General features: G+C 36.4%; 1 protein-coding gene across 3 annotated transcripts; it reads right to left on the reverse strand.

Moving 5' to 3' along the window:
• Nucleotides 1-21,359: 21,359 nt before the first annotated feature.
• Nucleotides 21,360-46,841, reverse strand: LOC122312367 (ankyrin-3-like). Of its 3 annotated transcripts, XM_043126962.1 has the most exons (4): nucleotides 46,698-46,841; nucleotides 45,232-45,933; nucleotides 44,158-44,687; nucleotides 21,360-21,676 (listed from the first exon to the last, which is right to left on the reverse strand). In XM_043126962.1, exons 2-4 carry the CDS (start codon nucleotides 45,872-45,874, stop codon nucleotides 21,566-21,568), a joined length of 1,284 nt encoding a protein of 427 aa, XP_042982896.1. In that variant the 5' UTR covers nucleotides 45,875-45,933; nucleotides 46,698-46,841; the 3' UTR covers nucleotides 21,360-21,565. The 3 variants fall into 3 exon arrangements, with proteins under 3 accessions (XP_042982896.1, XP_042982890.1, XP_042982883.1); XM_043126956.1 differs by having other exon boundaries at nucleotides 21,360-21,652; nucleotides 45,232-46,820; XM_043126949.1 differs by having other exon boundaries at nucleotides 45,232-46,820.
• Nucleotides 46,842-54,429: the final 7,588 nt, after the last annotated feature.

Raw genomic sequence — 54,429 nt, forward strand, 5'->3', positions numbered from 1 at the left:
AATCAATATTCAAAGAGTAAATGAAAAAAATAATTGAATAATAAACTAGTAATAATGGAAGTGTAGGAGTATCTTTATTCTATTTTAAAATTTAAATCCAATAAATTAAAATAAAAATAAAAAACAATAATTCAGAAAATCAATTCTTTATTTAATAATTGTCAAATAATTATAAATTATAAATGCTAAAACCACACGTGGGAATCCCGACTATGTTGTAATTTTTTAACGTAGTGGTTAAGAAAATATTTTTTAATAATATTATAATTTAAAAAAAAAATCCATTTAAAAGCACTAACAAATATATATATATATATAAATATAAAAGTAAAAAAGAGCAAAAATAATTGCATTGTGGGATCCCCATTCGGGACCCTATGTTCGGTTGTAGAGCACTCATTATAAATTAATTGTCAGTTTATCATTTGTACGTCAGAATCCTCGAGTCAATACAACATATAATATAAATAGTGCATCGACCCATGAAAGTTTGTCGGGAAGAATCTAATCTCGTGTTAGGTAAATGCACTTTTTAATTGGTGGCTCCTGAAAGTTACTATTAAGATTTTTTTTATAATTTTTTATTTAATAATTAAATAAATATTTTTTAATAATAGTGTCAATTTCTTTTTTTAATATTTAAAAATATTTAAATATATATATAAATATTAAAAAAAATATACAAAACAACTGGCGAGACCTCGCTACAGCTCCCACAGGTGATGAAAGTAGCACCATCCCTTGTGTTATTACTTTTCTGCAAACTAAGGTTTTCGGTTTGAAAAAGTATAGTTGTAAGTATAATTGTGCATTAATTTATGCATTAATGTGATGTGATTGGTCAAAAAATAGATTTTATTGATAACAGTGTTAATTTAAATTTTAAGTATGAATAAATCAGTGTTGGTACACAAATTAGTGCGCAACTGCACTTGTATGTAGCAAAACTCTTTCGGTTTTCAAATCTTAGTGCGCAGAAAACCAGAGTCTTGGTCTACAACTTCTTCACGTCTTGGTCTAAGATTTCTCACCCAACATGAGTCTGTCAATTGAACCTTAAACTAGTGTTGAAACTATATATATAATAAGAGAAATACTATTTTTTTTTTAATTTTTTCTTTTGACTTAATGACTAAGAAAACATTTTATAATAATTTTCTAAATTTTTTTATTTTTTTAAAACTAGTTAAAATGATTTAAAAAATATATAAATAAAAAAGAAGAAAAAATAAAAATATTATTTACAATATTTGGTACCAAATCTTATGTAAGTGTAGCAGTGCTCATATATAAATAAAGATAAATAATTTATATAAACTTCAAATAAACTAATCTCATGTAAATTCTTGTAAAATAGTAGATTTTACTTTAAAAAATATTTTAAAAAATTATTCTTTATTAGTGGGACTTACTTTTTTTATTAAAGATTTGTATGGAAGTTATCTATTTAAAATTCATACCTAACATTTGAAGACAAGAGCTGTAAGTAGCAATGGTGATAGGGCTTGGGCTAGAAACAGTGGCTTGCATGTGGAGAACTAGTCTCCAAGTGGGAGATTATTGGATTGCATGCGGAGCCTAGTTTGTGAATAGAAAATGGGCAGACAAAGTGTTCGTTTGACTCTTACTCAACATTGACTCGAGCAAAATGCAGTCCCAGATTTTGCTTGAGGATCGCTTAATAGTAGGTTTGAGCGAAAGTTGGACAGATTATTTGCTCAAGGTTCGCATGTTGCTTGGCTTGAGTGGAGCACAAACCCTAGTGTTCGCTCGAGCATTGCTCGACATACCGCTTGAGCTATTGTTCGATTCGTTGTTCGCTCGACACGCTGCTTGAGCGAAGAACCCAATTTTTACCATTTAGGATTTCTAGCACTTTTCTATATATATATATATGTAATGTTTTAACCTCTAGAGACATGAAATTCAGCAGTTGCATAGAGAACAAAGAGATGCAAAATGTGTGTGTGTGTGTGTGTGAGAGAGAGAGAGAGAGAGAGAGAGAGAGAGAAGCCCCAAAGAGAGCGAGTTGAGATTGTGTGAGTATAGTGTACTCTTGTAACTCTCTGTGTAATTGTGAGTAAAGTCTTCTGCAGCTCTGTAGACATATGCACTTTACCAAACCACGTTAAATTCTGTGTGTTGTGTGTGATTGTTTGATTGCTGTGTTTCCACAATTATGTCACCATGTGTCTCGATATCGTTGCATGTGGGTGTGGTGAGACTCAGGTGTTTATAACACAACAAATGGGTCTTGAATTCTGGATAACACTGAAGTTTAATTTTCTTAAGGAGTAAATTGAAATAGATGCACTTGAAATTCTGAAGACAAAGTTTGAGTATAAAACAAAGTAGTAATCAAAATCATCCTACGTTTATGTTTCTAATCTGATCTATGCAACAAATACTTTTATATCTTCTCCAAATCAAAGATTTGAGATTGAAGACTGTTGATGACGTGCTTTGTACACCTAGTAATGTGCTCAAATACCTTCAACACATAGAAACTCAGGGCTCGGGGTTGTTCCGAGGAACCTCCGATGCAAAGTCATTATATATTTTTCAGAATAATTCCTTTAGAACAAGAGAATGTGTCCGCATTTCTACCTTATGTCCGTCTTTTATACTAAAGGGACATTCTGCACCCTGTATCAGGGGTCAACGTCTCGTGTATAGGTACCGTGTCGTGGTCTTTAATGAGGCTTGGCCCCCTGGGTAGTACCTTGATGGTAGGTGGGTAGAGTAAGCACCACCTGTGCACTTCGTTAGTGGCAAGAGTGTCATATGTGATCTCTGTCCACATCCCAATCTGATCCTTAAATGTGAGGCGGGTCTTTTCATGAGGAATTTTTGTATATTTTTCTAGGGGTATTAGGGCAAGTGGGTCTTGTATGTCCACATTGACTTGTTTCCTGCACGGGAATGACCCTTTATTCTTCTTGTACAACCCAAGGGCTCACTGTATTGACGGTTCTTTGGCCCACTGGATGGGTGTGACTCGGTTTGAGAAAGGGCCTTAGTATCCCAATCAGGCTCAACCCAACCCAAAGGGGAGCACAAATATCCCCTCCAGAAGTCATTAGTGATAACAATCACATATAATCGTCTTCAAACAGCCTTCCCGTGCATACTATATCTTGTAGCAAGCTTCTTACTTACTACTAGCCAATAACAAGACTTTCTCTCGGGAAGGAAAATGTTTTTCACTCTGTAGGAGCTGCCTCCGAATTATGGCTCCCCTCTGCTTTTGAGGGCAATGGGGAGCCTCATACTCAACAACTCTATGAGTGAGGCTAGCTCAACCATTCGTGCCCCATACCCATGGGTCACACACTGGTCCAGTTAGCTCAAAGTAAATACAATTCCCAAATTAACCATAAAACTCAGCACCAATTGCTAAACAACACTTTCATTCAAACTCTTCAAATCTTTTCCCATTCTTTGTCCAAGCTAGAATAATAGTTTGGAGGGAGAGTATCACAATATATGAACCCTGCCCTACTAGCATCATTTGTCTAGAGCTTTCTAATAATGTGCGCGTAAGATCTTTTTTAAGTTCTTATTCTGATTTGAGAGTCTAGGCTAGTTTGGTTAGTGAGGTGATCATAGATCACATTCATATCACCTCAAACTATCTCACTATATATTATTAACAAATTATTCACTATATTTTGATTATTATTTATTATTTTACAACTACTTTTTCATTACTATTTACAGATCATTTGAGATCATTTCAACATCCAAACATAGCCTTAAGTGGAAGAAATAGAGAGATAGATATATAGAAGTAGATCTTATATTTTTGGTCAAAATATTCTAGGATCGATGACTGATGTGGAGATAAAACAAACGGGCAATAATCTTACTTCTAGGGCTGTAATCGAGCCGAGCCGGTTTTTGGCTTGCCGAGCTCGGCTTGACTCAAAATACTCGAGCTCGAGCCTGAGATTTTTTTTAAATCTTTGTTCGAGCTTGACTCAATAAGTTGAAATCTCAACTCGAGCTCGTCCCACAAACGAGTTCGAGTCGAGCCGAGCTCGAGCTCGAGCTTGAATTTTTTTTTTTGAATAAGATTTAATAATTAAATAAATAAATAAAAAACTAATATTGAATTTATACAACTAACAAGTAGAACCTCTATTAAATTATAAAATTTTTAAAAAATTAAATAATTAATATCTAACTAGTTGATATTTATCCAAAATAATAATATATTATATGTCTACATATATTATTAATACATACACTTAATATGATAGCATATATTTATTTCATATATGGTTCCCACATACTAGTATATGAAATTATTAAATTTTATCGACTAATTATTATACAAATTATAAAATATACCTATGAAGTATATTCACTATATAAACATAAGTAATTAGAATACATATTATATATTTAATTATAAAAGTGGTATGCTTATATTATTAGCTAATACATATATACATGCATAGGTGTATGTATATATTTATCAATATATAAATGAGTTTTAATTGAGTTGAGCTAATGAGTCAACTCGAGCATAATCGATCGAGTCTAAACGAGCCGAGTCGAGTTTTGTCGGGTATGTGTCATTTACAAATCAAGCGGGTATCTGTTTTCACGAACGGGTTTTTTTTTTTTTTTTTTTACGAGTCGAGTTCAATTCGAGTTTTACCGAGCGAGCTATCGAACAGACTGATTCATTTACAGCCCTACTTACTTCCGATTTAGTAGGAAAAAGAAAAACAAGAATGGTAAAGGATAGTAGATCATAGAGAGGAGCTTCCAAACTTATATATTTGGGATCGAACTGGAGAGCGAGATTAGTTGTGATATTTATAGGGAAGGCTTACCAGTTACTACTCATTAGGCGTTAGACGTATTCATTACGTATCATGTTGTAGGGCGTACTTCAAAATTTTACTTTTTACAATAGAATAATTATATCCAAGATATTTTCACCATGTACTTGTTTTTATTATTTATGTTTTTTTAATAAATATGTGGTGTAGAATAAATAAATAAAAGAATTTAAGTAGTTTAGTAGGAAAAAAAATTAAACAAAAATAATGTGCATTGTAGGCAGTAGAATGACTCCTTAAAAATAATTATGTATCTTTATTATAAATAGAGGGTCTTAATTACAAAGAATTATAATTACACAACACTCCTTTCCGTTGAAATAAAAACAAAGAAATATAATTATGGATGTAAACTCTCCGACACACAATACATTCAGAATCAGAAAATATAATAGCCATAAATTAATGATCTTATAAAAATAAATTCATAAACTGACATGATTTCAATGATACATTAGATCGATAGACAATAAGGCTAGCTTGTTTGGTGAAATCATTTCATTTCATATTATCTAATTATTACAACTTTTTTTAAACTTCTAAATAAAATATAATTAACAATCTAACTTTTTCAAATGTAAAAATAAAAAAATATTAGAAATAATATTATGATAATATTTTATTAATTAAGTTTTAATTTTTATCTCATATCTTCTCAATTATTTTTTATCAATATTTTATTCTAATCATTTACACTTTCTATCATACTTATCTGTTTCCAATCATTTACATTTTCTATCATACTCATATTTGTTATAGTTTTAAATAATAATTCTAAAAATAATTTAAATAATTATGAAAATATAAAAAAAAAATTAATTTTAAAAATATTATCATACTCACAAAAAATAATTTAAATTTTTGTTTAAAATATTCACTAGAGTAATAGTTCAAAACATAAGAAAAAATATCGAGTAGTTAAATTTATAAATAGAAGTAAGAGAAAAAGGTAATAAAAAAATAATAGAAAAATATTATTTTAATATAATAGAGAGATGATAGAGAATGAGATGTATATGGTTTTTAAAAAATGAGTAAAATTTAGGAAAATATTTTAGGGAATGCCATTTTTAACTAAATTATAGGGAATATTATGGGAAACCCAATGTGACTGCTCTAACTTGTTTTCAAGTGTATTGCTAAACATAAATTTTACTATATGTCGTTAATTGATCGAGGTCCCTCCGCATTTCCCTTATTTTTCTAATTATTTTTATTAATATCATTATTATTATTATTATTATTATTATTATTATTATTATTATTATTATTATTATTATTATTATTATTATTATTATTATTATTTATTTCTATTAATTCTATGTACTTTAATTAGAGCTGGTTTAATTACACAAAATCAAACTATCTCATGTCATCTTATTATAATTTTTCTAAATTTTCACATAAAATATTATAAATAATTTAACTTTTTTCAAATCTCAAAACAAAACTAATATTAAAAAATTATATTATAATAATATTTTATTTAACATTCAACAAAGTATCTTACCTCATCTGAACTGTGTAATCAAACGAGGCCTTAAGTCTAATCTTTGAAAACTTTTACTCATCATTCTCAAACCACACATCATACATAAATTTTTCCTTTTATCAAATATGTGGTGTACGGATGATGAGTAGAAAAATTTAATTAGTTTAAGAAGAATAAAAATAAAAATAAAATTAAATATAGTATGTGACGTGTGAGATGATGAATAACAAAGTCAGAGTAATAATATGAGAGTAAGAGTGTATAGTAAATTAAGTTAAGAATTTGTTACCTCCTATAAGCTATTTATAGAGGTTATTTCTTTGGAGTAATAAGAGTCTAATTAACATTGTGAAGTCTTTTTCTTGTAGGAGTCTAAGTCATGTGAAACAGTTCCCTTCTAGGAGTAGGAGTCTATCTGTTTGATCTCTTTTTGATTTTATCTCTTAACTAAAGTTGTGGGGACTCAAATATCCCTTCCAGTCACAATAGCTGTTGCTTCTTCTTCTTCGTTAATTTATTCTACCTCCTTTCTTCCTTTCTTTTTTCAAGCTTATTTGCCTTCTGATTTTTGACTTGTAGATTTCCTTTGATTTACATATTATTCGATGATTTTGATTTTCAAGTTATTGCATGATGAGAAGCTACATTGTTATGTGTTTACAACATATGGTACGTAGCTCTTAATGAGTATTTAAGTCATATTTGCTTCAATTTATGACTATCCTAGGAGCTAATTAAAGTGAGGGTCTGAGGCATCCAGATGAGACTTGGCTCAAGGAGATGGGACTTGGCTCTAAACCATATACAAAGTTATAATGTATGATTTTCATAATACAAGATTTTGAGAAATTTTAATAAGAGCTTTTGCATACTCTCTTTTGATTTTATAAAGTACGGTTTATTTTTATGCGATGAGATAGATTATTTTACACTTAGTGCTTCATGAAGAAGAAAAAAGATTTTAATGGCGAGTAGCATTCCGATCTCTCATGTAACGACCAGCCCCAAAATTTATTAGAGATGAAAGATGGATAAATTATTAGGTTTAAAATAGGTTAAATGTGCCATATTACATAAGCCTGCAAGTTATTATTTACTAAAATTTAGTTAAGCCCAAAGGCCGAAATTTTATTTTTAAAATTGCTAAGTTGTAATTGATGATTTTGGAGAATATCAATGGGCCAATACTTATAGAAGCCCTAATTATATTAGTAGGGTAATTTGAAAAGAAAGGCCCATAAATTATTATAGTGAATAAGAGTTTTATTGGGCTTAATAAATGGACAAAAGCCCAATTAATATTTATGGATCAAGTGGACCACATTTAAATTGGTATTATGCCAAAGAGTTAGTTTTTTAAATCTCAAAATTATTTATCAGGCGAGTTGGACTTGAGGCCCATTGGAATCTATTGAATACTCGGCCCATAAAAATTGTAAGCAAGTCCTTGAATACAATTAGATCCATTAAATGAGCCCACACATTTACTAGAGCCCATGAGTTAAGCCCAAAAGTGCACTGCCTCATGCCCTCAGACCCATTAAATAATTGAACCCTTTGTTTGAAGCCCAAAGCATCACCCTAAAACGAATCCCAACCCATGTATATATAGAACACGTTAGACCCACGTGCACCTTGATCTGCGTCCCAGGGTTGCCGCACCTTCTCTGTAGGTTACCAGCGAGCTCTTCACGTTCAGGACCACCTTTATGTTTGTTTGAAAATAAATTAAGAATGTGCTTTATGAGGTAGAAATTATGATTATTTAAATTTTTAAAGATTATGACCATATTATTGAAAATTTGAAAGTCGTAATTATCTTAAAATTTTATAGGTATTTTCGTCTATTGATAGTTTTTTTAAAAATTTGAATTACGTTCCGTATTATTCAGAAAAACATATTGAGGAAAAGCACCAAAATAATATTTTTCCTCAAATCACACTTTTTATCTTATTTGAGATTAAAAGTACTTTAATATGTAACACTCAAATAATTTAATTTTTTATTAAAAAGATTTAAAGGCTGTTTAAACACTTTTTAAAATTACAACTGCAACCTCAAACAGGCCCTTAAAAGTGCTCAATGCGATCCAATTCCTTTATAATCTTTTGAATGTCGTCCTTTACAACAGTAGCTCTTGTGACTAGGTCATAAAAATTATGGTTGAGTCATCGCTCAAACTTTTTTGCTTTCTTTCCCTTATTAGGGATCAAATATTCAGCAAAACGGGTAGATCCGAGAGTTTTGTGGTGTACTCATCAACAGTCATATTGCCTTAAGTAAGGTCTACAAACTGTCTTGCTCTTGTCTCTATGAGGGTTCAAGGGAAGAAACGCTCCAAGAATGCCTTCTTAAAACACTCCCAAGGAATGGGAACCCCTTCTCCTTATTATTGCTAGAGTAGTCCCCTGGTCGCTCTACGACCATTGTTTAGCCATGTCCATCAGATTGTAGGTGCCATACTCCAACTTCTGTTCATTAGTGCATATGTTGCTCTAGACCTACCATCAAACATTGGTGGATGCTAACGAGTGAATTTTTTTAATGTGCATCCAACTTATGGGGCTTTATCTCCCACCGTCTGACCATTGGCCATTATCTTAAAGAAACGTGTTGCCGCAACACCGAGTACCTCAGGATTCTCATCTTGTACACTAGTTTGACACCCTGAACCTTGGAAAGTTATATTTTACTAATTATTTGAGATTATTATTTTATGTGGACAATTCTACTTATTATTATTTTAAGTGGATTTTTAAGGTCAAAACTTGGGAGAAACCATTACTAGGATCTTAATCAAGACCCATTATTTAAAGTTTACATTTTTAAACTGAAAGGTACTTTGGACCCATGAATTTTGTTTGAGGCCTAATTGAGATTTTTGAACAATATTGGCTAAGCCGTGGGCTGGAAAATTCATTTGCAAGCGACTATGGATTTTATGGAGTCCAATAAGTTGGTTAAATTCCATTTAACTCCCTCTCCTTCAGCAATCTTCCCAAAAAAACATAGAAGTTTATCATTATCTTCCCTACAAGTACTCCTCAGCAACGTAAGGCATTTTCTAGAAGAAAGAAGTCAATTTGTGGTGTTTATGTTGGCTCTAAGTTTCGGTCAGCAGCAATGTGTTAAGTGTTGTTAGTTTGAGCTTAAGCTTGACAAAAGTTAGATTTTCATGACTTTAATGGTGTATTTAGATCTTTGTATAATCTTGGAAATTGAGTTGTTGTTTGGATGAAAGGTTCTTGCATGAGATTCAAGGTATTTGGGTTTATAATGCCACCTAGAGTCAATACATGTCACAATTAGTATCTTGGTGATTGAATATTGTTGATTTAAGGTTGATCTCATAAATGTTTAATTTTTATGGATAATATGGGGCTTAAGGAATCAGACCTATGTGGAATTCAAGTATAGACATGTTATATGTTCAAAAGCATCAAGTGCATGTCTCGGGTTAGCCTTAGAGTCTATGGTTTTCTCTCTAAAGGTAATATGGCTTATTTGTACTTGATACCCTTATGAAGCGATCTTGATCAAACTGTCTAATTTTTCTAAACATAATCATCATCAAAGTATAAAAGAAGCAAGGCATATTAGATAAAGTCCCAATTTCAACGTTTGAGGTTCAAACATGTGTTGGATGATGTTCTCTCTTAAATTTGGTCATAAGTTGCGTGAATCAAAAGGACAAACACATTTTTGAAGTTTTGTACTAGATTTAGAGTTCAAGTACTTAATTTTGTGTAAGGTGATTTCAAGTGTGACATTAGGCCCAAGTACTTTTAGTGAATGATTGATATCAAAGGTTTTTGATGTGGTATTTTCTTTGGTTTAATGTGTGAGGAAACATATTTTGAGGTTGTGCATGGGTCTAGAATGGAGACTACACGAAGTTTGTTAAGCTTGGAGAAATCTAGGGTCAAATTGCAATATTGAGAGTTTAGGACTTATGGTGCAATTTCCGATAGTTAAGGGGTTAAAGGGTAACTTTCTCTAGATTTTAGAAGTTTAAAACTTTGTAATCCTTTTTTTTTTATTTTTTATTTTTATTTTTTATTGAGGACTTTTGTAAGATTAGTATACTCTTATTTTAGCCCATACAAATTATAATTTTGTAAGCAAGGAAAAGTTTGTAAGTTAGCCTCTTACTCACTCTTGGATAACATACTTATGTTTTTGTGTAAACTTAGCATCTATATTGTTGATATTGTTTGATGAATTGGTTACTCTAAAAATATCACATGATTTGATTGGTTTCCACTATGGTATAATTAATTCTTCATGATATGTGTGAATGACGCTTGCTAGAATTTTTGTTAAAATGACATGCTCGGAGATTGTAAGTATTGTTATATGCCATATTAAATCATCATATGTTATGTCCATGTATATGTATTCGGATGTTCTAATTATTTCATGCCATTCACATGTTGCATTAATTGCATACTGAGTACAAGTGCATGCCATGATTGCATGAAAAGTTTACTTGATTTCATAAAAAGGTTACATGTCACATGCTTTTGGGTTGTTCGTTACAATAAAAGGTTTTGTCACTATCCCAATATTAGGATGAGGGAATATCCTAGTGGAACACAATTGTCTACTTTGGAGTGATTAAATTATAATGGTAACCTTTAGGTTGATAAATGAAGTCAACAAACTTTGAATAGGTTTTTTTAAATGATTCTGAAGTAGCACCTAGCGTCAGTGAGTGCTACACATTGTAAATATGAAGGTGTTACAATTTGTCATATTATATTGTATGCTTTTGTTGAAGGCAACTCAACCTGCCAAAAGTTAAAATGAACTCATGGTGAAGGCGTTATGATTTGTCGTGCTTATTGTAAGCTTGTGGTGAAGGCATTTTGATCTACTTGAGCATCTATGTATATGACGTACTCACACCTGGTCAAAGGACAGGTAATGTGATGCAGTAGCTAGCAACGATGTGATGACCCGTCTTTGAGTGTATTTTCGCTGAAATAGTTGTTTTTATTTTAATTAATATATTAGTTATTTATTTTAATTTATTTGTGTTTTAAAATTTGTTTTTGATTTATTTGATGTTGTGTTTTATTTCTTTTAGTTGTTTTGTGGTTTTTAATCTTTTTCGGCGGTTTGTTTCGTTTTCCCGGAATGAGGATTAGACCTCCTCTTTTCCCTACATCTTTTTCCTTTTCTCTTTTCTTTTTTTTCTTTTTCTTTTTTTTTTTTCCTTCTCTTCTTTTTCTTTTCTTTCTCTTTTTTCTTCTTTTCTTTTTTTTTCCTTCGGCTCCCCCGTGTTCGAACCCCCCCCTCGAGCTCTCTCTCTCTCTTCCCTCTCCCTCACGCCGGACTGGTTTTGCCCCCAACCCACCGCCGTCCGGCCACCGTTCGGCCCCCCACCGGTCCCAAACTCTTCCCCTCCCTCCGGCGCACCACCCCTCCGAAGGCCACCCCCAATCGGCCGGCCGTTTGGCCGGAAAAGCTCCAAGAAGGGCGCACGGATTTTGCTCCGATCCGCCGCCGTCGCTCCACCTCCCGGCCACCATTTCTTCACCACTTCATCACCGGTCCCTTGCCGTCCTAACCCACCCATTTCCGGCCTCCAACGACCACCGGAACAGCTCCTACGAGCTTAGTTTCCGATTTGCTCTTTCCGGCCATTTCCGGCCATTCCGCCGCCACCCACGGCCGTCCGTCACTTCCAATAGTTTCACAACCATCCCTTGACCATCCCCTATCAATCTCGTGTCCTAGTTTGTCCCCGTTCAAAAGTGGGTTTTTCAAACCCACGGCCACAGTGAATTTTCACTGTGACGTTGCTGTTTTTCCGCCGTTTGCAACGCCTCGTGTTTTCTAAAATTACCGTATAGCGCTGTAAGTATTTTCCAAACCCTACTTTCAGATTTAAATATATATTGCTCATTCAGTTTTTAATTGTTGTTGGTTGTTGATTCCGGACTGAGTCCGAGGAGTTTCGGGGGTCGGATGGATTGTGGACGGAGCTGATTGGTTTGGTTGTTGTGGTTGCTTGATTTATTTGAGTTGTGGCGTGAGTTGCATAATTTTGTGTATACATGCATTTCTATTTTATTTGTGTTATGTTTTAGTGGCGTTTTTGGTTGTTGGGTGCGTGTGTCTCACGAGCCCAAGCCGGGATGGGTTATTATCTCGGTGGAGCTCCTCTGGTCACTCGGGAGTGGATAATACTGAGTGACATCCCCTGGGTTGTCGCGGAGCGATGACCGGATCGCACGATACGGTAACGCTGTCGTGTCGACTCCGTGGTCCTTCTAGTGGCGGGGACTAGAGGATGGCCCAGATGGTTCGCGCATGACGTGAGTCTGGGCATCACTCGTGTAGGTGCCACATGCGTAGACGTTACCTGCGGTGTGGTACAGAGCCATGTGTGTGGATGATCCCTAGGGGAGATCATGGTGCATGCTTAATTGGAATGTTTGGTGTGAGTTGGACATGGGCCCATGTTTTCTTTTGCGTGCGTGGAGTTATGGTTTTATGGGTCATGTGTATTGCTTCTTGTCGTGCATGCTGTGTGAGTTTTATGTGCTTTTATCTGGTGGTGTTTGGATTTTACTTACCTGCGGTACCATTTTTGGTACTGTAGATTTTGGTGCAGGTTACGAGTACGAGGAGGAGGCTGAGCCTGAGGATGAGGCTCCGCCGGGTTTCTGATGTGGAGTTGTGCCTTGTAGTGGCTTTGTAATCTACGTTATATCTTGTAATATTTCAGTTATGTTTTTCTTTTAACAGCTTGTATTATGTTAAGAAAAAAATTCTGGTACCTAGTTTATTGACTTTCGTTATCCGCTGCGTGATTCTCTCTGCACGTTTGTTGCTTTTACACACACTAGGCACTCGTCGATGGGATGGTGACCCGGGTTGTCACCATCCGGACGTCCCGATTTCCCCGTGTTCGGGCGGGGGAATTTGGGGGCGTCACAAACGAGCCCATGGTTCATAGGGGTATCCATGATGTGTCCATATATTGTTATACAGAATAAGTGTATAAGTGATTGAAAAAGAAAAGGCACATTATTACCTTGTTCCAAGTTCAGTGTTTTTGGAAAAGGAGTTTGGATGGAAGAAAAAAAATATGTTTTGACAAAATTACATATTCATCCTCATGCATTCATGTTCATATTTACCTTATATATTCTTATGTTATCTCTGTGTATGTTTGTGGCATAACTTACTGATATTTCATAGAATCTCACTACGGTGGTGCCAACTACAATTCCCTTCTCCCCCCTCTTCGTAATGGTGGAACTTTCAACGGGGCTGGAAGTAGCTAGTGAGGATGACGATCAAGGCTAAGGATGACCCTTACCTAGAGAAGAGAATGGAGCTAGTCATGATTTAATTGGAGATTGCAAATAATCAGTATCAAAACTTCGAAAGAAGCTTAAATGATTTTCGTTTTAGTTCAAGGCTTTCGAAGACAACAATTGTTATGTTGAGGTGTATCAAGGTGCTCAATACTCGGTTACTATGATGTACAATTCGGTTTCTGCCTTACTTGATAAATTTTGAATAAGTAAGTTGTGATTTAAAGTTATGATCTACTTGGAGATTACAAATATTCAGTATCAGAACTTCGAAAGAAGCTTAAATGATTTCCATTTTAGTTCAAGGCTTTTGAAGACAACAATTGTTATGTTGAGATGTATCAAAGTGTTCGATACTCCGTTACCATGATGTACAATTTGGTTTATGCCTTACTTGATAAATTTGGAATAAGTAAGGTGTGATTTAAAGTTATGAATGAAGTTGAGTTATTAATTTATTCTGGTACAACATTATATGAAATTATTTATTCTACTTCGATGATCCCATATTACTAGAATGCATGTTAGGTGCATTGTGTGTTAATCACCATGTACAAAGTATGTAACCCAGTGTTACATGTCCCGGTACTTCAATCACTGCTAAATCCCAAGTGGGGGGGGGGGGGGCCTGGGGGTGTCACAGGTGGGGTGGGCTATGGAGTGAAGCCCTAACAGATAGAAACAGATAGTGAGACAAAGAGGAGAGGAAGAGAGTACATGAGAGGGAGAAATCAGAGGGAGTGAGGGAGCACTTGAGGGATGAGAGAGAAAGCTTCCTAGTGATGTGAGGTGGCAAGGCATCGAGGAGGATGGCAGTGGTGGTTGCTAGAATAGCAATGAAACAGAGAGAAAAGGATAAAGGAGTGAGTGTGACGGGGTGACGCGGGGGGAGAGAGAGAGAGAGAGAGAGAGAGAGAGAGAGAGAGAGAGAGAGAGAGAGAGAGAGAGAGAGAGAGAGAGAGAGAGAGAGAGAGAGAGGTGAAGGAGTGAATGTACCAGAGAGAGGGGGAAATGGGGAGGGGGAAAGAAATTAGGGTTTGGATTTTCCTGACATCCAAAACGACATCATTTTGATAAGGATGGGCTACTTTTTTTCTTCCTAAATCTTTATGCCTTCCTGTGGGCTGGGGCTGTGTTTCACAACAACCTGAGAATTTGAAGGTATATATGAGATTGTTTATCAATAGTTATTGTTGTTCAAGCTTTCAGACCATAAGATTGCTCGTAATGTCATGGTCATGAGCACTAGAGAGGCACTAGTAGAAGTTGCAGCGAGTGAGCTACCAGAGATTTTCATAACAGCTCAAGAAGCTATAAGGATTTCACATTTTTTTTTAACTACTATTCTTTCATTATAAGGGAAGTTGCGAATTGGTTCATTTTTGCTGAGTAGTGGGAAAAGTGTGTAGTGATTTCACTTCCAATTTGTTGGTGCATTTTTCGGTGAATGCATGATAGTACCAACTTACTGGGAGTATACATATGCATACATGATAGTAAATGTGACATGACTTGGCAAATAGCATGACATGAATAGGAACATTGACATGAATTGAACATGAATTTGGTATTTTGTGCAACATATACATGGTTAATTCAACTGACATGAATTGAACACTGACAATAACTAAAAATGAACTTGGAATCTTGTTCAACATATACGTGGTTGATTCAACATGACATGTGGATGCAACACAAGTTCCCTTGAGCCTTGTGCTCCTACCAGTAACACATCACATCACAGGCATCTGTGCAAGCTGTAAGTACATCATGATAACTGAACTAATTAAAAATTGATAAACACGAGGTTTTCACCACCGTCATTGGGTGCTTGCCTTCACTCCGTCAACCAATTACTTAGGTCCCATTTGGAGTTTATTGACGCTACTTTGTCAATTTAGGGAATTCCACACTAATTTAAACATGCTAGTATGGACAATGGAGTTCCACTAGGATAATATTTCAAGATAAAAATAAGACTCCACTTGGTAATATTTTTCATGACATGCTCTATGCATGAGACATGTCATGATGTGTAACAATGGACGTGTAACAGATTACATGGCATAATATAAGCATGTACTTGAAATAACTGACATTGTATGGCATAATAAAACATTAATAATAATCATAAGTGACAAGAATGACATTTATGGGCTTACCACCGTACATAAAAAAATACATTAGGAATAAGTTAGAGGCTAACATATAATCATTATTGCGTAACATATGTAAACAGACGTGAACTAAAATGTGATATTTTTCCAAAGATAGAATATCTCACTAAAGCTCATAAAAAAAAAAAAAAAAGAGACTCACTAACTTGTGGCTAAATTGTAAAGTTATGGCTAAATTGTAAAGTTACCCCACTACATATGGGAAATTATAATTTTGTCCATGAAATAAGGATTTTGCATTCAAACTCCAAGTCCTACCAAAATTTATATTTCTCGTGTAAATTTGGTCCTAAATCCAAATATGCAATCAAAATAATTTAAATGAAAAAATAACTATACAAACCATGCCTTGCCGAACCATATATAAGCCAAAAACAAGGTTTTTGTTGTGTCCAGACTAACCTCCATTTAACATGCTTAGACCAATTTTTGTAACATACAAATCACATCCTAGTTTTTAAAAGTATGCTAAGATATCAACATATACAAACTATAACAATCCTACTCATTATAGAAACACAACGCCAAAAACATCAAGTTCCAAGTCAAATAGAACTATCTCTTGAGGTTTTAGGTCTAACATCTTCCAAACAATTCAAGGACCCCAAAAGTCCATAAATAACTCTCCTAACAAGTTTTACATTAAAACCTTAATCATAAAACATTACATAGCAGAACCGGTTTACACTAAAACATCAAAATCGAGTATCACAAGCTTTTGATTTTGGGATAAAATATTAGATCCATGATTTTCATGTAGTAAAACTACAAGAAATATGATCATATACTTAACATTGAAGTTATAACTTGTTTATAGCTTCAAACCTAGCATCACATGGCAAGAATCTTATTAGCACACAACCGTCTACCCAAAAGCTTCAAGCTTGAGTTCCAATCAAAAGTTTGCATGTAAAACATGCTTCAAACAAAGATTTCAACCAAGCTTCTTCAAAAACAAACTCTTAACACATATGAAAGCCTTTAGAACAGCATATATGAATTTCATAGACATTGGACTAGGTTTCTAGAACCAACAAATATCACAACCACAAATCAAAAACTGTTTTGTGTGTTCCAGTTTCAACTTCAAAGAAACGTATATAACTATTTAATAAAAATGCTAACATGCTTTGTATGAATGCATAACATGTATAAAAATGTGTTACATTTTATCCTATCAATATGTACCCCTAACTTTAATAAAAACTTGATCTAAACACTAGGGGTGAAAAAACAATCGATAAACTGGACTAGACTGGTGGATTTAGTACGGTATCTGGTTTGGTTCAGTCCGGTACTAGATTCATTTTTCCTAAAACCGGTCAAAATCGATCCGGTTCAATTTTCCTTTTTCTAACACCGGACCAAACCGGTTCATATATATATTTTAAATTTTTATATTGTATAAATATTTTTATATGATTTTTTATATTATATATAATTTTTATATATAATATATAATTTTATATAAAATAATTTTGTATTATATGATAAATTACTAATTGATATAATATTAAATTTTAAGATCCTATATTACTATAGTCTATTGTATTAATAGTTATACTAATACTATATCACTATATATTATAATGTACTATAATATATCACTATATTATATATTATAACATATCACTATAGTCTATAAAATAATTATAATATATATTATAATATGCTACAATATATTATCACTATATTATTATATACTATAATATACTATATTATATATACTATATAATATACCAGAAAAACCAGACTAAAACTAGTAAGACTGGAGGTACTGGTTTAGGGGTGTAAAAAGTGCGGTATTGGTTATTTTAATCTCAAAATCAATATATACCAGTTTGGTTCTAAAACATATCCAAAATCGGATAGAACTAGACCAGTTACATTCCTACTAAACACCAAGATTTCACACCATCATCCAAATTGTTGCCCAACATGACCTTTGAATGTTCAAACTCAATTTTCACAAATCAACACTCCACAAATAATTACTCAAAATATAGCAATGAAGACTAGATTCAAATAGGAAAATCATATGAAGGAAGTTTCATGAGAATATTCTAAAAAGAGCTAGAAAATGCAATGAAAAAATTGCCAAGAAAATTGTCACCTTAGTTCTCTCCAAAAAAGTTAATGAAAAATGAGCAAAGGGTGAAGGAAATGCATGGGACATCCTTTATAGAGAGAAAGGGCTAACATGAGGGGTTGAATAACATCTTGATGGGGGGTTTTACAGCCTAAAACAGTGAGCAAAACCAGGGCTACTCAACCCATGGTATCGAGCTATTGTAGTTAAGAGGGGTGGGTAGATTTGGGTGGCTTTTTGGCCTTCATCACACGCACTATTAGGGCTGACATGTTAGCAATAGGACTGCCGAATGGACCTTAACTTAGGGCATATATGGAGTTTGGTTTATGGTTTTGGTTGGATCAAGCCCAAATCTAATTTTTCTAGGCACAATGAAATTACCAAGGTATAAAGGAATTAAATTAATCACTTAAATAAAACCTGGTCATTTAGGATTTGGGACACCATTTAGAATTTCGGTTTCCTCCATGGATTTTGGGGTATCACTAGGATTGAAACCCTCTTTTGGTTAGCCACAAAGTGTTTGGTTGGATGGAATAGTGTTTGGCTTAGGTGGCATGATCACATGGCTTGATTTGCCTTCTATTCCCTCAAATTTACATCTCATGGTTTCTCCTTGTACCAAGTGCCCTACACTAATCACCAAGTGTGGCTAGGATCTTACCAACTATCCAACAAATACTTGTCAAGGCTGTTTTGGACAATCCATATAGCGATTTGATAATCGTCTGAATCGAGTGCCTCATGGCGCTATCCCAAGTGTTACTAAATGCACCACTAATCATACAAGATTAGTGGTGCATTTAGTTTCACAAAATTTGAGTCCTAAGTGTCTCGATTAAATCGAAAGACGTTCCTGAGTATTATTCACTCGAGAAACATGAAATGTAACGTTGCACCCTAAAATCCTAAATAATCATTTGAGACTAATGGTGCAATTCATTTCTCAAACTCATACTCTGAAGTGCCTCAAATAAATAAGAAGGCACATTTGTTACCATAACGAGTAGGAAATCAACTATACTGACAGACTAAATCTTAAGCAGTTGCTTGATTCATGAAATCTTTCCGAGATTTCACAAAATTCCTAAGGTCTAAAGAAATTTGTGATGTCCACAGCCCCTGTTTGGGATTGGATGGTAGCTGAAGCACCGGGACATGTAACACAAGGCTACATACCCCTCGTACATGACAGATAAGATGCAATGCACCTATTGATCTAGCAGTATGCAGTACATCTCAGCAAAAAAATTCTTTTACTCCATAGGTTGGGTGGTAAAGAGGAATATCATGGTACCAAAGCACAATTATCCCAAATGATTAGATTTCATAGAATCTTTCAAAAACATAGTTGTTTTCAAAACAAACTCCTACAAACATGGGACCATCATTAATGAGGCAAAAGATTAGTGGTTGGAACATGCGGCTTCTATCTACTAGAGGAAAATTGGTTCTATTACGGCATGTTATATCCAGCATGGCCCTTCACCTTTTTGTTGTTTTACAGGTTCCTTAAGCTACTATCAATAAGATCCACAAGATGATGAGCTCTTTCTTTTGGGGTAAGTCCAATGGGAGAGATAGAAATAAATGGGTGGCTTGGAAGCATATTTGCAATCCTATGGATAAAGGGGACTCAGGTTGCAGAATCTCTAGGACACTCAGAAAGCCTTACATATGAGATTTGTTTGGAACCTACAAGGTAATTATCCACGGGAAAACTTTTTCAAAGCTAAATATCTGCGATCAAAACCTTGGTTCCTAATAGATGTTGCTAGAGGGTCAAGATTTTGAAGAATGATTGCTAAATGTATCCCTTCGCTATTGAATAATTCTAAACGAAAGATTAGAGAAGGAGATAATTTTTTCTGGTATGATAAATGGAGGGATAATGGCCCTTTGATTAATGATTTCCCATTAGTTGGCCCACCTTTGTTGAAAGTTAAAGAGTGTCGACTTTCAGATAGTTGAGAATGTCGATCTTCTTGAGACCATAGTTGGCTAGGAAAATGTTGATGATATTTTAGTCTCTTTATCTGGGCATAATTCAGGTAAAGATGTACTGGTCTGGACTCAGACATAGACAAGTATGTTCTCTACCAAATATGCATGGCATTGTATTAGAATCAGAGATTCCTCTCTTGATTGGCACTTTTGGATTTGGCATAAAAGTCTTCCTTTAAAAATGTATATTCATTTTTGGAAGGCTTGGCATATGGCCTTGAGTGTGGATGATAGATTGCGCCCTATTGGTATTCCCCTTGTTTCCAAATGTGATTGTTGTATTGCAGGCCATTATGAAGATATTAATCATGTTCTCTTTGAGGGTGATTTTCCTCAAAAAGTCTGGTCATTTTTTGGGAACCTTTTTGGAATTCCTCTTGGTAGGTATTGGAAATATAATGTCTCGACTTGGTTTAGGCGTGCTAGCTCTTCCTCCCAGGTGGGTTTTATAGTCGGTATTATGCCTATCATTGTTACTTGGAGACTTTGGACGAGAAGATGCCTAGCTCGAATGGAGGGCAAATTGGAAACTCATGAAGCTATTGTTCAATCTATCTATGTGTGGATTGGTTCACTTTGCCATGTGGTTAAGAACCACACTAAATTGTCCCACCTTGATGGCATGATCCCAGAGGCCCTGCGAATTAAACTGGTTACTCTAAAAGCTAGATGTTGCAAAGTGGTTAAATGGCATAAACATCCATCAGGGTGGTTCAAGTTGAACACGGATGGCAGTAGTCTTGGTAACCTAGGCTCTTGTGTCATTGGTGGTGTTATTCGCAATAATCTAGGTGGTTAGTTCAAGCTTTTGCCTCTCCAATTGGTTTCAGCTCTAACAATAAAGCAGAGCTTCTTGTGTTCCTTAAAGAATTGAGACTTTGTAAATCACTTAAAATTTCAAATGTGATAGTGGAGATTGATTTGATGGTGATTATTTCTTGGTGGATTAGAGGGAGTTATGGTGTTTGGTACTTGGAGGATCATTGGAAAGAGCTTGTTGGATTGACTCATATTATTAATTGCCGTTTTCAGCATGTTTTCTGATAAGGTAATAAGGTGGCGAATTGGTTAGCTAAGGAAGGTGCCTCAGGTGTAGATTTGGTTTACCCTAATAATTGTAACATGCCTCAGATTCTTAGAGGTATGTTCCATTTGGACTTCTTTGGCCTTCCCTTTTTAAGGTGTCAGTAGTATTTCTATTGTTTTTTCATTATCATGTTTTGGTTCATAGGCCTGTTTAGTGATTTTTTTGGTTTTTGGTCTTGTTGGGTTTTTTTATCCCATGGGCCTTTTTTGTTACCACGTTTTTCCTCCACCATAAGTGAGGGCTTTATTAATAAACTCGGGAGGGGGTCACTCGTGCACTTGTGACTTCCCAGCCTTTAAAAAAAAAAACAATGGTACCATCATTAAAAGTCATCAAAACATATCATTTCATCTATTGTCTCCATGATCCATTGTCGAAATGCTAACTAATTAGGCCATTCCTAATTGGCCTTATCTTTGTTCAAGATCCTCCTTAGCTCTTTGAAGAGCTGCAACACTTCAATTATAAACTGGTAGGCGGCTTCCAACCTATCCAAAATGGATGGCTCCAATGAGCTCTCACGGCACTTCAGGGTCTCCCTAGGTGTCTGGAGAGCTGGCCTCTTGCGCTTTCCCATGGTCTCCTTCTTGCATTCCTATTACAACTTTTACCTTTCTGGGTGGGGAATGGTAGTGGAAACTACTACGGTGAGATTTCAGAATTAATACAATGAATTCAAAAGCATCAATAGATATCATAAGCATGTGAGAGAAAACCATAATGAATACATGGACATGTACTTTACTTATGCAACTTTGACTTTCCAAAAGATAACATGTAATAGAGACCTTTTTAACCTTTTCAGAAAAACATCTTTTCAATTTTTTCATTTCTTGGTTCTTAAACATACATATGAGCTCGAATTCTTGATCATATAACATAGCATATCTTGGAGCTCAAGACCTTATTCTTAACTTTAAACATATGATTGGATACCTCACAGCTCCCCTATACACCATGTGTTACCCGCTAGTTACCACATTAACCAACTGTCCACTTTAACCGAGGTGACTATGTCTTATTCTTAAACATACATAGTGCGACAGTTCGCATTTTCATCTACACCGTATGGCACCTACTAGCTAGCTTTAGGTGCAACCCAGCTCTGGTATCCTTTCCCTTTTAAAAACCATTTGAGGTCCGTCGACTGTACTTTATCAACCTAAGGGCTACCACTATATTTTAATCACCCACGAGTGGACAGAGGCATTCCACTAGGGTATTTCCCCATCCTAGCAATTGAGGTTGTGACAAAACTTTTAATGAATCTTTTTTTTTTTTTTTTTAATTTCACAAACCCAATGCATGTTACATGGACTATGATACCTTACACTTTACATGAAACATGTACCCACGTATGCCAAGACTTAATGCAAATCATATATCATGTGATCAAGTGCAACCATATACATTCCACATTACGGTTTGAAAATATAAGAAATTTAGAACATGAGACCATGTTCCCATTCAATTAAACAAAGACATTTAACCAACAAACAAGGAACAAATCAACTACACTCCCTCATATACTATGCATGGCTGAAACATGCAAACCCTAATATACACGGATATTCATTTATTTTATGCACTTAGAGTGTCAAGCATACATTGATAATGCATCACTCATACGCATAGCTGAAACATATCAACAATTGTAATGCACAAATATTCAATCTTTTCATGAACTTGAAATCTTCTGATGCACTTGGTTAAGCATCACTAATAAACATACACATGGCTGAATCATGCATGTAAATATAAATGTGAATATGAAATCATTTCATGGACTTAAAAAGCTTGTAATAAGCTCAGTTAGAAATCCAATATCAACATGTGCATTATAGCATGTGAATCTGAATACTGAATGTAGCATCACAACTCATTTTCATGGTAACCAATCAAATAACATAGTAACAAATACTCAAAGATCTGAATATAAGACATGTTAAAGTATCCTTAAATCGAAAACAACCTAACAAGTGTACTTATCATATACTTGCAATATTCAAGAGTAATTTAAAGGTCTACTTACAAAAGTCCAGAATCCAACAATAAGCAAGCTAAAAATATAGTTTAAGACTCATGAGAACCAATCATTTAAAAACCCTAATTTGAGTATGTGAGTGAGTGTTGTGTTCTTGGCTTTTCTTCAAGACAAGAAGATCTTCAATTTTCAATACCCCTCCATAGGTTTGAAACTTTTATAAAATAAAAACCCCCTAGTTTCAAACAAGTGTTTAGGCAGTGGCCCTTCTCCCTCTCCAAGACAATCATTCTCATAAGCTTTAAGTAAAAGAGGTTTTTTGGACTTTCATTAATTAGAGAAGAAAACCCTAAGTACCTAAAAGGCTGTGTGTGTGCGTGTGTTGCTCATGTGAAAATACTTGCTTAAAACCTCTTGGAAACCCGAAACTTCCTTCCTTGGCCGTGTGTGAGGTGTAAGGAAAGAAAGTGTTTGGTTCCTTACCTTGCATGGCTTTCCTTGTAGATGGTATCTCTAACTTGGTAAGCACTTAAGATGTTTGAGTGGATGGATGGTGGCGTGGGTAGTATTTGGATGGATAGAAAGTGATAGAGAGTAGAGAGAAAGTGCGAAGGCCGAATGTCTCAATAATTTCCTCCAAGTGACCAAAAACTTTGAGGTTTTCAACTCCTCCCCTTTTATAGGCATGTGAGTCCTTGAAAAGCTGAAACTTTGTGCATGGATGCTAAGTGGCATCAAAACTATGTGCCTCTTCCCCTTCTCCATTATTGGATTGTATTGGGAACCAAAAGCAAGCATTTGGACAAGTGGTGTGGCTCCTCAAAATCGAATCCCTTCATTCCCTTTTTGCCCTTCCTCTTGTGTCTTGATTCAATGTACAAAGTGGCAAAAGAGTTTTTTTTCCCAACCAAGATCCTCCTCAATCTTGTGCATGAGTGCTAAGTGGCATGTAGAGTGTGTGGGTTATTGATGGCCGAAAAGTCATTCTATTTCCCAAGGAGATCCTTCATCTTCCAAGGTATTGGAAATTGTGTAATTAGGCATGGTGGATGACAAGGCACAAGTCCCTATTGCTGTCCACCTCACTTGTGCTTCTCACAAAATCCTTCTAGAAGCCCTTAGACGTGTAAGCTACCCCTTTCTTGCAAGATCTCACAGTTTCCCAATGCCATCTCCTTCCCTTTTCAACATTTCACTTTGCATGCATGACAAGTGGCAACCTCTTCTAGAAACCGAATCCCTCTAGGGTTTCTTGTGCCCGTCTTGTCCATTGGCTTTCCCTAAGCGTCACTTCCCTAGTTGTCCATCATTTCTATCTTCTAGAAGCTCCATCTGCTAGTGACAAGTGTGAGCAAGTCCCTTCTTATAAGCATGTCTCTTTGCTTGTATGAAAAATGGCAAGAAGTAGGTAAGACTCTAAGGTAGGTGTGTGGGGCTCCAAACCTTGATTTCTCTCACCTCCCTTCCCTCAATTCACATCCAGATTCATTTGTTCCTTGTGTTGGTCTCAATGGAAGACATGTGGCACCAAAGAAAATGAGTTAGGCATGTGCCCTAATTCCCTAGGGTTTCAAAGCCCTAATTTTTCTATAGAGGCCGAAACTTGCATGGGCTTGTGGCCTCCCCTGTGGCCTTAGATGTCTAGTGCATCAAGCCTAAGTTTCTAATTGGGTTATATTATCTTGCATGGCCAAAAAACCATTACCAACCTATAATAAAATAAGCTAAAAGGCTTAGCTAAATCCTGGTCGTCACAAAATTCATCCACTAAATTTCTGGTGGGCTATTACAAACGTATATACTTATTTGCTCACCATGCTTATATATTGTATGTATTCAGAGGGTGATTCCTCACCATGACAACGAATACATGTGTTTCTGCCAAAGTGTGATTTATCGTCATACATAAATATATGTGTTAGATTATGTAAATGTAACAATGCATACATATCCATCTACATTGTGTCTCATTAGGAGTATTTTCATTGATGTTTAAACTACCTATATTTTCGTTCATCGGAACCATAGACCTTCATGCAAATGTAGTTGAGAGAAGTTTCCCAAGGAAGAAGGATGATCTTGTCTGGGCCTTAGAGGCATTGTCCTATCTCCATTAGTTATTGTTTGTATCTATTAAGATGTACATTTTAGTCAGGTGACAAATAGTGTTCTGTTTATTGTACTTGGATGTAATTGATGAACAATTGGTACTCTATAATATTATTTTTGAAGTAACGGTGACATGTGGATATTATTTTGAGAACTACTATAGACAAAAAGAGATTACACAAAGTAAACCCACAAACTGATGTGGCTTTATAGAATTCATTATATCTACTTTATAAGAAAAGTAACTTTACAATCTAATGTACCATATCAAGCCACATTAGTTTATGAGTTTACTTTTGTGTAATCTCTTTGTGCTAAAGTATTTCCTCTTATTTTTATTAATGGTTGAACTTTTACCTATTTAGACCTCTAATACAATTAGTGCATAGTTTTTTTACTAACCCCTTACTTATTCCACTGTGACTTATTCTACTTTTTCCTACACGTACACTTCTAGTGAGAAACCACACCTATATTCCATTAATCTATTTTTGGGATGTTGGGAACTGGCTGGCATTCCTAGTACCACAGATCCTCTCTAGGCTGTTTACTAAGGAACGGGGCACCGTAGTTACGGTATGGCTCTCTCCCTCTCTCACAAGATTGGATAGCATGCAATAGGTTTAATAGGACAAGTGGACATTAAAGTTACAATTAATTGAGGATTTAAGGTCATCTGATTACATTTTAAGGTTTACAATAGCAAGGCGTTCAAGACATGGGTTGGTCGCATAGGTTATAGTATGAGGTCATGATATGTAGTCCTAAGTTGTTAGGTATGTGGTCAACTGAGCATATATCTTGGGTTCAATAATTGTTACGGGTTTAATTTATATATAGTTGAGTTATTTCATGAATATATAAGGTTTAGTTGAATATGATTTTCATTTGAATTGAGAGATGAATTAACTTGGAGACATGATAGGTTATGAGTTCACAAGTGCTATAAGATCAATTTGCGGAGTTAATGTGGTTTTAGGGCATATGCATGTAGTGGATTAACGTGTTACAGGCATGTAGGTGTGATTCAGTTAGAAATATCATGATTTTAGAGTTTAATGAAATTAGGATGAACCGTCTGAACAAAAAAACTATGAGGATTTAGCTATTTTGGTGAAATGATATTTTGGTGTTACATGAATATTAATTTTAAGAATATAAATTATGTTGAGGTTTTAATGATCAGTTTAAATACTTCAAGAAACGATGATTACAGGGAGAATATTGGTTATGATAGGCCATGGAATTAAACTAGGTTTTAGCATTATGGACTTGCATGAAATTATGGAGTTATGTAAATCACGGATTTGCAAGTTCGAGGTATATGCTTAATATGTTAGGTTAGGTTTGATAGATTTGAGATTAATATGTAACATAAATCAATTTTATGGGCTTAATGTTGATTACAAAAGAAAACGACGGTCAAGGATTTGACATTGTGTCACCAGTTGGATACTTGAGTAATTCCAAGGTCAAGTAGGAATTATTTAAGAACGTATAATGGGTTTAAGGTCAAGGATAGTCTCGCTAAGTTGAGTTCTAAGCCTTTTTATTAAAGGTGCACTTATCAAGAAAATTGGCATGGCACTGACGTGAACGAAATTTGATTGTAAGGGAGGTGATTTTGCACAAGCTTGAGGTAAATGACTGTGCATATACCTTCTTACTATTTTATTGTAAACAAAAATCTCATTTTTGCAAGCTATGTTATGTGTAAATAATTTAATGATATATTTGTATAGAGTATAGACTGTTCATCGATAGACTCTTTTTAAGTACCCTCTTATTATTATATTTGATGTTTAAAATGAAATAAATTGCATATTTCTGACTATTATATATATAGTATCTCCAAATATTACATGAATAAATCAATGATAAAATAAGGAATTGTAAGACTAAATAAAAAATGAAAGGAAATGGACTGAACTGCATGATTGTCTATTCGAAGCAAAATGCATATGAAGTGCCTTGAAAGTGATGATGGTACCATGATGTTAAGGGGTGGATTGCAATGCCCAAAGAAACAACTGGTGATGCACCTAGTGATGCCAATTCTTGAGGCTAGGTTCTTATCCACTAGCTATGGAAGAACTTGATTGCAAGAATTGCTAACCTAACACATGGGACTTAATAGTTTGTATTGACCAAGAGATTAAAAGAGGAAAGACTGTTATAGCATAAATGAGATTGTTGTGACCGAATGTGATTGCACAGCTGAATTGTATGTTGGGGCCTTTAGAAAGCAAAGGGATGTATGTTGTGTGGGTTCCCTCCTATATGGAGGATGGCCCATGTGGGTCCATTAAGCCCACATGGAGAGAGGATTTAGGCCCATTTTAATTAGGTTTATTAAAACCTAAGTGCTGCTGCTGCTATAAGTAGGAGAGAGTGTGTGAAAAAAGGTAAAAAATATGTGAAAGATTGGGGAGAGGAAGAGACACCTAAAAACAGAGGAGTTTGTCCAGTTTCAATCAAATGCTTTGATCGATGTCGTATGTGGTTCGATTGAGCTGAAATTTTGCAGGCACGTTCACAACTCAAATCTCAGTAATCTGAATGGTGGAGAACGGATTGGGCTAGTATTTATGGTGTTCATGATCATGAACAGTAATGCATCTCTTTGGTGAAATCTTTTCTATCACACTGTTTGGTTGCCAAGAAAGTGTTTTTTTGAGATTATTGTTGATTGTGTACCTCTAGTGTTATCTAGAGAGAACATTTGTATACACATCATTGTTGATAGTGAAAGGTTTAACTGGACTAGGTCCCGTGGTTTTTCCCTTTGCATTGAAGGGTTTTCCAAGTAAAAAATTCTTGGCTCTCTGTGTGTGTGTGATTTTGTTTTGGATTTTTCTCTATTAAATTACCTCCTAACAGATTCACATAAAGTGGGAGAGAATTATTTCTGATATTTGGTAATTGATTTGGTTATTCTTAGTCGCTATTAAGATTTCTCCGAACAAAGTGGTACCAGAGACAGGTTATAGCCGTTCAATACTTTGTGTTGAATAATGGAAACTAATTTGATTAGAATGGTTACTCCGAATGGTTCTAATTATCACACTTGGAAAGGAAAAATAGAAGACCTTTTATTTGTGAAGCAATTTCATTTACCGGTGTTTGCTTCTGAGAAGCCTGGAAATAAATCTCATGAAGAATGGACTTTATAACATCGACAAGTTTGTGGGTACATCTGGTAGTGGGTAGATGATAATGTTTTGAACCATATTAGTGGGGAGACACATGCACGTACGCTCTAGAATAAACTTGAACAATTATATGCTCGAAAGATTGGAAACAATAAAATGTATCTGATCAAGCATTTGATGTCTCTGAGATACTAAGATGGGACTCCGCTGACAGATCACTTGAACACATTCTAAGGAATAATTAATCAGTTGGCTGGAATGGGTATCAAGTTCGATGATAAGGTATAGGGCTTGTGTTTGCTTAGTACATTGCCAGACTCTTGGGAGCCATTTAGAATGCAATTATCTAACTCAGCCCCAAATGATGTAATCAATATGGATCTAGCTAAAAGCAATGTTTTGAATGAAGAGATGAGAAGAAAATCATAGGGTTCCTCTTCGCAGTCAAAGGTCTTGGTTACGGAAAAGGCAGAGGTCCAAAGAACAGGGATAAAGGCATAAGCAAGTCAAACAAGTTTGCTAATGTTGAGTGCTATCATTGTGGTATGAAATGGAATATCAAGAAATATTGTAGAAGATTGAAGATAGAATACAAGGAGAAAGGGAATGAGAGGAAGGACGTTGATGAAAAGAAGGATGATAAAGTTGCCACCACTATTACTGGAGACTTTTCATTGTTTATGATGATAATGATGTTGTAAACATTGTTTCTCATGAAACTAGCTGGGTGATTGATAGTGGTGCCTCAATTCATGCTACATCTAGAAATGATTTCTTCACAAACTATGTACCTGGTGACTTTGGCACTGTAAAGATGGGCAATGGTGGCTTGGCTAAAATTATTGGCATTGGAGATGTGTGCTTGGAAACTAATAACATCACAGTGCTCGTTCTTAGAGATGTGAAGCACATTCTTGATATTCGTTTGAACTTGATTTCTACAAGTAAACTTGATGATGAGGGGTATTACAACACCTTTTGTATTGGGCAATGGAAGCTTACGAGGGGTGATAGGATTATAGCTCGAGGCAAGAAGGTTTCAACTTTGTATATGCTACAAGCAAGGCTATCCAGTAACATTATTAATGTTATGAAGAATGAGCTCATAGTACAATTGTGGCATAAGAGACTTGCCCACATGAGTGAGAAAGGCTTGGCAATATTGGCTGAAAAGAACTTTCTGTATGGAATGAAGAGTGCATCTTTGAAAAAGTGTACTCACTGTTTGGTAGGGAAGCAGAATAGAGTTTCCTTCAAAATTTCTCCTCCTTCAAGAAAATCAGGTGTACTTGATCTAGTTCATTTAGATGTTTGTGGTCCCATGAAGACAAGAACACTTGGCTGTTCTTTGTATTTTGTGACCTTCATAGATGATCATTTAAGGAAGTCTTGAGTTTATACCATGAAAAGAAAGGATCAAGTATTGGAAATGTTTAAATAGGTTCAGGCCTTAGTTGAGAGGCATACTGGAAAGAAGCTGAAGTGCATTCAAATTGATAATGGGGGAGAGTATTCAGGCCCATTTGATAATTATTACAGGCAACAAGGTATTCGGCATCAAAAGACACTTCCGAAGACTCCTCAGTTGAAAGGTTTAGCTGAGAGAATGAATAGAACACTGATTGAGAGAGTGAGATGTTTGCTTTCATAAGCACAATTGCCTGGATCTTTTTGGGGTAAGGCTTTGAGTACAGTTGTACATGTTCTTAATATGACACCATGTATTCCTCTTCGGTTTGATGTACTAGATAAAGTTTGGACTAGTAAGGATGTTACCTATGATCACTTACGTGTCTTTGGTTGTAAAACATTTGTGCATATCCCAAAGGATGAGAGATCTAAGCTCGATGTGAAGACCCGACAATACATCTTTCTAAGTTATGGCTTGGATGAGTTTGGGTACAGATTATATGATCCAGTTAATAAGAAACTAGTGAGAAGCCGAGACGTTGTGTTTATTGTAGATCAAAACATACAAGATATTGAGAAGATAGATAAAGTAGTGATCCGGTGCAATGATGATTTGATTGACTTGGAGCCTGGGCCATTGATAGATTTGCTAGCACAAGTTGAACATGCTACTCAAGATGACCAATAGAGTCCAAGTGATGTAGAGGCTCCCTTATAGAAGGAGACCCTTGATTAGTTGCTAGAACCAGAGATGACACCAAATGTTCCACTCAGGAGGTCTATCGAGGCTAACATCCTTCCACTCGGTGTTCTACAGATGAGTGTGTTAATGACTAATGGGGGAGAGCCCGAGTGTTATGCAGAAGCCATGGAAGACGAAAATAAGGCAAAGTGGCTTGATGCAATGCAAGATGAGATGCAGTCATTGCATGATAATTACACTTTTGAACTGGTAAAGTTGCCCAAAGGCAAAAAAGCTTTGAAGAATAAGTGGGTTTATAGATTGAAGCAAGATGAACACACGTCCCGGCCACGATACAAAGCTAGACTTGTTGTTAAGGGATTTAGTCAACGAAAAGGTATCGACTTTGATGAGATCTTCTCTCCAGCTGTGAAGATGTCCTCCATCTGTGTGGTTCAGCTAGCCTAAACTTAGAAATTGAGCAGATGGATGTGAAAATTGCCTTCCTACATGGTGATTTAGAGGAAGATATTTATATGGAGCAACAAGAGGATTTCAGGGTAAAAGGCAAAGAAGATTGTATGTGTTGGCCAAAGAAAAGTTTATATGGTCTAAAGCAGGTGCGCAGACAATGGTATAAGATATTTGAGTTAGTTATGGAAGAGAAAGGCTACAAGATGACCACCTCTGACCATTGTGTATTTGTGCAGAATTTTGTGATGATGACTTCATAATATTACTACTTTATGTTGATGACATATTGATTGTTGGTAGGAATTCTTCAAGAATTGAAAATATGAAGAAGCAATTAAATTGATCATTTGTCATGAAGGACTTGGGGCCAGTAAAGAAAATTCTTGGTATTCAAATTTACCGAGATAGAAAAGAGAAGAAGTTGCATATGTCACAGGAGCGATATATTGAAAAAGTACCTGATAGATTCAATATGAATAAAGCTAAGATAGTTAGCTCTCCTCTTGCTACTCATTTTAAGTTGAGTACAAAGCAAAGTCCTTCCACAAATAGAGAGAAGGAAGATATGGAAAGAGTCTCATATGCCTCAATAGTGGGTAGCTTAATGTACGCAATGGTATGCATGAGGTTAGATATGGCTCATGCAGTTGGAGTAGTCAGCAGTTTTCTCTCAAATCTAGGAAAAGAACATTGGAATGCAGTTAAGTGGATTTTGAGATACCTCAGAGGGACTTCCAAAGTGTGTTTGTGCTTTGGAAAATGTTTACCTATACTTGAAGGGTTTACAGATGCAGATATGGCTGGTGACATTGATTCCAGAAAGTCCACTTTAGGGTATTTGATTACTTATTCAAGTGGAGTTGTGTCGTGGCAATCCAACTACAGAAATGTGTTGCTTTGTCTACCACAGAAGTTGGGTATACTGCCATAACTGAAGCAAGCAAAGAGTTGTTATGGATGAAGAAGTTCTTAGAAGAATTGTGTCAGAAATAAGAGAAATATACTCTCTAATGTGACAGTCAAAGTGCCATCTATCTCAGGAAGAACTCAACAATTCATTCAAGATCCAAGCGTATTGATGTAAGGTATCACTGGATTCGTAATGCATTGGATGTGAAGTTGCTACAAATTGAATGAAGAGAGGGTTTAGGCCCAGTTTACTTAGTTTTATTAAAACCTAGGTGTTGTGCTGCTATTGGCAAGAGAGAATGTGCGAAAAAAAGGAGAAAAACGTGTGAGAGATTGGGGAGAGGAAGAGATAGCCAAAAATAGAGGAGTTCGTACAGTTTCAATCAAATGCTTTGATCGGGGTCATTTGTGGTTTGATTGAGCTGAAATTTTGTAGGCACGTTCAAACCTCAAGGCTCTATAGTTTGTACGGTGAAGATCGGATTTGAAGTAGTATTTATGATGTTCGTGATCGTGAACAGTAACCCATCTCTTTGGTGAAATCTCTTTTATCACACTATTTGGTTGCAAAGAAAGTGTTTTCTTAAGATTATTGTTGATTGCATGCCTCTAGTGTTATTTAGAGAGAAAATTTGTGTACACATCATTATTGATAGTGGAGGGTTTAACTGGACTAGGTCTCGTGGTTTTTCCCTTTGTATTGAAGGGTTTTCCATGTAAAAAATTCTTGACTCTTTGTGTGTGTGATTTTCTTTTAGATTATTCTCTATTAAATTACTTCCTAACAGATTCACACAAGGTGGGAGAGAATTATTTTCGCTGTTTGGTAATTGATTTGCTTATTCCAAGTTGCCGTTAAGATTTCTCCCAACAATGTATACATACCGATTAATGTGACCGAATGTGATGAATGTGACTATGAAAGTTCTTGTGAAAACCTATGTTTTTTTAAGTTTACTGTATGAAGTTGTTCTTGTTGAGTATTCAACTTGTTTTTGTTTCAATTAATGGATGTTAGAAGAAATGCTTAAACTATGGTTTGAAGCCATAAGACGGGACTTAGCTTAGGGAGAAGATGCAGATGCCCAAATTATGTGCATATGTTTTCATTTATGAATTTAATAGAATAAGATTTGAGAAAAATTCTAACAAGAGTTTCCACGAGCTCTATTATCATTTTTCATTCAATGCGTTTTATCTTATGAAAGCATATATTTTATACTTGATGCTTCATTAAGAGGAAAATTCTTTTAAAGTCGAGTTTCATTCTGGTCCCTATGTTATCTAAAATAACTTATTCTTAAACTTATGGCACTCTCAATGACTTCTCTATTTAGCAAATTTATGTAAATTAAATAAAGTGCTTCAGTACATTTAACATACTCATCTATGTATCATTTTTTATTAATTTTTTACTTTTCCTAATTGTTTTTATATATATTTCTCAAATTTACACTTTTATTTATAAAAACATGCAAATGTCAAAATATTATTAGAATATTTTATCTTAATAAAAGGAAAATACTTATATTAACAATTGTGCAAGACATGATAAAAGGATAAAAAGATCACCAAAAATAGAATGAATGAATTTTTTACTTTTATTTTCTTTTTAGTTTTTTATTGAGTGATTGATATCATTTTGTCAATAGAGAGATATTGCGTTCATATTATTATATGAAAAATTTTGAAAAAAATCTGAAAATATTACAAATTTAACGATAGTGTTGAGGGAAAAATGAGTGTGTTGGCATATTCTTGTGAAAACCTGTGTAAAATAGTGTTGTAACAAGTGTTGTTGCGGAAGGCTTGAAGTGGGCTGGAAGTGTGCTCATTATTGGTCAAAAGAAGCGACTTCGCTCGACCCTCGCTCGACAGAGCGCTCGAGCGAACTCAGGCAGATTCAACCGCTCGACCCTCGCTCGACATACGGCTCGAGCGAACTCAGGCAGATTCAACCGCTCGACCCTCGCTCGACATACGGCTCGAGCGAACTCAGGCAGATTCAACCGCTCGACCCTCGCTCGACACTGAGCTCAAGCGAACCCAGGCAGAGTGTGTCGCTCGACCCTCGCTCGACACTGAGCTCGAGCGAACTCAGGCAGAGTCGACCGCTCGATACTCGCTCGACATGGCGCTCGAGCGAACTCAGGTAGATTTCGGCGCTCGACCTTCGCTCGACCCTTCGCTCGAGCCAATGTTCCAGATCACTTACAATGTAGGGTTTTGAACGCCTCATTTGATGGGAACTATAAATAGAACATGTTAGCTTCTGTTCTAGGTGTGGAGAATCAGAGCAAAAACCCTAAGGGCCTCCAAGAACTTCTTAGAGCAACCTCTCCCCCATTTGGTTGATTCTCTCTTGGAAAAATATTACTCCATCATAACACATTCAAAATCAACTCTTATTTGAGTCCATTGAAGTGGACATTGCTGTTGGCCGGAAGAGTCCGGAGCTGCCGTTGATGCAGAGATCGAGAGGTTCTCGTGGGAAGCTATAGGAAGGTCGGAGTTCCGACACTACATGCGTGTAGAGATCGAGTGGGTCACTCGTGGTGTTGCAAGCCAAGTTTAGCTACTACAAAGGTTTTGTGAGTGTTCTAAATTGGTTGTAACAAACTAAAGTTTCTATAGTGGATTTGAGGTGGTGTCTTACACCCGGAGTGGTTTTAGATTTTGAAGAGGTTCTTCAAATGAGTTTCCACTCCGTGAACAAAATCATGTGTTGATTATTTGTGTTATTTGTTTCATTTATTATCTGCTTGTTTGATTAATTTTCAAAAGGCCATAAAAATTAGATTACACCTATTCACCCCCCCTCTAGGTGTAGTGTTGTGTAGAACCACTGCTTTTTCAATTGGTATCAGAGCGGGTTCACTCCGCTAGGATTTAGTTCCTGAGTGTGATCCTGCTGTAGTGGTTTATATGGATAGGTCTCAATCACTCACATCTCCACCATTTTTTGATGGAAGTAACTATGCGTATTGGAAGGTTCGAATGAGAGCTTTCCTTAAGTCTGTGGATGAACGAGTGTGGACCTCTGTAACAAAGGGATGGAAACAACCGGTTGTATTCATTGAGGGAGTCGAAACCCCCAAGGGTGTGGAAAATTACTCTAGGGATGAAGTCAACGAGTGTAGTTGGAATAGCAAAGGCCTAAATGCGATATTCATGGCCGTGTCCCAGGAGGAGTTTAAAAGAATCTCCATGTGTGAAAATTGCAAAGAGGCATGGGACATTCTTGAGGTTACCCATGAAGGTACCAAGGCTGTAAAAAATTCTAAACTTCAAATGCTGACCACCAACTTTGAAGAACTTAGGATGAAGGATGATGAAACTTTTGATGTCTTCTATAGCAAACTTAATGATATTGTCAATTCTCGTTTTAATTTAGGGGATAGAATTCCTGAGGACAGAATTGTGAGAAAAGTCCTTAGATCTCTTCCTGAGAGGTTTCGTCCCAAAGTCACTGCTATAGAAGAAAGCAAAGACTTGGACAACATGAGAGTTGAAGAGTTGGTGGGTTCCTTACAAACCTATGAACATACTCTTCCTATAGATAAGAAAAACAAGTCCATAGCCCTCAAAGCTATTAGAGAAGAGTCTGGTGAATCTTCTGACGAACTTGCCATGAGTGACAAGGAGATAGCATTTTATGCTAAAAAATTCAGGAAGATGTTTGCCCAGAAAAACCCAAGACAAGAAAAGAGAAGGTTCAAGGGTATCAATGGAGGTTCTAGTTCAGAAAACCGAGAAGGGAGGTATAAGAGAGAAACTAGAGCTGTCAATGACAATATTCAGTGCCATGAATGTCATGGTTTTGGTCACATTCGACTTGAGTGTGCAAATTACAAAAGGGCCAAAGAGAAAGCGAATGCTGCTTCCTTGACTGATAGTGAGTCTGAGTCAAGTGACTCACAAGAGAGTTCTCCCAGGAAGAAAAATTTCAACTACATGGCTTTCACTTCCTCTGTTGCAGGAAAAAGTCATAACAGTGAATCTGTGGTTGAAATTGAGAGTGTTTCTGAAAATGAATCCGGGGATGAAGATGACTTGCAGGAAATCTATGAGAAGTTGTACAAGGAATGTGTGAAATTGAGGAAACTCAATAAAGCACATATTGAGGAAATAGATTTATGCAAAAGAGAAAATGAAGGGCTTCAGAGCAAACTGAGAGAAGCCATTGGTCTAACAGATGAGTTGCAAAAGAGAAATGTGACTTTGGAAGATAAAGTGACAACTCATGAAAATGAGCTAACTTTGTTAAATACTAAGTTGCAAAAATTCTCCATTGGGACAAACCAGCTTGACAAAATCTTAGGTTTAGGAAAGTCATCTAGTGATAAAAGTGGTTTAGGCTATTTTGAAGAGAATCCTGATGCTCCTTCAAGCTCAAAAGCTTTCGGTAAAAATGTGAGAACCACAGTGTTTGTTCCTGAAATGACTGAGAAAAAGAAGGCTCATCCATCTGAAAAGGGCAAGAAGCCTGTGCAAGTGCAAAAGTCTGTTCCTCCTCCCAAAAGACAAGGAGCTCGCAACATGAGCCCCATATGTCATCATTGTGGGAAGCTAGGCCATATTAGACCAAACTGTTTTAAATTAATGAGTCATTTTGTGCATGCTCCTGCATTTGTTAATAGTAGAACTGCTTATCCTTCTGGAAGGGGTAAGAATTACATGAATGACTCTAAGAATATCTCAACCTTCTTGAGACAAAGAGCTCACAAAGCAAGTCCCGTGTGTCATCATTGTGGTAAGATTGGTCACATCCGACCAAACTGTTTTGAGCTTAAGAGGCACACCAAGAAAATTGAAAAGCCTTTCTCAAAGAAATGGATACCAAGGTGGATCATCCAAAAGGGAAAGACGCGAGTCACACATGGTTTTGGTGCTGTAGACTGACAGGCATGCATTACATACATTACATGCATTTTTGTTTTATTTTGTTGTTGTTTATTTTTCTTGTTTGTTGCTGTCTAGTTTATTTATCGTTGTTTGCTGCCCCTACATGCACTTCATGATTGGGCTATATGATAGTGGGGTTGTTAATTCTAAAATCTAAGTGCATGTGTCTTTTGAGATTTGTATCATATTTCTATGTTTTACAAAGATTTGGAACATGAGTATCTCGTGTAATCTGTGACTGGCATCACACACTTCACTCCAAACTCGGTCAATTGACATTTCACCACTTGTGAGTTTATTGGGGAGGCAATCAAAAGTGGTAGGAAGCTCTATCTTCATACAGAATTGACCACGGGCTAGATGACCTCATCATGGTTCATTTGTGCAAAAATATGTATCTCAAACGGAAAAGAAAAAGTGAAGTTGAAATAAAAATAAAAAATAAAAAAAAAAAAAAAAAAAGGGAAAAGAAAAGGGAGGGTGAAAAACAGAATAAGTTTTCTGTTTTCTTGAACATACTGAGACAAGTATTTAAACAGAAAGATTCAGGTCCTAGCAGCATTAGGTTTGACTTTCTGTGTCTTGAATGAGCTTCCCAAGCACCTATGGTTTCATGTTCAGCCCAACCCCACTCACGCCTTACGGTTGACATTTCTTGATTGAGCAAGGACCGTTTTAAACACGCACGTCTATATTACTTGTGATACTTTGTTTTAAACTGCGTGTTGTATGGGAATATGATGCTTCTCTACATTTGATATGTACTCTTGGTGTGAAAATTGACATTCCCAGTATTTGTCCAAGTCATGTGAGTGTTGTGTGCCTCAAAACTGGGCAAAATGTGTTTTTCTGGAGGTCTCGCTCGACACTCGCTCGACCCCGCTCGAGCGAAAACCGCTCGACAGCCGCTCGAGGGTTTTAAGTTCGCTCGAGCGAACGCCTGGTATAAAATCCCAGCGCCGCTCGAGCCGCTCGAGCACAGTGGCCTCTTTCTCCCTCCCGTGCGATTTTCTTCCTCCTTTTCTCAAATTTCTTTGTTTAAACAAGTGTTTTCCTCCCGAAATCATCCTCAAACCAAGGTAAATCCTTTTCTCTCTTGTATTTTCGTGATTTGATGCTTTTATTTTAGGGTTTTCCGTGTGTTGTTATGCATTTGGGTTTCGGATTGGGTGTTTGAGAGTCTTTCTTCGATTGTTTTTCTTTTATCTTGTTTTATTGAGGCTATTGTATAGCCATTGTTGGGATTGGTTGTATTTAGGAGGTTTTTGAAACTCCCATGGGTCTATACCCGAGTTTCTCACTTGGATGCACTCCAAGTGTTCGATAAAATGTCTCAATGAAGTGTGTTTTTGGTTTTTCATCATGCATTGGCATAGCATTGCTCCCATATCTATTTCATGTCTATCCTAGGTTTGAGACATCGTTTAACTAGGATTGCATTATGTTTTGAAGGTGTTTTGGTTTAGAATTGGCATTGGTTTGCACATGGGTCATGCATGAGGTTTGGCATCGTTTAACATGAGTCATGCACATGGGTTGGCATTAGCTTGTAAATGGCTTGAGTTGTCATTGCATATATGTCATGAATGTGGTTGGCATTAGCATGCATGTTGGTCTTTCACATGAGTAGGCATTAGCATGCATAAGGGACATTTTGACCTAGGCATTTGTTATTGTTTTGAAAAATGAGGAGTGACATCGGGCATGCACCGAGTCTTGCATTGTTAGTTGGCATTGTTGCGTCAGCATGCATGCATCCATCACGTCTTTGCATTGCCTTAGCCTTGTCTAACGTCTTTGACTCTGTCTACAGCCGACACCATGTCTCGACGTGTTCGTCCTCGCCAAAACCCTCCTGCACCCGTTCAAGCACAATTCCATAGTGCCCGAGCCCAAGAGTTATACTCTCAGAACTTCTCGCATCGTACTCCCATAGTCGAGCGTGAAGTGACATTAGGTGAGCTTACCGAGACTATAATTTCCCGTATTTTTGAGTCTCGTCAGTGGCAGGCATTGACCACTGGTCATCCCACTCCTTCTGTGGAGTTGGTTAGGGAGTTTTACTCCAATATTCATGACATATCTGTTGGTGACTCATTTGAAGTCAGTCTCAGGAATGTTGTTTTCCGAGTCACTCCGGGCATGATAGCGACTCTGCTAAATGCCCCTCGTGAGCTCTATCCTGAGTTTCCCTACTCACGGACATCTCCTCCAAGTCCACAAGTCATTGCTACTTGTCTTTGTGGCCGACCTAGTAGTTGGGAAGGGACAACCCCTATTTCAACTGCTCGTTTTACCCCCGATCACCTCATTCTTAGTAGGATTGTTCTTACGAACTTAGATCCTACTGGTCATAATAGTGATGTGGGTCTTGACCGTGCCCGTCTGCTGTATGCCTTGATCAATGGTGTCTCCATTGATCTAGGAAGTCTTTTGTGTCGGGTTATTGTTGAGGCGTATCGGTCCTCCAAAACACGGACTGGTTTGCCCTTACCGTGTTTGATCACCCGAATAGCTCTCTCTCAATCTGTTGCCTTCCATCCTCAGGAGCCTAGGATTGCTCTTAAGGCTCCTATTGGTCGTAGGACGGTTCAGCTGAGTCGTGCTCACACAACTCCACAGCCTATCCGTGTTGAGCACCCTCCCGCTCCCTCCTCTCAGCCTTCGAGCTCTCGACCATCTAGTTCTCAGCCGTCTACCTCGGCCCCATCCAGCTCTCAGCCATCTTCCTCAGCCCCCGGTTCGTCGGAGCCCGGTCTTCAGCAGGTACTTGAGTATCTAGCTCGCCTTGACGCCCGGTTCGACCGTCTTGAGGTGAAAGTTGACAACCTGCAACAACTTGTGACTCAACGCTTCAATGACATCGAGAGGCAGCTCAATGAGGATGATGAGGATGTCGATGGTGATGATTGAGACCCTTGGCTTCTTGTGACAAAAAGGGGGAGATTGATTGTTGAGGGGGAGATATTGTTGAGGGGGAGTAGTACAGTATTAACTCAGGGGGAGTGTTACTTGTACTAACACATTTTTTTGTTTTGGGGGAAGAGCAGCTTTTGGTTATTTCTGTTGATTTATATTTCTTGTTAGCTGCTGATTGTTTGACAAATGTTTCTTGAACTCCTGATTTGTTGCTTAATGAAGTATTTCTTTTCTAATTATGATTTGATTTGAGAAGTATGATTTGAGAATTGCAAATACGTTTTTGTGCATATGTGAATGGGTATGTTTAACCGTTTGCTAAGCGTGTGCAGAAATTTTTCAACATGTTCAAGAATATGGATCTAATTGGGTGTGCTAGGATTAGGTCATATGTATAGGTTAGAGGTTTTGTCACAGAAATGCCAAAGGGGGAGATTGTTGAGGGAAAAATGAGTGTGTTGGCATATTCTTGTGAAAACCTGTGTAAAATAGTGTTGTAACAAGTGTTGTTGCGGAAGGCTTGAAGTGGGCTGGAAGTGTGCTCATTATTGGTCAAAAGAAGCGACTTCGCTCGACCCTCGCTCGACAGAGCGCTCGAGCGAACTCAGGCAGATTCAACCGCTCGACCCTCGCTCGACATACGGCTCGAGCGAACTCAGGCAGATTCAACCGCTCGACCCTCGCTCGACATACGGCTCGAGCGAACTCAGGCAGATTCAACCGCTCGACCCTCGCTCGACACTGAGCTCAAGCGAACCCAGGCAGAGTGTGTCGCTCGACCCTCGCTCGACACTGAGCTCGAGCGAACTCAGGCAGAGTCGACCGCTCGATACTCGCTCGACATGGCGCTCGAGCGAACTCAGGTAGATTTCGGCGCTCGACCTTCGCTCGACCCTTCGCTCGAGCCAATGTTCCAGATCACTTACAATGTAGGGTTTTGAACGCCTCATTTGATGGGAACTATAAATAGAACATGTTAGCTTCTGTTCTAGGTGTGGAGAATCAGAGCAAAAACCCTAAGGGCCTCCAAGAACTTCTTAGAGCAACCTCTCCCCCATTTGGTTGATTCTCTCTTGGAAAAATATTACTCCATCATAACACATTCAAAATCAACTCTTATTTGAGTCCATTGAAGTGGACATTGCTGTTGGCCGGAAGAGTCCGGAGCTGCCGTTGATGCAGAGATCGAGAGGTTCTCGTGGGAAGCTATAGGAAGGTCGGAGTTCCGACACTACATGCGTGTAGAGATCGAGTGGGTCACTCGTGGTGTTGCAAGCCAAGTTTAGCTACTACAAAGGTTTTGTGAGTGTTCTAAATTGGTTGTAACAAACTAAAGTTTCTATAGTGGATTTGAGGTGGTGTCTTACACCCGGAGTGGTTTTAGATTTTGAAGAGGTTCTTCAAATGAGTTTCCACTCCGTGAACAAAATCATGTGTTGATTATTTGTGTTATTTGTTTCATTTATTATCTGCTTGTTTGATTAATTTTCAAAAGGCCATAAAAATTAGATTACACCTATTCACCCCCCCTCTAGGTGTAGTGTTGTGTAGAACCACTGCTTTTTCAATTGGTATCAGAGCGGGTTCACTCCGCTAGGATTTAGTTCCTGAGTGTGATCCTGCTGTAGTGGTTTATATGGATAGGTCTCAATCACTCACATCTCCACCATTTTTTGATGGAAGTAACTATGCGTATTGGAAGGTTCGAATGAGAGCTTTCCTTAAGTCTGTGGATGAACGAGTGTGGACCTCTGTAACAAAGGGATGGAAACAACCGGTTGTATTCATTGAGGGAGTCGAAACCCCCAAGGGTGTGGAAAATTACTCTAGGGATGAAGTCAACGAGTGTAGTTGGAATAGCAAAGGCCTAAATGCGATATTCATGGCCGTGTCCCAGGAGGAGTTTAAAAGAATCTCCATGTGTGAAAATTGCAAAGAGGCATGGGACATTCTTGAGGTTACCCATGAAGGTACCAAGGCTGTAAAAAATTCTAAACTTCAAATGCTGACCACCAACTTTGAAGAACTTAGGATGAAGGATGATGAAACTTTTGATGTCTTCTATAGCAAACTTAATGATATTGTCAATTCTCGTTTTAATTTAGGGGATAGAATTCCTGAGGACAGAATTGTGAGAAAAGTCCTTAGATCTCTTCCTGAGAGGTTTCGTCCCAAAGTCACTGCTATAGAAGAAAGCAAAGACTTGGACAACATGAGAGTTGAAGAGTTGGTGGGTTCCTTACAAACCTATGAACATACTCTTCCTATAGATAAGAAAAACAAGTCCATAGCCCTCAAAGCTATTAGAGAAGAGTCTGGTGAATCTTCTGACGAACTTGCCATGAGTGACAAGGAGATAGCATTTTATGCTAAAAAATTCAGGAAGATGTTTGCCCAGAAAAACCCAAGACAAGAAAAGAGAAGGTTCAAGGGTATCAATGGAGGTTCTAGTTCAGAAAACCGAGAAGGGAGGTATAAGAGAGAAACTAGAGCTGTCAATGACAATATTCAGTGCCATGAATGTCATGGTTTTGGTCACATTCGACTTGAGTGTGCAAATTACAAAAGGGCCAAAGAGAAAGCGAATGCTGCTTCCTTGACTGATAGTGAGTCTGAGTCAAGTGACTCACAAGAGAGTTCTCCCAGGAAGAAAAATTTCAACTACATGGCTTTCACTTCCTCTGTTGCAGGAAAAAGTCATAACAGTGAATCTGTGGTTGAAATTGAGAGTGTTTCTGAAAATGAATCCGGGGATGAAGATGACTTGCAGGAAATCTATGAGAAGTTGTACAAGGAATGTGTGAAATTGAGGAAACTCAATAAAGCACATATTGAGGAAATAGATTTATGCAAAAGAGAAAATGAAGGGCTTCAGAGCAAACTGAGAGAAGCCATTGGTCTAACAGATGAGTTGCAAAAGAGAAATGTGACTTTGGAAGATAAAGTGACAACTCATGAAAATGAGCTAACTTTGTTAAATACTAAGTTGCAAAAATTCTCCATTGGGACAAACCAGCTTGACAAAATCTTAGGTTTAGGAAAGTCATCTAGTGATAAAAGTGGTTTAGGCTATTTTGAAGAGAATCCTGATGCTCCTTCAAGCTCAAAAGCTTTCGGTAAAAATGTGAGAACCACAGTGTTTGTTCCTGAAATGACTGAGAAAAAGAAGGCTCATCCATCTGAAAAGGGCAAGAAGCCTGTGCAAGTGCAAAAGTCTGTTCCTCCTCCCAAAAGACAAGGAGCTCGCAACATGAGCCCCATATGTCATCATTGTGGGAAGCTAGGCCATATTAGACCAAACTGTTTTAAATTAATGAGTCATTTTGTGCATGCTCCTGCATTTGTTAATAGTAGAACTGCTTATCCTTCTGGAAGGGGTAAGAATTACATGAATGACTCTAAGAATATCTCAACCTTCTTGAGACAAAGAGCTCACAAAGCAAGTCCCGTGTGTCATCATTGTGGTAAGATTGGTCACATCCGACCAAACTGTTTTGAGCTTAAGAGGCACACCAAGAAAATTGAAAAGCCTTTCTCAAAGAAATGGATACCAAGGTGGATCATCCAAAAGGGAAAGACGCGAGTCACACATGGTTTTGGTGCTGTAGACTGACAGGCATGCATTACATACATTACATGCATTTTTGTTTTATTTTGTTGTTGTTTATTTTTCTTGTTTGTTGCTGTCTAGTTTATTTATCGTTGTTTGCTGCCCCTACATGCACTTCATGATTGGGCTATATGATAGTGGGGTTGTTAATTCTAAAATCTAAGTGCATGTGTCTTTTGAGATTTGTATCATATTTCTATGTTTTACAAAGATTTGGAACATGAGTATCTCGTGTAATCTGTGACTGGCATCACACACTTCACTCCAAACTCGGTCAATTGACATTTCACCACTTGTGAGTTTATTGGGGAGGCAATCAAAAGTGGTAGGAAGCTCTATCTTCATACAGAATTGACCACGGGCTAGATGACCTCATCATGGTTCATTTGTGCAAAAATATGTATCTCAAACGGAAAAGAAAAAGTGAAGTTGAAATAAAAATAAAAAATAAAAAAAAAAAAAAAAAAGGGAAAAGAAAAGGGAGGGTGAAAAACAGAATAAGTTTTCTGTTTTCTTGAACATACTGAGACAAGTATTTAAACAGAAAGATTCAGGTCCTAGCAGCATTAGGTTTGACTTTCTGTGTCTTGAATGAGCTTCCCAAGCACCTATGGTTTCATGTTCAGCCCAACCCCACTCACGCCTTACGGTTGACATTTCTTGATTGAGCAAGGACCGTTTTAAACACGCACGTCTATATTACTTGTGATACTTTGTTTTAAACTGCGTGTTGGGTTCGGTACTCACTACAAGACAACTGCTTATTTGCGACCAGTTAATTCTAGATAGATGATTATTTACAACTAAAATTGGTTACAAATAGTCTTTTGGTTGTAATAAATTGGTCACAAGAGTCCATTTTTCTTATAGTGACTATTTCTTAGCATATCTTATTGAAAAGAACTAAATATTCAAATATTAAGTATATAATTTTATTTTTTGAAGAAAGATAAAAGATTACGTTACCTCAAAATCATCGTCCGGTAAGTTTCTACTTTCTAAGATTTGACAAGCATTCTGGTTCTTTTTGTTGAAGACCATTTTGTCAACTCTTGGAGAATTCAGGACACGCTGGTCACCAACAAAACTGTAATTGCAATAGTGATGGAGAGGTGTATTCCCGTCGTTGTCCTTCTGATTCAAAAGATTCCGGAGAGACGAATTATTTTGGATGATTAGCGCTGCACTTGACCAGTTGTGTACGGCGAGATGGAGTGCATTGCGGCCTTCATTGTCAACCACTTCGCAACAATCCGGACACATTGATATAATATCTACTGTTACATCAACACAGTCGCGACGGGCTGCAATGTGAAGAGCTGTCCTACCCTCTGCGTCTTTCATATATGCTACCTCTCTATCACATTTCAACAATAGTTTTGTTGCCTCAATCTTATTGAAGTATGCAGCCATGTGAAGCGGAGTCCAACCATTTTGGTCTGCTTGTTTACATAGATCGCGTCCGTATCTTTCCAAAATGTTTTTGGTCATTCCTCCTAAAAGAATTTAAATGAATTAATGTAATAATTTTCTGAAGGACAAAATGGAAGACGTTAGGAGATAGAAAAAGGACTATTCAAGTGATCATTTATATCAATTTACAATAAGTGTTTCATTTTATCTCATTTCATTATTACAAATTTTTTAAATCTTCATACAAAATAATAATAATAATATTAAAAAATAATATTCAAATAATATTTTATTCAACTTTCAACTTTTATCTCAACTTATTATTCAAATGGCACCTTAATGTAGAAGCCGTGTTTAGCAATCAGTCTTTTATCATAATATAAAATTTGTATGTACAAAAGGCAAATGCAGGACAAGGTAGACATCAGTCTTTATTTACCAATATGGTAAAAAACTAAATTATTTGCAAGCTTGTTAAGCACGAAATTAATCTAAAACTGGCCCTGTGCATCTCAAACATCTTTATATTTCATGAACTCGATGTCCTGTCATATTTGATACTACCACATAAATATTTTTTTAACCAAATCATATTCTAGAATGCGGAAAAGATAAAATAGGCAATACCGTCATTATCATAAAATGCTGCAGCATGCAAAGCCGTTCTACCCAAGGGGCCATCATAAGCTGGTGACTTCAATTCGTTTAAAATTTCTGACACCAATTCTGGAAAGCGTCTCTCAGCAGCCAAGTAAAGTGGGGTCTCACCAGCAACATTAGCACCAAACGGAAATTCTGGATCTACCTCCGTTAGTAACTGTTTTACCACTTCAATGTGATTGTGACATACAGCCTCATGTAAAGCCGTGTCTCTCTCTTTGTTCAGCTTCCCAATCATCTCCGTAGTAGCTTCAACAACTCCACTTTCGAGATCTTGGTGTTGGGATTTTTGATGTTCAATCAGGACTTTGACGATGGAAGCATGTCCATACCTTGCCGCCACATGTAACGGAGTATCGTCTTCTGTGTTGGCTTTCAATAAAAGTGACGGACACTTGTCCAGTACATCTTTCACAAATTTTGCCGCAGAGACTTGGTCGGTTCCTCCAACAGCGTGAGAGTCTTCTTCAACGAGGATACTTGAAATGCAAATATGTATGATTGTATTTTTATTAACGGTTAAAAACCCATCTAGTGGATCGGAGATATGATATTGTTCTAAGGCCTCCAGGTTGCCGTGGGCCGCCGCTTTATAGATAATAGGATCCATTGTATACTGCAAGGTCTTGATTACTAGCTGTGGAAGCCTTAACTCAAAGCAACAGAGTACTACAGAAAATCCTAAGTTAGACACAGGCATTATAATTGATGTTACATTCAAACATTTTTCAATTAACGCGCAAATCCTATCCATATTATGACAAAATGCCTGTTTGACAATTTCCTCCTCCATACATACGAGGAACATTAATCTGAAATTCTTGATAACGCTGCTGAGTTTTAATTTTCGTAAGGACTAAACTGAAATAGATGCAGTTGAGAGCTTGAGGACAAAGTTCAAGTATAAAACAGAGTAGTAATCAAAATCATCCTATGTTTATGTTTCTAGCCTGATCTATGCAACGAATACTTTTATTTCTTCTCCAAATCACAGATTTGATCGAGATTGAAGTCATAAGCGAAAACAATCACACAACAAGTAAAAGTAAACTCTTCAAATTGGAGTACTAAACTTGCAAGAGAGTTTCCAATATCACAATATATGAACACTTCTCTAATAAGTAGGTGCTATAATATTTATTCCTATTTATATTTTCATTAAAATTAAATTTTCAATAAAAACTGTATATTGGAAAATTAACGAATATATCTAATTGCGAATCTTTTAAAATTCATATATTAATTTTATAAAAATCAAAATATAATCTCTCTATTTATAAAAATGTAAAATGTAGGGACTAATTAAAACAATTAACTCAAAGTAAAACATACCCATACAATCAATTACAAATATTAAAACGGTCACCTCATAGGAAACAGATCAAGTTTATATGTATTAAGAGATATAAAAACACAAGAAGTAAATTACTTACTACGGACGGCAACAACCACCAAATATTTTAGTATCAATGACTGATGTGGAGATAACACAAAAGGACAATAATCTTACAACCTCAATTAACCTCAACCTCAAGTGTGGTTTGGAATGGGACTAGAGAGTTGGTTCAGTTGTGGTATTTATAGGGAAGGCTTATGACTCATTAGGCGTTAGACGTAGCCATTACGTGTCATGTTGTAGGGTATCGCTTTAAGCTTTTACTTTTTATAGAAGTAAAGTGGCAATGCTTCCTTGCTGCCATATGAGGCTATATGTGTACGGTATATATTCTCGTCCTATTTTATTATTATTTATAATAGTTTCTTATTATTAATCTATTATTTATTATTATTTTATGATTATTTATAAATAATTTTATTATTATTCACAAATAATCTGAAATATTTTTATCTTCTTAAGAGTATTTTAACTCCTTGTCGACCTGAAAGTTTGGATTTGTGCTAATCAAAATAGTACTACTAGGGAAAAGAAAAACAGCAAGGGCAATGGGTAGATAGGGGAGCTTCCAAGCTTATATTTGGGATGGGACATTTATAGGGAAGGCTTACTAATTATTAGGCATTTAGCGTTGGATGTAACCATTACGTGTCATGTTTAAGGACTCACTTAGCTTTTACTTTTTACTGTATTAAAGTGGTAATGCTCCTTTATGCCATATTATTAGGTGTCATGTTTAGGGACACTTAGCTTTTACTTTTTACTTTATTAAAGTGGTAATGCTCCTTTCCTTTCCCTCTCTTTTTCTTTCTTCTCCTCCCCCACTTCTTTTCTTCTCTTATTTCTTTTCTCCTCCTCACGCAATCGCCTTCTCTCTTTTCTTTTCTTCTTTAACTCTTTATTTGTTCTTTTTCTTTTTTCTTTTTTCACTTCTCTTCACACGTGCCTTCCTTTTCATTTTGATAACCAACAACTCATTCATTGAATCAAATAAGTCCTTACAACTCATTCTTCTTAGCTGTTGCTTCCTCTTCTTCATTAATTTATTTTGACACCTTAATTCCAACGTACGGAAACACGAGAATCGTAACATTGAAATGATGATAATATAGATCACGTATTCTAACGATAAGTGCCAAGACGTGTACATACAAAAAATGTACAACAAAAAACATAACAGATAAATTAAATAAGTCGACTAAGTACTAGAATTTTAAATGCAGATTTAAATAAAAGTGTTTCAAAAGATATTACAATTCTCTAGTAAAAACATAATAAAACCAAATACATGATCTAAAGCGGGAAACAAATCCCAACACGCGAGAAAGCGACCCCAGGTCACTCCTCCATTGGAGTCGAAGTCTCAAACTCTGCATCAACATCTACATAAAAAATCTACGATTCCATAAAACAGAATCATAGGGTGTTGAATACCATGTGAGATACGAATCTCAGTAAGTAATTAATCAAACAATCCACAAGATAAAAACACACTTATACAGCCAACAAGTATGCATGCACATGTTGAAATATGCACAAGCTCCAAACTATCATTTTTCTAAAATAATTATTTTCTAACGCATGCCAAAAATTCTATTTGGCCTAATAACAAATCCATTAAAATAATTACCCGCCATTTTTCTAGAAATGACACAGTATAAAATTCACTATTTTTTTAGAAAATAGTCAACATAAATCCTTTTATCAAAGCCAGCCACTTTCTCAGAAAATGACCCATTATCCAATTATCCTTTATGCACTATGATCTCCCATAGGGACCATCCGCACATCTTGACTCCCTTTGTCACATCATGGGTAACGATCGTGTGTGTGACTTCGTAACGAACGATGTCATGTTCTGCGCTCAGCCCGTTCATGGCCAAATATCCTCTAGCCCCCACTAGCAGAGGGGCCAAGGAGTTGGCACGTGAGCGTTACTGTCCCATCCGATCTTATTATCGCCTAACAACAACCCATTGGACGTTACGAAGTATATTATGCTCTCGAGTGGCTTAAAGAGCTCTACCGAGATAATGTTCCATCTCGACTTGGGTTTATGATATGCACGCACCCAAAAATCCATTATCACATGAAAACCCAGTTTTCAATTACAACACATGAATGTGCATGAAAATATGCAATGAGTATCATGGTACCAAACACATCACAAAAACATTGAATATACACCAATTTTCACAAACAGTCCCATCCTCCAATCCAACCTAACCCCCATACTCCTCGGGCTCAAGGTTCGATACAATCAACAGATTGCAGAAAAAGTGTTAGCATAAAAATATATTTAAATCTCAAAAGATTGACGAAATGCAACTCTAGAAGATTAAATGTCACACCAAAAGTGGCGGAGCAGCGAGGGAGCGGTGTTTCCCAAGCAATGGTCATGGGTTTCAAAACTAGGAATTTTGAAATGGGAGTTTGGCTACCTAAGATGGGCATGGAGGTGGCTGAGTGGGTGTCGGTGGTGGCTCGAGAGAGCGGTCCACGACGGGCCTAGTGGCGGATCTAGGCCGTGTGAAGAGGGGGAAAACCCATTTTGGGTCGTGCTCGTGTGGTGGAAAAGCACTACCATGATGGGCTGGGTTTGATGGTAGAGGGTTCACTTGTGAAGGGGAGGTAGCGCTAAGGCCACGCGGTGGTGGAACGGAGTGGATGGAAATCCACTCGGGTTGAGTATGTGTGAGGGAGGTAGAGGGCGGCATGGGTGCTGATATTGATGGGGGTGGGTCACCGGCGAGGAAGGAGGTGATTGGCGGTGGTCTGAAAACCACGGACGACGGCGCTGGAGTAAATCGGGGCCGAGGCTTTGAGGTGAGCATGGGGAAAGTTGGTGGTGAGGCAGGGGCTGCGATTGGAGGCGAGGAAAAAGAAAAGAAGAAAAAGAAAAAAGTGAAGAAGAAAAAAGGAAAAAAGAAAAAGAAGGGAAAAGAAATGAGATCTAGTCTTTCAACTTGATCTCAAAACTGATCCAAAGATCCAAAGGAAAGAATTTAAAACACTAGTTTAATTGACTTAAAAGGAATAGAGAATTAAGAAGACAATTAAAAACACAACGTAGTAAAATAAACAGTAAGAAATAAAGGGCCAATAAATAATAGACTATAATTAATAATAATAAAAGCACAATAAAATAAATTATACAACTTTAGCAATAATAACGAAAAAAATACTATAATAATAATAATAATCAATTTAAAATAAATGAACCAATAAAATAATTAGCACAGTAAACACTTAAAAATACAAGGAAAATAGGGATGTCACATTTATTCTACCTCCTCTCTTTCTTTATTAATTTTCCTTCTTTGCCAATTTTTAACTTGTAGATTTATTTTGATTTTCACAATATTTGATAATTTTGATTTTTATGTCATTGCATGACTAAGAATCTATGTTGTTATATGTTAATAGCATGAAGTAGCTCTTACTGAGAGAGATGCTAGGAATCGGTTTTGGAGTAAAGATGGTATTTACACCCTCCAATAACCGATTAACACATCATAATTCTAATAAGGAAAAAAAAAAAAAGAAATGCCGACCACGTTCAAACAATCGGCCTCGCTCCCTGGTACGTGCACTCATCTTTCTCCCTTTCTCCCCCTCTTTCTTTATCCTCTCTCTCTATCTCTCTCTCTCTCTCTCTCTCTCTCTCTCTCTCTCTCTCTCTCTCTCTCCCTCCTCAAACCGCTTTACTCTCTCTCTTCTCCTCTTGTGGCAAACTAGCCTCTAGAATCGCAAAGGGAAAAAATGCCCAATTAATATTATGTTGGAAATTAAGAGAATAATAACAAAATGATAACCTTCTTTCTATAGTAAGAGTAATTTTCATGCTTTAGATTTGATTTTTAATTTGGATTTGGAAAAGAAGAGAAATGGAAATACTATGGAAGGTTATACTTGTAACACCCCACTTAAAAGCACCTTAGGACTTGACCATGGTAACCATAACCCTAACCAAGTAGAAGTTGTGATCCTTGAGAAAAATGAAAGTTTTGGAGTTTGAGTTGGCAAAGAAAGTTACACCTTTGGTTTAGTTAGTATTTTTAGAGAATTCTAGTGCTATATTAATTTTGAAAAAATGTGTGAAGAGGCTAATGGTAAAATGATAAGTGGCTTATTGGAGACTTGCCACCTTGGTGTGCGCAGTAACTTGGCTAAATTACTAGATGAATTTGGAGAATGCCCAAGAGTAGTTTGTTAAATAAGGGCTCTAGCTTATTAAGATAATAGCATTTCCATCTAATTCTCTGTACTCCCCAAATCTCTAAATTTTAGAGAATCAACTTAACTTTTTGACAAAATAAGCACGGTTTCCTATTTTAAGGTATAGGTTAATCATCTCCTAAATCAGTTTTTATATATATTTTACAAGGAATAGTTGAAGATGTAGAAATAAAATAGTAGAAATAAAATAAAGAAAGAATAGAAAAATATTATTATTATAGAATGGAGAAAGAATAGGAAATGTGATGTAGGAGGTTTTTTTAAATATGAGTAAATTTAAGAGAAAAATATAGGAAGTGTGATTTCTAGCTAAAATTTAGAAAAAAATTATTGGAAACTGGATGTGAATACTCTAAGAGGGCTAAGGATAGACACAAGATCGCTATAGGCCTAACTTGGTAGACTCGAAACTGTAGGCCCAACTTGGTAGACTAAAGACCATATGTCCAACTTAGTAGACATAAGACTATTGGGCCAACTTAGTAAGACCCAAGACTAAGATCCAACTAAGTGAACTATTGAGACCAAGGAAAGGCCCAATAAAAAATTTGAACATGTGAGCCCAAGGAAAGGTCCATTTCAAGGCCCACACAAAAGGCTTGAAAATTTGGCCCATTGAGAGTTCAACACTTGGAGAAAAAGCTTAGTATTCTTATCACTATTTCTAATTTGACTCACATACACCATATCATTAGTTTTCTCTCTCCTAGGGTTACATTTCTAATCATGGTTAACCCTCCATCATGACCTCAAGCTTTCCTCCCCAAAGATCCTTCATCAAGCTAATAATAGTAAATTTGACAACCTTGAATGCCTATTCCAACAAGCTTAAAAAATCCATCATTTTTTCTGAAATTTTTCACCTTTTTCACTTGCATTGGATCACTCTTTTAAGACTCTTGAATAATGGATAGGTCACAAACCTTTTGGTATATGTCAAATGCCAACTGAACCCACCAATCGGCACACCTAGTGCAAATCATGCATCCCTAAATCAAGCCATTGAAATTATGTCTTTTCAACAAGTTTGAAAGGGGTTTTTTTAACAACTCATTCAACGCTCATCATGTCCCCTAAACCTAGAAAATCCAGTCCTAAAAGAAGGCCAAGAACAGTTCCATTAATCAATCCAAAAGCAAACTATTCATCTTGGAAATAAGAACTTGACCAAGCTGACTGCACATGTTGTTTCACTGCACATGTTGTTTCAAAAACTTTTCTGCACCAAAACCCAGCCACCCCCATACGCCACCACCTCTTCCATTTATCCCTAAAGAAGTACTTCAAAGTAATCAATTAAATGCTTGCCAATCACCTTCCATGGGTAGCAAAACTGACTGATAAAAAGAGTGGTGAACACGGCTCAGTCGACTGAAACCTTTGCACATTCAATCCTCCTTCATTTTCTACTCAACTAAACCAATGGATACCATTCATACCTCATTGCACACCTGTAAAATCTACTCAATAGTGGTCACTATGCTAACAAAACATATCACAAAGATGGGACAAAGTCAGCTTCTAACTTGGTTTCTCATGGAAATCATTTGATTTTGTTTCTAACTTCTAAGTCATTCAAACCTTGCACCAATGACCTTTACCTAGTCCTTTTCTATGGGATAATCAAGTGATTTATGCAACTATTTATTTTGAAAGAGATGACAAACCTAAAAATGCAATGAATCACTCCACCACCCACACACACCAATCACCTTCAACACTTCAACCCTAGCCGTGCACTCTCTCACCCCTCCCATTGAGTACTATAAATATCCCATTCATCCTTCACTTTCTCACACACCTTCCTCAAGCTTCTCCTTAGTATTTTTGAGAACAAAACACTCTTAGTGTGTGAAAGGAGTGAAACCGAGTAATGAGAGTGAAGTCTTTGGAGTGAGTTGATCTTGGGAGTACCATAAGCTATGGTTTGTTGAGTGATCCTATATTATCTTTTTCTTGGATGATAGATTAACATGTTAACCTTTGATTTATTATATGAAAATGAATATTTGATTGAGTTATGTAAGGTTGAACTTGGGAATGCATATACGGTTTATATTTGGAGTTGCGGATGTGTAAATAGTTTTGTTATAAAATTTTGGCCATTACATGTCTTGGTATAGTATCCTAAGCTTAGCTAACATCTTAATTAATTGATCGAAGGTTTAAATTTGAGGAAAATGGCATGTCATGATAGGTCTATCAGTCAATTTCTTGTGCTGATAATCTAGCATATTCGGTTTCCACTTGCATGAAGGTTATCGTGAGATATCATGTTTATATTTACCAAAGTTTGTGTTCTAAACCTTTAGAAACCTATTATTATCAAGTTAAGAGTTAAAGTACATGATTTATTTAAGCTTTAAAAGTTCACATCTCAAAGAGAAACTAATTACATCATAATTATACCCAGTTTGGAAGTTTTGTAATATTTTTATTTTTTTTTATCAATGCATGAATGTTGATAGGAACTCATGTGACCTGAATCTAAATTATTAACTTCTCCTTAGGGTTAGATTTATTGTTTACTACATGATGGAATTCAATCCTACATGCATCCATAGAAGTTATAGACTTGAAATTAGAAAATGGTTTCAATGCATGCCATGGGTTGGATGGAGTTAGCATACCCGTTGTTTAATTCTTGCAATTCTAAGATCATATATGGATTTAGAATATGGAGTTAACTCCCTAGACCTATGGGACTAAGGCGTTACAAAAACTAACACAATTGGTTGATTCGTGAAAACTTTTAGAGTTTTCATGAGCGTCCTGAAACCTAAACTAATTCATCTCTTGAATTTCTGAGGGACTACTACAACGATTAATGTGACTGAAGGTGATGAATGTGACTAAGAAAGTTCTTACATGGCTAAAAACCTATGTTCTTATATGTTTATTGTATGAAGTAGTTCTTATTAAGTATTCGACTAAGTTTTCATGTTTCAATGAATGATTCTTCGAAGAACTATTTAAACTAAGGTTTGAAGCCGCAAGATGAGACTTGGCCTAGGGAGAAGAAGCAGATGCCTAGATCATGCAGATGTTTTCATTTATGATTTTAATAGAATAAGATTTGAGAAAATTTTTAATAAGAGCTTTAACAAACTCTCTTTTCGCTTTTCATTAAGTGTGTTTTATCTTATGAAAGGTGGACTTTTATACTTGATGCTTCATTAAGAAGGATATTCTTTTAAAGTCGAGTTATATTGTGGTTCCTCTGTTATCTAAAATAACTTATTCTTAAACTTGGGGAACTCTCAAGGACTTCTCTATTTTGCAATTATATGTAAAATAACTAACAATATGTCAAAATAAGGCTTCCATTGAATTATATAAAACTAACGTAAAATACATATGAGCAAAAGTGTTTCTGTACATTTAACATGAATTATTCATCCACGTATCATATTCTTTATTATTTTTTAACCTACCTGATTGTTTTTTATATTTCTCACGTTTACACTTTTATTTACAAAGACATGCAAATGTCACAATATTATTAGACTATTTAATCATAATAAAAAGGA

This window comes from Carya illinoinensis, chromosome 1 (genome assembly GCF_018687715.1).
Source record: "Carya illinoinensis cultivar Pawnee chromosome 1, C.illinoinensisPawnee_v1, whole genome shotgun sequence".
Lineage (NCBI taxonomy): Eukaryota > Viridiplantae > Streptophyta > Magnoliopsida > Fagales > Juglandaceae > Carya > Carya illinoinensis.

Excerpts from the sequence above, each read along its gene's own strand:
- LOC122312367 (XM_043126949.1), bottom strand. The coding sequence starts at position 46,072 with ATGTTCCTCGTATGTATGGAGGAGGAAATTGTCAAACAGGCATTTTGT. Across the intron at positions 44,688-45,231 it reads AGCATTTTATGATAATGACG|GAGGAATGACCAAAAACATT; the intron begins GTATTGCCTATT and ends AAATTCTTTTAG. Across the intron at positions 21,677-44,157 it reads TACCGGACGATGATTTTGAG|TTTCCACTACCATTCCCCAC; the intron begins GTAACGTAATCT and ends TCACCGTAGTAG.